Source organism: Rhea pennata, chromosome Z, assembly GCF_028389875.1.
Source record: "Rhea pennata isolate bPtePen1 chromosome Z, bPtePen1.pri, whole genome shotgun sequence".
Classification (NCBI taxonomy): Eukaryota; Metazoa; Chordata; class Aves; order Rheiformes; family Rheidae; genus Rhea; species Rhea pennata.
Genome location: NC_084702.1, coordinates 5592513 through 5664601, shown reverse-complemented (window position 1 = coordinate 5664601; position 72089 = coordinate 5592513).

Here is a 72089-nt window from a genome sequence, read left to right as displayed (position 1 = left end):
TAATTGGCTTGTTTGAAAGCTGATTAGGTTAATGTTATTATGGTGATAATAGAGCAGTACTAAGCATTTCCCATTTAAAAGAAAAGTGCTACAAAGCACGGGAATGTTGGCATAAAGGAAGTGGGTAAAGTTTGACTTAGGACGTAGTAAAGAATGTAGGAAATGTATTTGAATCTGAGAACTACTGTGCTTTCTATGCTCTGGCACTTCATTATCGTTAATATGATGAATAGGCAAAGGAAGTCTCCTGTGACTTTTCCAGTATTTTAATGTCGAATGGGGACATGCTATGATGTCTTTGTGCTAGGAGGAAAGAGATTTCAAGGAAGTTTTGGGAGAAGAGTTCGTCTGAGTTTGATTTCAGAGTAAAAGCCCCATGAAATGAAAATTTGAAGGCACAGAGGTTTGCGTGACTTGGAAGCTGTGGCAAGCAGAAAGGAGGAAAGGAAGCTGTATTAATTCAGGGGTTAATGATATCCAAAACAGCTGTGATTTTATGTAAACTCAAAATTGAAACATTATGTAGCACTCACATGTGCAAAAATTACAAGGCAAATCACCAATACTTTTTCCTATCCTGGCTGAAATTGACCAAAAATGATATTTAAAAATAGTACTTGGGATTTCTTATTATTTATAATATCAGTTTTTGGAATCTAGAGTGTGAGTTATATATCTGAGGTCTCCCCAAAATCATGATGGCAGAAATTTTCAAATTATTATTTATTTTCCAATAACTACTGAGAAATAAACACCTGATCTGGGTTTTGAAGTGTTATGAAAAGCTCCTAATATATCAGGAATTGTGAAAAAATGGCAGTAGTGGTGGTATAAGTTATATGGTTGAGTCTGTCTCATTTACATCCAATTTTGTGAGGAAAGCGACATCACCTGTTGTGAAGCAGCTCTGAATGCCAGAAGTAATGATGCCTCAGTGCCTCTGGTTTTATGTGGTTAGCTGCCTTTAATATCTAGAAAAAATGTGAGTTCCTGCTTTCTGTGAGAAAAGGTCCTACTTCATCTCTAGCCTTTCTTCCAATAAGAGGAACTTAGAGTTTCTTACTCCTCAATGTGGCAGCTATTTTTGAAAAACTTGTAGAGATTTAATTGGCTTCAGAGTCCATATTAAATATGATTCAAATTATCCTCAGGGATAGAAAAGCTAATAGAGATACAAAGATGACTTTGCAAGTCTTGTTTCCACAGGAAAACAAACTAAAAAAAAGGGGCTGTGACCTGTTTAAAAATGCCCTACTTTACTATGCTGTTTGGACTTTTCCAGGAACTGTAGGACCAAAGTTTTTGTGAGCAGAACTAGTCCAAAGAGCTAGAGGTACATTTTATATATGATATATTTCATGCATATTTTCCCCTCTTTTCCATTTTAGAAGACTCAGTGCAATCTGTGCTTACGTCAAATAAAATTAACTACTAAAGTAAATCTACTTATGTCTGCAGCAGTAAAATCTCACAGGCTTTTTAAGTTAGATAAGATGAGCCATCTTTTGTGCTGGCTTTGTTTGCCCACTGAAAATAACACCAATGAAATGGATTCCAGCTGGGTTAGCTAAAGCTTCTCTGGAAGTGATAGCCATGTTTAAATGTCACAGCAGCACAGCTGGGCTCAGGAAGTGCATCTATTAGTTGTATTGCCAAATAATTTGTCTTCAGCCATGGTTTATTTTGAGGGATTCTTCTTTTCTCCCTGTTGCTGTGCTGTTCCAGTTGAGGAGGGAGGTGAGCCTGACTTCGGGAGTGGAGCACTGAAGCTCCCAAGAAGTCAATCCTCTCTGGGCATCCCACTGTGCTACCTTGAGTCGCTGCACAGGGACCCCCTCTGTGCTGGCCAAGGCTGAGGGGACTGCTAACTGCACAGAGAGTGCCTGAGGCTTTACTTAGGTATAATATGTATTAATAGGAGATATAGGTTTAGCTCTGTTGGTTAGAGTATGGTGCTAATGGTCGTGAGTTCAATCCCCATATGGGCCACTCGTTTGAGGGCTGGACTAGATGATCTCCAGAAGTCTCTTCCAACCTTACCACTTCTGTGATTCTATGTAATTGGCTGACAGGTTGTGCAGACGAAGATGATGCTCTTATCTAATTCTTTCACGTGACATTGATACGAGCTACCTTTTTTTTTCCAATAATCACTCTACTTGGGAAGACCTGCAAACAGGATGGCAATTTTTTTCATGGAATCCTATCCCAGTTATCCTATAAATAAAGGACACTTGGATCAAATTCCAAATTTTAGCCTCACTTTAATATGTCAGCAGAAAGACTGCAGGCTCATAGGGAGAAATGGTGTTAACTATTCCAGTTACTTAGCTGTGGCTCTTATGAAGTGTGCAAAAAATTAACAAGACACTACTTATTTCATTCACTCATTGCTGTTTCTTTTGGATGCAACAGGATGGATGTTTGTAGTACTGCCACCAGTTTAAGGAGAGGATTTGCCATGATTGCAAATTTGTACTCTCTAACTGGTGTACATGCTTATCAACTGGTCTTTGCATGTGGCAAACTCAGCTCCTTCAGATCGAGTAGACATCTTGTCACTAGGATTCAAAAAAATCATCATTTTTTGTCTCTGCATGTGCCATTTTCCTGCCAGAATTGACCTTGGCTCACACAACTGTTTTGTTTGCATTTTTCACATTCAAAAAAATAGTATTGCTGGCTACTGTTTTAGTCAATTGTGACTCCAGCCAGGAAGGTCTCTTTATGGAAACTAACAAGAGCAAAATAAATAAAAAGAAGTAGAAGATAAGTAAATAAGAATCCAGAATGTGCTCCTGCACTGAGCCATGTCTTTCTACTCTCACTTGTTACATAAGTACTATGCAACAGGCTGCTGAAAGATGCTAACAATAATCCTTTGCTCTTTAGAAATAAGCAGCAACACTCCATATCCTGTCAGCTTCTATCAGCACTTGTTACCTGTAATGAATATTTCCCTCTGTCTGTGACTTTTTACATAATTTCGAGTTTTCTATGTTTGTGTAAGGATACTGTCACGTACTCAAGCACACTCTCGCATGCAAAACCAACAAGAGGTCAATATTGTATGGTTGGCAAGAGTTTAGAAAGAATCATGTCCATCTTTTAGCCCATATAGTGTAGCATGAATTAGCTAAATACACTCTGCATGTCTGTAAGTGGGGCAGGAAGGGAGCATTTTTAATCTTCTTCAGAAAGGAGAAAATTTACTTAGACCTCACAATGCACTGTCATGGGACACCAGCACTAAAATAGGTAAGGGAAGTAACAGGCAAGTATTTCCGTACATAAAAAGGAGTTGTATACTGTCTTCATATACTTCTTGTTTAAGAAGACTGTTAAGATAAGGAAGAAACAAAGCCTCAGGAAATAAATTGGTGTATGTGCATGATGAACACATGATGAAGAATAGTGTAATATGACAAGGGACTGAACTGAGAACTGACAGACCAAAACTCTGTAACTATCATCGGCTTCTTGAGACAACATAGTGCAATCACTGGTAGTCTCCGAGCTTCTGTTCTCCATCTGGAGAATATGGGAATAACACCTCTTCATTGTCTATCAGGTTTAATAAGGGAAAGTTGAGTTAAAAAATACAGATGCTTAAGCACTTGAAGTCTAAAATACACTTGTGTTTGCAAAACAAAACCAACTATTCTCCAAAACAAATAAATAAACAAAACTTACTTATTTTGAAATGATCTGTGAATTTTCTCTCTGTTTAGCTAAATCTAAAATGTTTAATAGTATTTCAAGATTTGAAAACCAAGAATATGTATCACTGATCTTCATGAGAAACATATTTTCTAAATCTTGAAATGAAAATGAGCACAGCACAGCGCTTTGCTTACAACCATATCTCTGCCATCCTACGTTTCAATGCACAGATCAGCAAAAAAGCTCGAAATAATAAATAGTCTGTGCCTATGGCAGTTGCAACAGCTCCAAATTTTTCTCTGCAAAAAAAATGTCAATGAACATAAAGCTTACTAATTTGGGAATCTGCAATGCCGGAAACCAGCCACAAACGATGTTTGTCTTTTAATTTACCTTTGCAAGATTGTCAGTTTTCATACAGCCTCTTTGAAGATGCCGTGGTTCAGAAGAAACCCAATTATTCTGAGATAATAATATCCTCAGTCAGAAAATGACTGTTTCAAAGCAGAAAAACAATACAGGTTTTGAGGTTCTGATTCAGACCTCAGCTCACTGCTCTCACAGAATTTGAAGCCACCTTATCTAAAACCAGTTTTTTTCCCTACATTAATTCTATATTAGTTCTATATATGCACTGGTTCTATAGCATGATACCACTTTGCCTTGGCATTTAGAGAAGCATCATTTAAAGTCACCTGCATGCCATCATGAAATACCACAGAATAATCTCTATATTGGTATAGTACTGATGTGAAAGGCAAAGGATGCTAACCAGTGACCTTTTTGCCATAAGAAGTCAGACTGCTTCTGTGCTTGCTCCTAGGTGCTTGGATCCGGAAGTACAATTCTGGAATGGTGAGGCACAGGCAAGGTAATGAAGAGGTGCATGTTATTATCTGTGCACTTACACAAGGTCATGTCTTGGTATGCTGTGTAGAAGTGCCCAGAGCTTTAACTTCACAGCACTGATCTCAGTACCCAAGTTTGAATACTTCTGTCGGGCATCGCAGTATATTGGCTAGACACACCACAAAGATTAGTGCACTAGGCAGTCAAATTCCCAGCAGTTTTCAGGAAAATGAGAAGGAGAGAAACCTGGTGATTTTTGGTTCTAGGTCAAAGTATAACTTTACATACAGCAAAAGAAAAAAAAAAGCAGGAGGAGCGTGAGTACAGTTGGTATGGACGAAAGCAAGGACAGGTGTTTAAGCATCAATATTAACTGAAATAATCTCCACAAAGGTAGTACAGCAAGAACCTGCTTGTAATAGGACTCACCATAGCCAGCTCAGGAGTATCACTCTTTCTCTAAATGACCTAATAAATCTTCTCAGTGATAGAAGAATAAAACTATCAAATGCAGTTACAGCTGTGACAGTGTGATACTTGCAAATAAAGCAAGAGCTGTAGAACTATTTCGGGTTAGGAGGCAGGAAATATCAAGCCACTGTTTTATTTTTCTACGTGCTATAGAAGGTTTCCAGACCGAAAGTAGATAAAATATACACTCTCCCTTACAAACTGGAAAAAAAAAAATCTGAATTTCATTCAGTTAAAAGAATAAAGCCAAATACTTTAAAAATAGGACTATGTCTTGAGAGCTAATTGCTATCAAGGACTGCTATAATGTCTGTTTGCTACTTCTCTCTGATCAGCCTGGATAATTATCTGCTCAAGACTCTGCATAGTCAACTGAGTGAAAAAGGTCATAGACAACATGACATAAAAAACATCATACATCTCTTACATAGTTCTGAAAAACACATATAACACTTTTTCAGAGTCTGGTTACTACACAATCACATTTTAATGTGGGAATCATTCCACTGATCCAAGTAGATATACTAATTTTGCATTAGTGCAATTAACCAGGGATGCAAGAAGGGGGACTTTGTGTTACACATTGTCTTGTATTAGTGACTGCTTCCTCTTCGTAAGTGGGTAATGGCAGGCTTGTTGGGGGGGGAGGAGAGAGAGGTGAGTTTTTTATCCTACTTGTAAGATTTTCAGCTTAGTGATAATTACAGTTTTGTACAATATAGGGTTGCTGTGGAACAACACTGAAACTTAACTGCTATTTATCTCTGGATATTAGCCAAGCCAGAAATGTAAAAGGAAGAAAATATAGTTCTTTTATTTTTGTTATGTCTCTAATTAGACATTAAGAGTACAACAGAATTTTCATGAAAGGATATATTTAAGTTGCTTTTTTGGAATTGTAACAGCAGCAAATTTGTTTTGTATGGTAAACAGAAGCCTTTTAGCAGTCGGATGCTTCAGTTTTGAAAACTTCCAAGAATTATTTGCTTATCTTCAGAATTTCAGCTACTTGCTATGCCTACAAGTCATACGTAAGCAAGAAGGGGGTAAACACAGCTCCATTGTAGAAAGGCAGGAATACAGTAAACATACATTACTATGCTCACAAGCTAAGCAACTTGCAATATCCTGTTATTAAGAGGAAATAAAGTGAGAGGAAGGGATACTGAAAGTCAAGCCTGGATATTCTAATGTAATTTGGAAGGGACTGCTGAGCTGTCAAAATGATAATGGTTTTTGGCAGTTTGATATGTGTTTATAGCTCTTACGAGCTCTGCCTCAATATAATATGGGATTATCTGAGATTTTCTGGGTTTATCACCACAGGCATGCAGGATTAACAGCCTGAAGAATTAAAAAAAAAAAAAAAAAAAATCCACCCAATCCAATCCATAAACTTCTATGGCGCCTTTCATACAAGGCCCCAGAACACCATGTGAAAAATACAGTAACTGCCAAAAAGGACAGGAAAATAAAAATCTTCCATCTTGACTTGACATCCACAAAGGAGCTGTGCTACTGGATATCTCCTTTTGAAAAATCCCAAAAGTTCAGTGTCTAGCAAAGGAGAGGGGACTGCTCATCAGGATATCTGCTGTTAATGCTAAAGACATGTAGGAATTTCTTGGTGCTCAGACAGAGCTTTCAAAGTAGGAGTATTGAGGATGATACAAAGTCCCAGAGGCAGCTAGATGTGAGGCAAAGAGAGCATTGAATAAAAGTAGATAGATTTTGAAACAGATCCATATGATTTCCCTGCAAGACAAAAACATTGGGCTATATTATCTCCAGCTTTTGTCTTGTACTGTCCAATCCCTGTTACATTTTCATGTAGTGCTCATAAAAATTTTATGTTTGAATTATGCTGCAACAGCCATGATGCAGATACAAGAGATTTACCTGATTTTACATGACTTGCAGTTAACTCAACTTTGTTTGCCAACCCTTTAATGCACTTAATCTCTTAGAATAAAGAATGAAAAAACTACTAAATTAATACTTCTGAGTGATAATATGAGTTTGCAAAGTAATCATAAAAATATTAGCATTGTATCCTGGGCTTTGATTTTTTTTCTTTTTTTCTTTTTTTCTTTCTTTTTTTTTTTTTTTTTTTTTTTTTTTTTTTTTGGTGGGAGCAAAGAGAAGAAAAGCTAAAGTGGCATTGAGCTGGGCTGTCTAACTGTTGTAACTCCTTTGGGGGAGATTTGCTGTTTGAAGCAGAGTGCTGGAAGCTACCCTGGCCTTCTGGGACAGGCATTACCTTTTGGAGGGAGGACCTGATTCCTGCCTTACAGAGCCAATGGGCAAGCTAGAGTGGTGATGTTCTGTAGTGTAGAAGGGAGCAATCCTTCCTCCTACTGCCCCAATATCATCCTCATCTTTCCAAAGGGAGAGGTGATTCTTGCTCAGGGAAGATGTGGCAACCTCTTCATCATTCCTACCCAAGATGCTTTCTAGCTCGTTCAGCCATATAACTCACACCCCTTTGCCAATGGTGTATCCACCACAACCATTTCTGCCATCTCGACCTTGAGAGTTAGAAGCTTGTCATACATGAGAGGGCAGTTGTGGAGATCTGCTCACATCTCCCAGCATAGGGAAGGGAATCCCTTTCTCCCCCATGCCAGATAGCCTCTTCAAAATCTGATTTTCCACAAATAATTTCCTTTACTGTAGTGACTATGAAGGTTTACTAGATCATGCTGTCACCAGCTAGCAGATGGCAAAGTTTCTCTTGTCAGGTAGTGTATCTGGAATGGCTGACCATGACTTGTAAGGTTTAGAGGAAGTGTAAAGGATGGTTTATGTTGCAGCTAAAGGGGAAGCTGATTTTGAAAACTTGTAGCTTCTTTCTCCTGCTGAAATTTGTACTTGAGCTCATTGATTTAAAACTAATTGGGGTCCACCCACATAAACTGTAGCTACAGAGTAGATAAATCTTCAGGATGCTTTAGGTGAGATGAAAGGGAAGAGGCTTCAAGAAACAGCATGGTGTAGGAATGCATCATAGGTGATTCAAAGGAGGTGAGCTGGGTAAGAGCATCCAACAGGATACTGAGCAGGAGTTGCCAGCAGGTATGTAAATCCTGTAGGGTTCATCCAGAGATTGACAGGCCAGGGAGCCCATACTGCCAAAGTGATCTCAGCTCTGTAATTAGAATGTGAGTTTCAAAAGATAAGAAAAAAGAAAGAGATATATGAGGCCTACCTCAGAACTAAAAATAAGCATGTGTATGGTATAAAATTTAGGATATTAATGCTCAATAGTGTTACTTCTGCCACAGTAATCCAATTTAAAATTTAAAATTTTTTATTTAAAGAGAATTTGATATGTTTTTAAAGTTAAAATACAGAAAGCAGAAAAACAGACAAAATTTGCATACAATGTACTTGTTATGGGATGAAATAAAGATCTCACATTAAATTTAGTGCACAAGAAAGTGCATAAGTATTGTTGTTATTGCTGATATAAGAAAGGAAGTTCTCTACTATTCAGTAATTATTGTGATTAATTTGGAGGCTAAAGCTGGCTGGCCAATTAGTCTTGTAAAACAAATACATTTTCTTAACTTTTAAGTTTTGGCAAATGTTTTAAAATAGGGATAGATTAAATGTTTTCCTTGAGATTTATTTCTATCTTCAGTAAAGGTTTTCCTTTTAGTTCTATTTTAATGATGACAGAAATGTCAAAAGAGCACAGTAAATACTTTTATTTGCAAGAAGACATTCAAGAATGGGATTTCCACAAGCTTGCCATATAATAGTGTTTTGAGGATGCATTTTGGCTGTGCAAACTAAAACAGGTGTGGAAGGGCTTCTTCCATTGAGTCATGCCTGGATTACTACTTTGGGTTATTCTCTTTCTACCTAAACTAGATGTAGAGAGGAGTTTGCATCTCCTTCTGCTGATCAGCAAAGGAACAATGGTCCACAATCCATATCAGGTTGTGCTTGGTAGATCCTAGAGTAGGCCAGGTTGGAGTTGCTGTCCCTAGACATACACCTATGAAGCAGAATTCAGTCTTATTTATAGCACAAACTCTGTAACTATAATCCACTTGAAAAGGGCAGAAATAGTTATGAAGATATAGGCTAAGAAATTTCCTTTAAAATAAAATAGTATTAAAAAACCACTTCAGATCGATCAAAATATTTAAGTAATATTGAAACGTACTTCTCCAATACTTTCCAATATCTTTATTTCATAAGCAAGTTCATTCGAAACAAAAAAAAAAAAAAAAAAAAAAAATCAGAGTACTTAATTGAATCACATTTAGTCTTTTCTATTTTTCTTATAAAACAAAAGGTTACAGCAACTGAAGGTTTTGCTTTTGACATATTGCCATTTTTGATGGAAAAAGTATTGCTTGGATATTGACCAAGTCATCTATTACAGCCATAAGAACAAACTAGTAATTTGTATTTCAGCTCAGTACTACTTTTGTCAAGGTTTTAGCACTTAAAAGACTTACAGGAGATTTTTCTCTAGTAACAATTCTCATTTTGACTCTTTGCCACATTCTTATTGCATCTATCCCTTTTCCTTTTGTCCCTGTAAGTATATACCATTTTTACAAAACCAGTTCGATTGCAAAGTCACAATGAAGTTTCTTCATATCTTTTAGCCACTTGCTATTTTAACAAAACTATACATAGAAGCTAAGGTAAATTTCCATAAAATACAGCTAATAAAATATAAGGTATGTTAATAATTTACAGGCCTGAAGTGTGTTGGATCCTTGTGAAATGACATTTGCAAAGAACATAATCCCACAAAAGCAGGATCATATTTCCTTCACACCTTATTTAACATGGGCATTGCTTATATTTATGAATTTTCTGTATTAGCAGATGAAATTTGTGAATATTCTGGAGCCTACTAAGCCAAGAAAATGAATATATTTTTTAATACAAAGAAATAAATCTCTATTTTACTCAAGGAAACCAAAGGATGAAGGTGAATAATCATGTTTAGAGGTATGAGATTGTTTTAGAAACAAAGTGTTTGGAAAAGTATGATATCCTCTTGTTTCAAATATTTTATTCTTCTCTTTCAAGAAATATATTTTCCTTAATTTTATTGAAATTACCTATAAAATTACTTAAAAGTCTGTATAAATAATTCTTATACTACCATTTAAAGAACTTTTTATATAGTTCTTTATTTTAATGTATATAATAAACTGTTAATAGTTTTTCACCATTTTCCTCCCACGGCAACAAGATACAAAGACAGGGCTAAACTGAAAATAAATGTAATGAGCCAAATCTCACATGTGGTAACCAGGTCTTCTCTCATAAGAGTGAAAAGAATTACATTTGTATGTACCAACAGAGAGTCTTGATTTGTAATCGAGGAAAATGAAGTTAGGACAAAATGCTGGTGTAATTAAATGCTCTGTCTCCTCTCTTTCCTTTTGCTATAAGCTCATATAAAGATTTATTTTACCTATCATCTTCTTTGCACTATGGCAGACATGATAATAACATGATAATAAATGTACGCATTGGAGGCAACTGTTACCACAAGGCAGGAAAGGGAGTCAGATACCAGTGGAGATGCATATCATCTTAGGCGTATGATGGATTAAACAACATAGATTTAACAAAAGACTTACAGTCCACGCTGCATAGGGAGCCCTGGGAACTGGATGGAGCTGTTGCTGATATGAAGCTGCTGGATGCATGGGTCAGAGGCCCAAGTGGGACTCACTGTCTGAGTCCCAAGGGCCCGTTGAGTCTAGCACTACTTCCCTATACCTCAGCCATGCCAACCTTGGGTAGCTAGCAGCTGGGAAGCAACTAGACATTGTTGACAAGCAGAAATTGCATTTCTGGCCTCAATTTCTGACCTGGGTTTCAGTCAGTGTGTATAGACTCTGGGGTTGCTATCATGTGCTCTGTCAGGCATCAGATCTCCCACAGGTGAGGTCTCCTACTAATAAGAAAAATATGAAACTGAAAATGCTTCTTCTTCTTCTTTTTTTTTTTTTCCCCACCCATGAATTATTTTAAATGGTTGATTCCCATATTTGGACAGAAAAGATACTGTAATTTCAAAAACATGTCTAAATCAATGCTTCACTGAGAACTCAGAGCTGCTGCTGGTGCCTGAGCTCTTTCAGCGGAGAAATCTCAGTACCTCTCAGTACATCTGACCAAACCAATTTATTCTGAGAAGCATGGACTTGAAGGCCAGAATATACTTTTTTCAGGAGGTTCTATTTCTTTCATTGTTCTATTATCATTTTTGTTCCTTTTCATATGCTTTCAAGCTTTGGAACACAAGATAGCCTTTCTAAAAGAAAGTACCAACTTGCTTATTCTCCCTGAGTTAGTCCAGTCTAGAACACTATAAAGTACTTTCCAGAACTAGCAATATAACTGAGAAAATGCACACATTTTGCCTATTCTATTATTTTATAAAATTCTTCTGAAGCTCCCAACCATAAATAGCTTTGTGTTCATATGCTGAAATGGCCAAATTATACATATGAAATATACATATGTGTATGTGTGTGTTTGTGTGTACATGCACACACCCACACCCACCCACCCACACATGCATACACACATAAAACAAACAATAGAGATGTGGGATACGAAAAAATGCAAGTAGTCTGATTTCAAAAAGCCAGAGTGACACACAACTACTGCAAACAAAAGTCATACCATCAATATTTTCATGCAGATGGTTCTCTTGCAGTGGCTTGCTTACCTCTAAGCACTCAACTAAAGAGAGATTCTCTAGCCAGCAGAAACTCATTAGTAATAAACTCAAAGAAAACTGTCACTGAAAGTTACTGGCGTAGGATAAATAGAAGAAAAACTGTGTTTTCATAGCTGCCAATCTCTTCAATTTACCCGTGCAAAAAATTCCTCAGAAGAACAGCTTAATGAGCTGGATGTCACCCTACGCATACACATCATCAGCAGAATTGTCAGCTGAGTTCAAGTTGTCAAGTGTTTGTAGCAGAGGATAACTTAAGAGGTAGAAAGATCTCAGCTTGATTTTTGGATGCCTGGTTGAGCCTTCTGTCTGGCAACAGGAAAATGCATCTTCTAGCTTTTAAACTGAGCAAATTAGATATGAAAGAACACTGAAGTAGAACAAATATGGAAACTGTCATACACATTCATTTTTAGGGAGTTATTTTGGTGACAATTGCTGAACAGAAAACTAGGCCAAAAACGCCATAAAATGATCAATCTTTTTTATATTTTGAAGTAGTATGTCACTAGAAAAGATAAGGAAGCAACTCTGAGACCCACAGAAATCTATTAAAGTGTGTCAAAAGGTGTCAAGAGTATTGCAGTGCATGCAGATGATGGTGTAATAGATTATACTGGGCTGACTGAGCCTCAGCCACATAGAAACAGCAGGAGGAATCAGTGAGCATCCATTGGTGGAGACTGTCTGATGTGGGGGATAGAGTCTCCATCTACTGACCTGACTTGCCATCTACAGAGGTTTGCTACCTACCAGGGGCTCACATTTGGGATGTTGGGGGAAGGCTGCTGAGACTAGTCTGGCCCTTGGACTATTACTCCCTGCTGTTCTTCCACATGGGCACCCACAGGATTGCTAGAGGAAATCTGGGAAGTATCAAACTTGACTGCATGGCTCTGGGGCTTACGGTCAAGAGCACAGGGGCCTTGGTCTCCTCAAACCTGCTGGTGAGAAGAGGGAGGAGTCTAAAGGAACAAGTTCTTCATAGGAAGGGGGAGGAGAGCTTTCTTTGTTTTTGTCCCTTTTCAAAGGTGCAGTTTTTTTCAGTACAACATGGAGCTTGACTATCTGGCTCAGAAAATATTGATCCTTTCTTTGCAAGTCCATGACATCCTTCCACAATCCATTTTCCTCTTTTGTAAGGTGTAAGGGGTTTTGTGATGCTTCTGGCTTTGCAAGGGGACACAACCTGTAGTCTACCCTGTTGCATGCGTGTGTTTGTTGTGGCTACCAAGACCTCAATTCTGGCTACCCAAGGGAGGTATGTGTCAATGAGCTGTGGTAAGCATGAAGAGGACTAGTATAAATGCAGGAAGCTATCAGCAGGGCATCAGCAGGTGTTGACCCCGCAGCATGGATGAACCCACAGCAGTACAGCCTGGATCACTGCAGGCTTCAACAGCCTTTGCAGTGTGAGTGAGTGGGGAAAAGCAAGGCTGGACAAGGGCCAGGGCACAAACACTGGTACCCGAAGATTTCTGATCCTGGAGCGAAGGCCAAGCTGTGCAGAGAACTGCATTGGCCTAGGCCTGTTGCTACTTTAGGGGCTGAGAGCAGAGGTGCTTGAGATTCACAACAACAGTGGGTGTCCAGAGATGCTTTGGGGATGTGCTATGCACCTGCAGCTCCTTGGAACTGCAAGTTCTTAGGACTGCATCTCCCAAGGAAGTTGAGGGCTCAGGAGACTTCAGCCTGCTTGCACTTGCCCTTTCAGCACATCTGCCCTGGAGACAAAGCCCAGACAGGGTGATTTGTCTGGATGGGCTCCACAATGCCTCTGTCCAAAGCCCGTGACTCCTTCAAATCTATGGGCACAAGTGCCCAAGCACTTTCTTTGGGGTGGCCTATGACTCCTGTCCAGGCACTGCTTATGAAGCTGTCCTTGCTGCCTCCAAGTTTTCTTGTTACATCTGCTGTGCTGCCCACAGCTCCCTGTGGCTTCTGCCCTCAGCCTATGAGTTCTCTCCCACCCAGCTGAGATCCCTTCTCTATTTTCTTCAGGCTAAGGCTATGGTATTCTTTCCCTGACCATACTGAGCATCATCCAGCAAGTGCTCAAGGTCAGAGATCAGATAGATCTGGTCTTGTAGGACTGGGTACAGTGGTATGAAGAGTAGCTGAGGTGGGAGATAGCTCAGCTGCAGCAGGAGTTTGAGGGGATGGTACAGGAGCAGAGCAGGCTTTTCAAGAAAGATGTATTCTTCATTACATGGGACAGATGGTGGTTCTGGGCTTATGCTGGAGCCATTGTCATATTCTTTGAGCTCTACTACCTGTCCAGGAAGCAGGATCATCCTCCAATATCAGCAGTGAGCTGACCATATCCAGAAACAAGGAGGAAGAAGAAGACTCCATAGACAAATGAAGTCTGAGAAAGTCTGTGGAGCACATCTAGTGCCTAGAAGCGGACTTGATCAATACATGCAAGGTAGTAGAGAAACTGATGGGTGATCTCCTCTAAACCTGCTGACTATTCGCCTTGAAGACTTTCCTATATGGAGGCAAGCAATGGGGCGGGTAGCATCTTCAAAGGCTGGAGCCTTCATGGGGATGACATCAGCTGCAGCCTGCTCATGCCTCTGAGGACTGGGCACTCCTTCCACCTATAGCCAGTCACAGTAATGGAGTAGCTGGCAGCTGCATCTACATGGAGCTGGAATGCATGCACATGACAGAGCTGGTGCTGGGAGATGGGCTGTGCTTCTTCCACCATGCTGATGTCAAGCTGGGGAAAAATCAGGGCCCTTGCCTCCCACCCAAAGTCCTGACTGGGTGTAGAGAAAAACACCCTCTGGTTCCAGCAAGTAATGAGAAAAGTCTCCATCCCATCCCTGCCAGCTGACAGTGCTGCTCCCTTCCTGTTCCTGAAAGCTTCAGCTGGCAAACAGCTCCAGGAGGACCATGCTCACCAAGTTCATGTCTGGAGTGCAACAAAGTGACTTGGGAGACCAACAGGTGGAGGCCAGCCTTGACAAAAATATAATGTGTTGGGAAAGTGTTCTGTGCCACAAATGCTGTTCCTGAGGCTAGTGTCAGGCATGCTCTGCAGGGTGGCTACCATCTCTACTTTCTGCAGCTCCTCATCCATCTCCTCAAGGGCGCAGTGCTTCCTCTCTTCCATTTGAAAGCTGTCAGGATGCACCTCCTGAAGCTCATGCCCCTATGGGGGTGCCTAGACTATCTCCTGTAGCAGCTCTGTGATGTCCTGTCATGCCTGCACTGCTCCCTGATGTACAGATGCTTTGATCATTTTTCCTTAGGCAATCAGAGGGTGTCTTTGGCGGTCCTCACACCCTCAGCCTGCTGAATGGCCAGCCTGCTGAACTTCTTCTGGTACCTGGTGCAGAAGTCATCCTCCTGTGCCTATGCTCTGCAAGAGTTTGGGGAATTGGAGGGTTAGCTCGGCAGCCTGTTACACTAAGGACATTAAAAAAGGTTTTCATGCATAGAACTGTATTTGCAGAATTCATGCCACTTTTCATGTAACATCCAGCCAGCTGCTTTCAGAAACTCCATTCCCCTTAGGAACCTTACCTCTACAAATATCCCAACAAATACAGATAATTTATGAACAGATATGTTTATCATCACTCCTGTCACTGGGCTTACCCTTTGGAGCCTTTTCTTCCTAACTGTTATCTCTTTTAGGGAGTCCTCTGATGTGTTCAGGAAATAATCTTCTTGAATATTTCAGCAAATGAATCACAGAATATTTGGGGTTGAGTGGGATCTCTGGTTATCATTGAATCCAAGTTCTTACTCAGAGTGAACCAACACTGACCACGATCACATTCAGGCAGATTTTAAATATCTCCAAGGGATGCTATAACCTCACTGAGCAACCTGCTCAAGCACTCACAAAGAAAAGAAGTGTTTTCTTGTGTTCAGGTGGAACTTCCATATTTCCACTTGTGCCCACTGTATCTCATTCTGCCACTGGGCAGCACCGAGAAGAGTCTCTTCCCATAGCCTTCACACTCTCCTATCAGGGATGTATACACATTGATAAGATCCTTCCACAGCTTTCTTCTCTCCACACTGACCAACTGCAGCTCCCTCAACCTCTCCATGTATGAGAGATGGGAAACTTTCTCTCAGCTACAGTGATGGTGTCTTCCTGGACTTTACAACCATTCTGAAACAGTGATTGTGTGAAACTTCTGGATGAGTTTTTGCATCACGAGGAAAGATTACCTCTGAATTTTAATAAATGTTTGCCTCTCAAAACATTTTGGGGCTGTACATTTTGCTGCAGGCACTGATTCTTCTCTTTAGCAAGTTGCATACTAAAAAGGGAAATCAGTGTTTAGATGAAAAAAAGTCTGTTGTATCTAAAAAGGAAATGGAAAACCAGTCCCTCAAAGAGCCGGAATATAGATTTCTCAAGTCAATATGCTACCTGACACATTCTTATTGATGACTAAGAATAGAAGTTTCCTCTCTTAATGAATGTTTTTCTAGATATTGATTGATGTTGCTAATAAAAGCTAAATGGGCGAGAAAATATTTTTCACTACTAAAATGAAGACTGAAAGAGTTTTATTTGCTTTTAACAAGACCTGTAGTGAAGTTACTGTGGTTTTACTAGAACAGCACTTGACCATATACCCTCACTCTCAGCATTGCAAATGTCAGCAAATAGCAAATACTAAAAAGAGCCTGGAAATATGATGAAGATCAAGAGAATCTTAGTCAGATAGCTGATTTCACCCACAAACACTTGCTTTTTGTCATCCTTTCATTGAGTTAGTTAGAGACCTGAGCAGGATTTCAAGAGGTCATTTAATTTGTTTCTTTGCTGTAAGGCTAGGTCTACCAAACCCACATCTTTTCTGATGCACGTATTTCTAACATACTCATGAAGAACTGAGTGACAAAGGCTCTGCAAGAGTAGAGTCCAGGCAGTCTACTGCAGTGCTTTGTTCTCACTTTTAGAAAATAATTACAATATTCTTACATCTAATCTGATATCTCATCTGAAGGTACTGCATTTGAAGCCAAATCACTTATTACCCTGTGCACTAGAGATATGAAAAAGACGCTTTTCCTTCTTTTCCCAGCAGCCTATGCTCAGGAATATGCAGAGGAAAATTCACACACACACACACACACAACCCCCCCCCCAACACCTCCCCCCAAAAAAACCAAAAACCAGAAAACTGTAGAGAAGGCCAACACACACAGAATAGCACGTAAAAATTCTAACAAATATGTAACAATATACACATGATTTCATTTATGTTTGTACAATTATTTCTTAATATATAGTATATGAAATATCAAATATTTTATGTGAGTGATGTTATCAATATCTGGTGTTTATTATCCAGTTAAGAGAACTTATATGAAAGATATAAATGTTCTAATGCACTACAATTGTCCAATATCAGCATTATGAGGAACTTTCTGTAGGCACTCAGTGAGACTCATGTAGAATAGTTCTTTCTTCCCCTGCATTTTCTGGCAATTACAAAACATCACATACAGCTACAGAGTAGTTATTTAGGAAAAGCTCCTAATAACTGGATGAAGATTCTTCTTCATAAACAATATATTTATATATATAATTGTATATATTATATATTTTATATTATGTATATATTATATGTATTATACATACAATTATATATATTATAATTTTTGTTCATTCGATAGATTAAAAATATATATATTTCCAAAAATATATATTTTTAGCTGCATCTTGGAGGAGTTCCAAAAATTAAACTCAGCTCTTTTCACTTTCCTTCTCTTCATTTCTATTTTGCTCCTTGTTCCCTCAATTATTTTCTGTATTGTCCTAGAAAGAAAAATATATTGGGGTGGAGAATGGAGGAACAGCTGAAATATGAGGAATATTTTATTTTATACATTTTATACAGTGAAATTTTACACATTTTATACAGTGAAATTTATACATTTTATACAGTGAAATTTTCAAAATACAAAAAACAAAATACAAAAAAATACAAAACTTCTGTGTAACTGTTCTTGAAGAAAAAAATGTTTTAACCTTTAATTTAATTGAGAGTATTTTATCCAAAGCTATTATTTGTAATCACTGTAACAAGCTGCTTATAATTATGAAAGATCATCCAAAATGAGTACTACTTTGAAAGAAACCAGCAAGCAGACAGAAGAAAGAGAATAACAGGTTGCCTATAAGTTATCTTAATTCAATGTACACTAGCCAGCAAAAGTGGACTTTTGAGAATCACAAGGCATCTGCACAAGAAAAGGAAATTCAGGTGAGCACAGGAAGGTTACAGCATACATGGGAGACCATGAAGAAAAAAGGTGATTATATGAAATTTTTTTTGTAAAATTGTTGTATTTGCACAGACTGATGGCACTGAATATTTAAAATATCTTTTTAAACAGATCTCTTCATAGAGATCTTTAGAGTCACTTTGCTCCCCTGTGTCAAACAGGCACATTCAGTTATAACTGAGAACAGCAAATAAACCTGCATGTATCTGAATTTGCTTGTTATAAAATGCATGAACAGTATATTAAGAAAAACAAAAAAAAAAAAATTAATTGTACCTCATAGCATGAAAATGAAACTCTGTAAGCAGAATAACTTTCTGTGTATTTCTTTCTTTTGTTGGATTTAAGACCTCTTCGAAAAGCTGGAGGCCGGAGAAGGCAGTGGCTTTCAACAGAAATTATGTGGGTTATTTGTGGTATACCATTTAAGCCCATATACCTTCTTATTTAAATTCTCATCAATTTGGGGACTAGAAAGAGAGTCTGCAGGAAAATATGTTCATTCCAGAGATAAATACCTTTTAATATATGTCATTTTGCAAGTCTGAACATTTTCCCACTTTAAAGTTTTGATTAGATGTTTAAGAAAAGAAATACAAGCATATATTAACTGACCCAACAGAACAATAGAATATTGCTACAAAAAGGTTTTTATGCCACTACACATTTATTACTATGCTGTTTTTTCTTTGCATCCTTTCACCTGGATACATAAGCTCAAGGACTGTAAAAGAATATTAATTAAATAGCTGCCTAGTTTACCTATGTTTAGCTGACAGACCTTTTTATGCAATGTGCTTGAGACATGCATTAACATATCATCAAAAGTTTAAGAATATGATTTTGGAATCCCAACCTTAGAATTACTGGTATCATTTTATCAAAGATTGTAAAAATTGATTATAATATGAATTTTTATGATTCAAGCCATTTGCGGACTCCCTTAAAAGGGATAAACCATGAATCTACACAGCTCACCAGTAACAAAAAATCCTTTTGACTTAATGGGGAATACTGCTGATAAAAATCCAGAAGTGATATGGAACTACAATTATAAAGTAATTTACTGAGGAGTATTGGGATTTAAATATCTTACAGTGCTACCCAATGGTTAGCACGAGCCATCAAATGACTGCTGAATCAGCATTCTGCCTTCTGAAAGAGCTCAGGGTACTGCATTCAGTGAATAAAATGACCTAATCATGCACAACTGAAAAATAGATTTTACTGTTGGATAAACAAAATGACAAAATCCTACAGAGCATGTTAAATTTTCCAGTTCTTCTGGTAGGATTGTGAAATGTTGAGCAACTGAAAAGCAACTTTGATGTATTGCACATAATAAGAAAGAGCATCTTTGTATAAGCTAAAAGAAAGTGAACAGAAATCCCAGCCCCTAGTGTTCTGGGCTAGATTTTAGGAGCTTTTTTACAAGCCTTCAAACTTATCTATGATGACAACATCACTTTAACTCTGCCAATTATTAATATAATACTGATGTGTTCATTTCACCTACAAGATAGATGTTAGCTAAACCACTGCAAATCTTGCAATACGCTCTCTTTGGATTTGCTTTGAATGCTGTGTGAAGGTGCCACTCAGTCCCTTTTACCTTTGCACTGCATCAGCTTTTCTTCACAATCAGCATACTTGTTTCAGCTGGAGAATGTTTTTTTAGTCTCCTCCCTAGAGCACTCTAAGCATGTGTCTGGTGGCTACACATTTTGGACAGAGATGCTGGTAAGGCATTCTCTATACACAGGCATTCAAAATGTGTTCAGTATCTAACTTTGTGGAGTCTCTTGGAAAATCTCAGGCTGAATTATCAGTGATTTTTTATGATGGACACATGGTTGGCCGTATCTCCAGGAAGTAGTTTGGCCACTCGTATTGTTCATGTGTTTAATAGCTCAAAGGTACCAGAACTGCTATGTGGCTCACCATTAAGTCTGTTCATCCATGTTTAAGGCTCTCAGAAGATGTTTTCTTTCATTGTTTTATTTGTTTGCTTCATTTCTGTTTAAATTAGGAAGTTAGCTCTGACAGAATGTACCACCTTTCTGTTAAGTTTAAAGCCAAATAGACAAGACTCTATAGACTGCAGATCAGCAGTGCCCTGACTTTTAATTGAAACATACTAAAAATAATAGAAGAGGAAAGTTTGTCAAGAAAGATACAGTTTACCTGTAAGCTGCAGGAAGGAACTAATACCTCCAAATATAAGAAAAATTCCAACTTTCTGGTCTATTCACAGTATTCTCTGATATTTGCTGGGGGAGAGTGAGGTGGAAAGGAGGACAAACTAAGCTTTCAGTTTAGTTTGATTTGTTTTTTTTTTCCTTCAGGAATTTTGTTTTTTCAAATTGTTGACTACTTGTGTACATCAGAGTTGGGATTGAAAATTGAAGCATCAATGAATTTTTCAGCCAAATAGATTTGTTTTGGTATGTTTGGTGAATTCAGATGTGATGCTTGGTTGGAGTATAATGGTGTTTTGTGTCCTTTTTACTTCCAGTTCTCACATAATTTTACTGGGCACCTGCTTTCTGAATTGGAAAGGTCAAAGTAATCTAATGTGTGGACAGTGAAAGGGCTTGTAACAGTTTCAAGCTGAACATTTTCATGAGACAAATGGCTGCTGATATATATTTCTGACACAGATCTCAATGTCTAGTTCTAATTTATTCCTTGGAATAAACCAATTCAGGCTGCATATTTTATGGCAGTCATGAGTCTATTCCTTACTTTGACATTGCCAAACTGTTTTGCCAGGTCACTGAGATTACTGAAATACCCACATTTTTACATATATTGAAAGTAACGCAACCATAGATGGGAGAGGATTGGAAAGAAAAAAAAAATTGAAACCAAATTGAGTAGGAGGTGGGAGTAACTTTTTTTTTATCATGTCCATAAACAAATCTCAGCAGCTGAGCTGTTGTGATGTGTTAGGAGAAATTCCTAACTTTCCTTAGCTAACATCTGAAAAAATGAGATAGAAATAATGACAGCAATCTATACCAGCTTCTGCTACTGTGGTTTTGAAGGCTAGCACTGCTCTTTACTTCAAGCTTCTTGTCAACACAGCTACAAGAAGAGTAAAGAAATTCATAGATATATAATTAGATCCATTTTCTACCCTGTATCTGTACAAATGCCTATTTCCTATTTTACATGTATATGTATGCTCAAATATATAAATATGTCTGTCTGTGTGTGCATGTGCATGTATATGTAAACATAGCTCCTGGAAGAGTAATTTTCACGAACAAGAGACCATTACAAAATGTATTCTAATGACTTATTTGAAGCCATTTTTTATCTAGTAAAAGGAATCATGGCCCTTAATCAGTCTGTATTTCAGTACTTATTCCTGTTCACATAAATCTTTGTCTCATTTTGAGGATAGTTTGAACTATTACAATGAGTCTCAAGTACATTCTAAGTGTCATCTACAGTCTCAAATATTTTACTGAATAGTGATGAACTTCATCTGAACAAAAATATATTATTAACTGAATGAAAAAAAAATTGATAAAAGAAGATCTTATCTATTTATTCTGTGGAATTTATTGTTGTAGAGCACCTAATATAAAGAGGAAAAGTCTACAAGCCATTTTTTTCAGTTATAGTTGGATGCTTTGCAAGAAGCTTAACAATATCAAAGTAATTAAATATCATACCCAGTTGGGTACAGAAATACCTTCAAAGCTACCGCTACTGTCATCATCAAGCTGGACTTAATAGTTCAGAATACTTTGGTTACGTGTTTAAAGCCTGAAACAGAGGGAGGCAAAAGTAGTTATTTTTGAGAAAGATAACCTATAACAGTAAGATCCTTGGGGAGTCATCCATTGCTAAAATTAGCTAGTAGAATAATTCATGATAATATATGCATTACTTACCTGATAAAGTATTTGCAGAATACACAAGGTATTATATGTGTTGAATGCCTGCTAAAGCTACAAATCACTGCTCCCAAGGAGCTGGAGCAAACCCTGACAGCCTGTGGCAAGTAGCTGTTGTCTTGAGTCTGTTAGGTATGTGTGGTTCATTTTCTGTTGCTGCCTACTTTGTTATCGGCTCCAGATTTGCAATGTGAGACAATTAGTACTTTTGTTTCTGCCTTCTTAGTGCAAGTAGCAGATCTTGAATAAAACATCTGTACCATTGGTCAATTGAGGTGGTTAAAATTAAAAAATCTAGTTCTTCTTTAGCTTTTCAAGTCTCAGAACAGTTTTCAAACTGTTGCTTTTTTTTTTTTTTTTCATTTTAAAACTCTATCTTTTCTTCACATCTTGCCTCTCCATTCTCCAAATGTGTATTAATTGAGATTCCCAAACTCCAGGATCTAGACCTGGTGAAAACTAGTGAATAGTGAGTACAGTTAAAGTTTAAGACACACTGCCTTGAAAAGCAGCAAGAATCTTAGTATGTTTGGGTAACGTATACATTATCTCTGAGAAGAACTGTTATTGCTATTAGTATGTGTGTGTGGCATCTGTTGGAATTCTTGTAAGTCAGAACCTAAACTGCATAGCACTGATTTTAACAGTGTCCTGTTAGGAGGTATAAGCATTTGCCGTGATTTCATCTTTGTTACCCCTGATTACAATCATCTGCAACAGGCAATCTTAGTTTCAGACTGCAAGGATGATGGAGTGATGGTAATATATTAAAGAAAATAATTCTTTTAAAATGAATTTTAGAGAAACATAGCAGAATTTTACTCATATTTGTAGCACGACTTTAGTAAGGCTATGGGCACTGTCTCCCATAAAATCCTCATAGACAAGCTGATGAAACAGGGGTTAGATGGTCAGTGAAGTTGACTGGGAACTGTTTGAACAGCTGGAGTCAGAGGGTTGTGATCAGTTGGAGGCCAGTCACTATTGGAGTTCCCTAGAGGCTGATACTAAGGCCAGTACATAATCTCTGTTTACAGTCTGGATCACGAAATGGAATGCATGGTCAATAAGTTTACAAATAGTACAAAACTTGGTAGAGTGGCTGTTACACTGGATAGTTGCTTAGTCATTTACAGGGACCTTGATAGGCTGAAGAAACCTTATGGCAGAGAAAAACCTCTTGAGGTTCAACAAAGCGCCAAGTCCTGCACCTGGGGAGGAATAACACCCCATACCAATATATAGTAGGGCCAACCAGAAGGTGAGCAGCTTTACAGAAAGGATCTGTCAGGTCTGGTGGATAACAAGCTAAAAGTGAGCCATCAACATGCCCTCCAGGCAGAGAAGGAGAATAGTATCCTGGGCCGTATTAGGCAGAACATTGCCAGCAGGTTGAGGGAGATGATCATTTCCATCTACTCAGCATTGATCACATCTGGAGAGCTGTCTCCAGTGCTGGACTCCCCATACAAGAGACACATGGACCTACTGGAGCAAGTCCAGTAAAGGGCACTAAAAGCCATAAAGACAATTAAGAGACTGGAGCATCTGTTGTATGAGGAGAGGCTGTGAGAGCAGGGACTGTTTAGCCCAGAGAAGGGAAGGCTTTGGGGGAATCTTATCAATGTGTATAAATATATGAAGGGAAAGAGTAAAGAGGACAGAACAAAACTCTTAGTGTTGCCCAGTAATAGGACAAGAGGCAACAGGCACGAACTGAAATGCAGCAAATTCCACCCGAACACCAGAGAACATTTCTTGTACTGTAAGGAAGACTTATCACTGGAACAAGTTTCCCAGAAAGGTTGTGGCATTTCCAACTTGGAAATATTCAAAACCTGCCCCTGAGTGAGCAAGAGTGCTGGGATCAGCTGTTCTCTGATCCTATAGTCCTGTGATAAACAAAATACATAATAGTGTGTATGTTTTATTGGCACTCTTTTTGAAGAAAGATTGAAATTTAGTCATTCAGTTGAAGCACCAGATATTGTTAGACAGTTACAAAGCAAAGTTCTTACACAGCCAGCAAGAACTGTGTGTTAGTTTTTGATATCAGGCTCTGGGATAGATAAAAAATAAGCAAAATCAAAAAACACCTCTAGCAATGAAAATACATTAGTTTTCAGTTCAGGGTCAGACCATTCTCAATTTTATGAACATAAGAAAAATCTCTTTTTCTCTGTTTCAGAAATGCCATCTTTAAGTCTGTAATCAGAAAATATAATATATTTTGTTCAACATACACTCTTGTATGTATGAGTGCTACTTTTAGAAATGACCCTGAGCATGTTAGCAGTAATTACTATAGATACCATGACATACAAATATAACAGGAGAAAAGAACAAAAAAGGACCTTCAGCTGCATTTCACAATCAGTTAACTTTAGTAAAACCTCTACATACTAACCCCTGGGGACAACTGATTCTTTTGTCTCCAAACTCTGATAAGCATTGACTGTCAGAATTTTTTCTGTTTTTATGTTAGCTATGTTACCCAGACTGCCAGCTCCTACTTTGTTATGTGGAATAGTTGATCTTGAAAGATGCCATATTTTTTCTTGTTTCTTTTTTGGCTTGTTTTGTTACATCTATATTGATTTATTTTATATTTTTAATACTAAGAGAATTTAGAAAACTGATTGTGTCCCAGAAACTTTATATTAAGGAGTTAGTTATTCTGCACTGCAAAACATCACTGCAAACAGCTTTGTTCTCCTGAGTAGCTTAAAAAACAATTGAAGGTGAATTACCCTAGAAAATGTATGATGACTAAAAACTTGCTTTCAAACACTGATGGTGCATACATGTTAATTTCTGTTTAGTCAAGTTTCAGATATTGAATCAGATATTGTCTAGATTTTAAAAAGTCAAAATGATTCAATTGTCCTAACTGAAAATGGTATGAAATCATTTGTTTATCAGAAAATGCTGTTTCTGAAATTTTAACAGGAATATATGGATTTCGGAAAGATGTTGCTGAACTACTGAAATGTTTTGTTTCCTAAAAACCTCAATCCAATTATAATATTTAAACATTATAAGATTTAATGTTATTTAAGTTTGTTTTGATTAAGCCATTTTAACTGTTTTTAAAGGAAATGTTTCATAAAGCCTTTCACAGAAGACGTCAGCGTTCAGCAGTGTTATACTTTTTTGAGAGGAAAGGAAATTTTTGAATGTTGAAATTGCTGCATAAGTGAAATGTCACATTTCAACCAGCCCTACATTTTATCACCCAACCTAGCATGCCATGAGGAGGCCTTGATTACAGATGCTGGTTGCTCAAAAATAGTGCCCTTAAAAAACATGAAGATCCCTGTCTTCCCCTGCATAGGTATGTTCTGTCAGGAAAGGCATTGGTGCTTGAAACCAACATAAGAGATTTTCTATTTTAAATTTTAATTCCCAGAAGCTGCCTGTGCCCACCCACATCACCTCAGGACAACTCAGGCCGTAATGCCATTATACTGCTTTCTTCTGGAATGGCTTTACCTTTGCTAGACACTAAAGAGCAAAGCAGTGGCAAGTTTTCTACACTTCTGTCATCTTCTATTAGATTTGGACTCTTGACAAACAGAATGCTGGTCTACAGTGGGACCTGCATTCACTTATTCCTAGCCACATTCCTTCTGTGCTTTCCTTTTTTGCCAAGTTACAGATACTTAGAGCTTTTATTTCCAATGAGACAACATTCAGACTTTTCTTTTGTTTTATTTTTAGATAACTACGTCTTGTGACAAAGCCCAAAGTTTAGTATTTCCTGTAAAGGACTTTGCAGAACAGTGCTCCTTGATTCAGATATGTAGATGTAGCATTAGGTTATTAGTGAGATTCACTGGAAACAGGCTTTGCTAAATATTCTACATGACATACTGTGTGAGCTGTATTAGCTTTCCAGCTTCATGTAAGAACTGAATTATACCTCTCATGCAGCCTTGGGCTATTTTTACACTATATACCTTGTGCTAGGTGGAGGTTTGTATGTAGCCATGTCATACCACAGCACCTACTATGTGCACGTAGCCACATAGCCATCTCAGATTTTAACATGAAATAATATGCAAATCTGTACAAAAATATTATATAAGTTCTTTCTTCAGCCTATGAAATAGTTACTGATAAAATGAACTGAGTGATTAAAAGCAAAAATGAATGGAAATCCTCCATTTCCCAAATTCTCAGTCCTCATCCTGCTCCCTAACCTCCAAATGCCTAAGACTGGTTTTGGTTAGCTGCAAGCAAATCAGCTGCCAAACAGCAAAATTATTTCTTCCAGATCAGTTTCAATTAAACTGATAATGAAAATCAAATAAAGTTGCCTTTTACTATTGAAAGAATGTACAACAAACTGTCCACACATAAGGTAAGGAACGAAGAAAATGAACACGAAAACAACAGGAATGCTGGAATCTTCTCTTACCTGACTCAGGAACTCAGGGTTTCCATGAACAACAGATAGAAATTTCTGTTGTTTCCAGGAAGCTTCAGTGAACCAGCATAAGAGTATCTCTTGTGTCATATAGCACTGAAAAGCTACAAAGTCTTGGAAGAAAATGCTAATTCCATACGTGCACACAGAGAAGCTCGATATGTCATTTAATGGCTCCAAATGGTCCAGAGGGGTGAACAGAAGGAAAACATAAATTTCAACACGAGCTTAGATTCTGGAAGCTACATCTGTTTGCAAATGGGATTGGGTATATTCAGACTAAATAAAGGGACAGGGACATTTCACAGGACATTTCCTGCCCCTAATCTGCTCTCCGCTTGTGCTTCTTGAGCACTTCACTATTGTCTATTGTAATAGGGTGAGAAACAGTGAATCTCTCAACTAAGCAAATGTTCAGCCTCTTATGAATTGTAAAATACAACAATTACTACTCTCCTTGTTGCGTAGACCCCACTGGATCAGGAATAAATAAATTTTTCATCATTAAGTTGAGGCTGTTTGTTGTACATTCTTTCAATAATAAAAGCAACTTTATTTGATTTTCATTACTAGTTTTAATGAAACTGGTCTGGAAGAAATGATTTTGTTGCTTGGTAGCTGATTTGCTCACAGCTAACCAATAAAAGAACAAGCCAAAGTAATAAAATCTTCTTTTGTTGCCAAGTTTGTTAATTCATATAGTATTTGTCTATTAATTATTTTTACTAGCAGTACAAATTTGAAAATTACAAGAATTCCAATTTTATAAAATTAGAACACTGAATGTCACTTCATGTAAAGAAACTGCTTAGGCAGAGAGCCAAACAAAACTTGAAAATGGACATTTTCTTGCTGAAAATCTATTTTTTTTCTTTAACTTCTATTTTGGGAGTCTTTAGCAGGAAAACAATATTTATAGCCTACAGTGACGTAACTTTACAGATTTTCCCAAAACAGGGAAAGATTAAACTTTATACCAAAACATTAACTCAATTTCTGGAACATTCTGGCTTTTCTTTGGTCAAAATTTTTGTATGTTGAATGTAAATGGCTAAACACTCCTCTAAAACCTCCACTTGCTCATAAATCTGCAAGCCTCAAGCAACAGTCAGTGTGTATTCATGTGCAAAGCCTTGGCCTTTTCCATCAATTCACTTGATAGAAATGTTGTCACATTTCATCTGTTCTTTCTTTATCCAATGAACTTATTTCAAGAGGCTAGTAGAAATACCTCACTATGGTGTGGTATATCAGCCTCAAGGCACCACATCTTCTCTTGCTTTTACACAGTGTTAGAGATGTGTCAGTGACAAGGTCCAGTGATACAGATAAAGTAGGAGGATGAGAAGTCTGAAAACTGCTTGTTGCCAAAATATCTGAAATGCCTTCAAGCGCCCTGGCACTCCTTGGGCTCTCAGTGGCAGGAATCAAGAGATATCTGTCAACCTAAGTCCTCCTTGGCTCATCAGGAGGGTAGTGTCACTCTTTTTGTGTCCCGAACACCTTGAATCTGTGTCTGAAATACCCAAGCAAGGGAAATAATATGAATGGCATACACAATAAACGTGAACTAGATCCTGCTGATGGTCAGCTGTACCTACGAATGTGATTTACAAGCTAACAGAATATTTTTCCCTCATATCCTCCTGCTTTTTACTTACTCCATGAAAATGATAATTGTAATAGCTATAAAAAAAAAAGAATGACAAGAGGGCTTGCTCATGACAACAGTCTTTTGATCACTCAAGTAAAACACTGGAATCGAAGATCTTAATACTTCATGTCTTTTGATGCAACTCCTTGAAGTTGCAGCAGAACCTAAGAGATTATTATAGCTCTTTAAATTGCCAGGCTTGTGGATCTAACCCAGAGCAGCTGTTGGTTTGGTTGTCTTTTGGTTCCTGCTGTCTCTCAGGACAGGGCTTGGACAACTACATCAAAATCTGGCTGTTCTTCCAAGAAGAAAGATGAGTTTGATCAGAATCCAGATAAAGGTAGACAGCTTCAGAGTCTGTAGCAACTGACAGAGCCCGGAATGATAGACAAGGCAATACTGCAGTGAGATCAGACAGAAGGCTGGGTCCAGACAAATGGGAATTAAGAATCAAGAATTAACAGCAATGGTTGAACGTCCAAGGCATTTTGGAATTGGCTGCACTGAGTAAACCCCTAGCTGTGACAGGAGAGCTGGTCCTCATATCATGATGAGACATGGTTATATTGGGTGGGTTTTTGCTAATGTTTGGAAACAGAAATTTCAGAAGATTGGCCATATTGTAAATTCTTACAATATGATAGCATTTTTTAAAAAGAAGGAAAGATGTAGAATAGGTTGATTAGTGATAAACTTCAGAAATATTCAAGGATGGGATCTTTATCTCTGTTAACAGAGAAACTGTGGTAAGAACATGAAAATACTTAAATTACTTTTTAACTGTGCAAAATTTTGTATGTTACTCAACATAGATGATTGTTGAAACAGAAATGTGGATTGCCAGTAAGAAAAAGTAGACACTCTGGAAAAAAAAAAAAAAAGAAAAAAAAAAAGGAAAGAAAAGAAAAAGAAAAAGAAAAAGAAAAGAAAAAAAAAGAAAAAGAAAAAGAAAAAGAAAAAAAGAAAAAGAAAAAGAAAAAGAAAAAGAAAAAAAAGAAAACTTCTATCTGTCAGTACAGCTCTGAAAAGTTCAAGTATATGTGTTTGAGTGCTCTTATAAACAGAAACAACAGTGTAATATTCTTGACTACTGGCTAAACTTATAGCTAACTTGAGAGTCTTCATGCCTGATCTGCTTGGTTTGGTGGTTTTTCTTTTTTTAAACTATTATTATTATCATTTTTTACCTCTACAGGTTCTTCCTAGTACTAGATCTGTTCTGTTATAGGTTGGGAGCAGAATATGTAAATTTATTTGCTCTTTTTGTCAAGTTAATTGTCAAGTTAATGAAAAACGGAGCTGTTCGGAATTTTATTCACAGAATCTTATTTTATGTCCTATATATATCAGTTGGAGAGTCCTTAAGATTAGGTACCATGTTTTCACTGTGACATTGGTTTCATTATTTCATTGTATTTGCTGTTGCATTGTGTTCAACATTATGTGGCTACAAATATTACTGTAATTAACATTCTTTCCTTTTTGTGATTTCCATGACAGGTTTCATTTTAATTTGCATATAGTGCCCTGTCTTATTTATTCAGTAGCAAGAATTTTAATATTTATTTTTATTTATTTTTATTTATTTTAGTCTCTGTTGTTTGGGGAAGTGGCAATGGTGTAATCCAGGGTCTGCTGAATTCTGTAAGACCTGATCATCAGTCTTAAAATTTTGATGGATCCAGCACACATAAGACTACTGAAACATAGTAAGAAACATCATATGAACAAATGAGTTCATAAATTCATTCCTTGAAGACATCTGCTCCCAATCCAAAATCAGTTCGAGAATGAACTGACAGCTAATGGGCTTTTTAGACAATGATTCCTACACACTCTCTTAACAGTAACCCTATATACACTTTACACATCTCCCTGATGCCTGCCACAGTAAGTTAGCTTTGACAGAAATGTGATCAGAAGGCCAATTTTGTATTCGGTTACCAAAATATATCCTGTGAGAAACAGGATCTACTTCTTTCTTTTTCTAGGTTCTGCTTTGTTCCTTTAGGAAGATGAAGTCCCTAGGAAGAACAAGAATGGATCTTCCTAACAGTGAACCATGTTCTTCCAAACATGGTTCGTCTCTTAAGAAGTTACTGAATTCGTTAAGAGGAGAGAAAGTGGAGGACAGCAGGCAGAACTGTCAGAGCCTGCAATTGATACAGAAGAGCAAGATGACACTGGAGTTCAACGAGCAGCCAGCTAGTCTGAGAGGTGATGGAAAGAGCTCCCTAGCTCCTGATGCAAACTAGAAGATCATATAGTTAGCTGGAAGAGCAGGAGAGCAGGCACTTGCCCTGCAATGATTTACTGAGCATGTGAAGAGGTTTCTCAAACTTTTACCTTTGAACTGTGTTTATTTTTAACCACGTTATTTTACACAGATAGATATATTATTTCTCATTCACGTAATTTTTGTTCACGGAGATTGGTGCTCTTTTGAAGCCCTTGAACCAACAGTACCTCATACAGTAAATAGGTTTCATGTATTTCATGCGCATATCATTGAATCCTAGAACAGGTAAGGTTGGAAAGACCTCTGGAGATCATCTAGTCCAACTCCAAATGAGAGGCCCATACGGGGATCAAACCCATCACCTTGGCATTATTAGCACCACGCTCTAACAAACTGAGCTAAACCTAACCCCCTTACCACTGTATGTACATTTCCTATCAGGATAATTTGGAGTGGATTATATGTTTTCCTTAGAAGAAATGAAGAGTAAAAAATTAGAAGATTGCACTCCTTATATTATTTTTAATGTACTAAAAATATCTTCTAATGCTTCAGCTAATATGTTGTATCTTTAAAAAATTCCTACAGTCTTCACTGTTCTTTTATCACCATGTCTATCTACTTACCTTTCTCTAACGTGATAATCCCTTGATTAACGGATAATTTGAAAATTGAAAAATTTTTGATGTTTAGGTTATTCAGAAATCTTCTTTTGTCTATGTTAATAGCTGCACTTCCGTGGTAATACTTTTTGCTTTCCTTTGTGTATTGATGCTGGTATTCTCTTTATAATTCTCAGAAAAAATATAAAATAATTCACTAAATTTTGCATGGTAGTATGGTCTATAGAACAGAGTAACCCGTAGCCTTACAGTTTAGTAAATCTAGTTCCTATCATTACAGTAACTTTATCATCTAATGATTTCCAATAGATAGACACTTATAACAACATCCTTTGATACTGAAGTAATATTATTATCATTTTCTAATAGAAGGACAAAAAAGGATACGTCAGATTGAAAGTATTTCTTTGGAAGAAAGCCCAAATTTGATTGTGGTGAGCATCACACTAATAATATGGGCTTAATCTTCCTTTGTGGGTTTGGTGATACAAGGTTTTGTTCTGTGCTATTGATTATTATGGACACCTTTCTCGTGCTTGTTTGCTTGTCTTATTTATTAGAAAAAATGACATTTTTATAAAGAGCACTAAGTCTGTATTACAGGAATTGTATTGAGTTATCAGGTAGAAGGACAAGACTCATGCTTAAGGAAGTAGATCCAAATTTGAATGCTCTGCAGACTTTCTACATCACATGGTAGTTGGTAGCTGAAATTTCCAGACATAAATGACTAGTTAAACATCACATTATTTCTTCTCAGAAGTCAAGGTGATTTTCTTGATTGTAGTGTAATTTAATTTAAGAGTAAGAGTATATCTTCTATAGCATTTCTCGAATGCACATTATACTGTTTGGGCAGCAATCATGTAATACACGGTCTGGGGATGGCAGGGGCTGTAAGAATAACATGGACAGTAGCAGGCATATTCTCAGTTCTTCCCTGCAAGGCTTTTGTTGGCAGTGGCTGTTCTTGTTAGATTTGTCATCCTTGTGAAATGTAAATTATTTCCTTTGCTCTTACTTTGTATTTTGCATCTAGCTGCTGTTCCCAGACATCTACTCTGACCTTTGAAGAATACTTAAGCCTCGACTCTTTCAAATAAGGAGGAATACAATCACCTAGTGGAGAGGGAAGAAGAGCAAATGTTCTGAAAACAAGCTCCAGCACAAGAGACCTCTTCATTAAGGGCTGAATGATGTAACTTGGGTAACTTTAAACAATGTTAATCAGAACAGTTCAGGGAAAGGTAAGCAATCTAAATGTTGTCACTATTCTTAATATCAATTTGCTGCTGCACTCTGCAAGGTAGGCTAGTGAGTTAGGTTTCCTGGGACCCACAGTTGAATTTACCAATGACAGGGGAGAAACATGGGGACATGCTGTAATTTCTCCAAGAAGACAAAGGAAAATTACATAAGAATAATATGATCATTTACTTTATGCAAAAAGGACACATAGGAAAAGCAAAGTGTGAAAATAAAATTGCACTTAATTTCCTTAAGCAAAAATAGGCTTACTAGCATTACTAAAATAATTACTGTGCTTTGAGGATGTTAAGGATATATCTAAACAGGAATTAATAACTTTCTTCCTTGGTCATAGGTATTTTTGTATGAATAAAACAATAAAATCACCACATTCATGCTTACAAGTAGTTGAATAATCACCGGCAAGTAAAATAAAATTTGTAGCTTTAACGTATTTTATTAACTCCAAAAATATTTGATTCTCAAACCTGGAAAGTAGCATGTGGCATAGCCAGCAAAATAATTACCAATGCTGCGGGTAATTTTAATCCAGACAGTTTGGTACGCAGGCAAGTGACAGCACACAGGATGTAGAAGGTAAATTTTTCAGCAAATATATAGAAAAATCAGAGAGGCCTAAATTCAGTTTGAAAGAGATTTCGGTAGCATGTTATAAGTAGGACTCTGAGACTGTTATGTAATCCAGTTTTGCTTTATTTATTTTGGTGCAATATCTTAGAAGATGTTGTAACTTTGTTCCTGGTTTAAGTGGCTGCAAACCATACTGGCCACAGCTCTGTGGATGAGGACCAATGAACTGATGCTAACAGGCCTTCAAGGGAGGGGACCTTCATGGCAATTTCACCTGAAACATTTGCGAGCTGTGTTATACCAGCTGTAAGTGTAGGGAGGTGGAGCTATGTGAAAGGACAAAACATACTTAGCACACTTGGATCTGTGATTTCATTTTTTATCTAAGACCAAAACAAATCAAACAAAATAAACAAAAAGGTCTGAGAAAGTACCTCAGACATTATAGGCAGTGTTTAATGCCATGTTGTTGTTGTTTCAAAGCCATCTCATCTGAATAAACAAATAACTCTTAGCAAATAGCTTTTACTGAATAGCAAATTAACTCTTTCATCTGTCTTAACTGTAATGCACTTTGCATCTTTAGATTAGCAACCAGAATCACAAGAAGGGAAAGTATAGTAAGTCAATCTGGGAATATAATACCATGTGCTCTGAGTTCTGTGCTATCTTGCTGTTTATTTCTGTTTGCAAGTAAAGCTAGTGCTGATAAATTATAATGTCCTAATTGGTCTGTGCTATCTTCTTCTCCTCCTCTGCTAGACTATGCTAGGGCACAAAAAGGAGGGTTCTTGGTACCATTGCTAGGGTTGAATTCTCAAGGGGAGGGGGAAAGAAGGAAAACAGAAACAAAGCTGTGGTTTTGGATATATGAAAAAGAGCCTTAAAAATAGTGATTTTTTTAAAGTTTATTTCTTGTCTTTTGCATGAAAAATAGTTTTGACAGGGGAGAGAAAAAAAGGCATTTAAATTTGGCAATAAATATGGTGCATAAAGTAGCATGCTAGCTTAGAATCCTTTAAAGAAAAACATTTACATGGTGACTTAAAAATCTGTCTTCTTCACATGCAGATATGTTGTAAGAACGTTTGAAACTTTGGGGGGGGGGGGTTATTTGTTTGGAGTGTTATTCCCCAAACAAAATGCATCTTTAATGTTAGGAATGGATAAGTTTTAATAGACCAGTGAATCTGACAGGACTTGGTACTTTCCTTTGTTGAACTTCATGAGATTCCACTCTGCCATGAGGTTTCTCCAGCCTGTCAAGGTCCCTCTAAATAGCAGCACAATCATCTGGTGAATCAGCCACTCTTCCCAGCTTTATATCATCTGCAAAATTCCTTGGGATGCACTCTGTCCGCTCATATGGGACATTAATGAAGATACTAAATAGTATTGGCCCCAGTATTAATCCCTTGGCTGCTCTACAAGTACCTAGCTTCCAGTTTGTCTTCATGCCACAACTCTCTGAGCTCTGCCATTCAGGCAGTTTTCAGTCCACCTCACTGTCCATATGTCTATCTTGTAATTCATCACCTTGACTATGAGGATAGTGAGGAGACAGTGTTAAAAGCCTTAAAAAAGACCAGGCAAATGACATCTACTGCTCCTCCTTCATCCACTAAGCCAATTGTCCCATCATAAAAGCTATCAGGTATCATAAAAGCATGATTTTCCCTGTGTAAATCCATGCTGACTATTCCCAGTCACCTTCCTGTCCTTCACATGGCCACAAATATTATTTAGATTATTTACTGCATAGCCTTTCCAGGGACTGAGATGAGCCTGAGCAGCTTGTAGTTCCCCATATCCTCCTTCCTGTCCTCCTTAAAGTGTGAGGTGATATTTGTTTTAGTGGTTATCACATCTGCTTTACATGCTGAAGGTCCTAGGTTCAAGCACCAGTAGAACCAGCACCAGGAAGTCTTTGGGAAGTTGGACTAGATGACCTCCAGAGGTCCCTTCCAACCTTACTGATTCTGTGATTCCTGTCCTCAGGAACCTTTACCAGTCTCCATAACTTCGCTTCTGATCTCAGGGCCTGGGATTCCTGAGGAAACCAGTAAAGATCGATATGAAGAAGGCCTTTAGTACCTCAACCTCTTCAATGCCCTTTGTCATCAGGGTCCCTGCCCCATTTAACAGTGGGTTCACATTTTTCCTAGCCTTGTTTTTACTGCTTATACACTTGTAGAAGCCTTTTCTGTTGCCTTTCATGTCCCTTGCCGATTCAGCACCAGAGTGTCTTCAGCTCTCCCAAAGCCATCCCTGCACACTTAGCTCGCGTGTCTATGTTCTTCCATAGTCACTTGCCTCTGTTTCCACATCTTGTACAACTTTTTTTTTTTTTTTTTTTTTTTTTTTTTCCCACATCTAGGTTTAGTCAAGAGCTCCTCACTCATTCATACAGGGCTCCTGCTGCCTGTTATTGATTTCCTGCTTGTTGGGATGGACCATTCTTGAACTTAGAGGAGGTGATCCTTGAATATCAACCAGCTCTCCTGGATCCCTCTTCTCTCCAGAACTATATCACTTGGGAAGCTATTAGGGGTTACTAGACTAAATTACAGGACATGCTTATAGTGTGTACCCACTGGCTCTTTCATTAGCAGAAGTCTGCAAGTTTGTCACTCCAATCAGATATTTTATTAATTTAGGATTTTCAAGGAACACATTCTCCTGAATTTGTCTCTTCTTGAGCAGGATGAACTAAGATGACATTTTGAATTCAGGCACTAACTTACAATCACGTCTTTATAAATCAATTCTAACATGAATACTAGTGGAAAAGTTAAAAATATTATTAGAATCTTGTTATTGCTACTTTCCACACATCTGAAGATAAAAATTTAAAACTATTTAACTTTTAGTTGTTTTAGTTGTTGAAGCTGTAATGATTCTGTAATTACATACTTCAATATATCATGTGGACTACTTTGCAGTTAAATTTTCCAAATTCCGTATTCAAATGGTTGTTTTGCCAAAATATATTCCTTTTTTTTTTTTTTTTTTTTTTTTTTTTTACTGTACATCTAAAATTTCATATATACTGGCACATCAGGGCAGCTTTCATTTAATAGAATCACAGTCTAGAATAACAAGGCTTCTGTCATTCAGAAAAAAACAACATTCAAACAAAAAGTATGATCCTTATATTTTCAATAAGGTCAAATCTGTCAGGATAAATTGTTATTTTGTGCCATTCTCTAACTATGTCAAAATAATCTCAGATATGAAACTAGAATAGCCCTACATGAATATATCATAAATATAACTCAAATCTAATAAATATAAATTGGTCTTTAACTTTAAGGGATGACACAGAGCTTGAAAAATGACTAATAAAAGATGAACTAAAAATCAAAGCTCTTTTTTCTTTCTTTTTAATTTTATCTGACATGCCATATTTGCCAGTTTCAAGTAATGGGATTTAAGAAGTGGAATTTAGAATAGAGACGAGAATTTTCAGAGATTTTTTTTTTCCTTTTTAATCAGTCTCAGGGCACCATGTTATTAAAAGCTATGGTAAATACAGATGAAATTTTTTTCTGTTTCTAGTGTGCCAGTAAAGGTGGAATATAGCCTTGAAAGTGTCTTGAAGTATAAACATTAATCTGAATGCAATGCATTTATTTGGTTTTAGTTTCAAGAACTTAAAGTTCAGTGAAAAACATCAGCTCAAGAGAGAATCTATAGAGCAAAGTGAGGGATTTGGATGTTTCCTTTTCCACAACATTAATAAAAGTCAGACATGCAAATCCCTCCCTTGCCAGCTGCCATTTTTCAACTCAGATGCTCGTACAGTGCTATTAGATCTAGCAATGCAGTAAAATAAACAAAAGCACATCTTTTTTTGACTTTAATAAATGACATGGATCAGTACTTGGACTGAATGTCACTGAGGCTGATTTATCACCTATCCTAGTGACTGCTGAATGTTTTAATAACACTGGTGTTATTGTTCCACAAAAGCAGTAAGGCTGATGATGCTGAGATTATATAAATTTAGTAGACAGAACTTATAAAAAACGCTGTATTAATAATGTTTTAAATCCAGACCAGTATTGCACTACTGTACTTCACATATTGAAAACATTTGATGATATAATTGTCTCATTGTTATTTTTTCTGGGATGACCTGTAAATTCAGCTATATTATTACAGTTTATGAATCATACATATTTCTGCAAATCATGTCGGTAAAATCATTAACCTCTCTATTCCACTAGGCCCTGGGGAATGCTATCATTTTACTTACACAAGCAATTAACTTATCACCATCAGGGGGCACAAGTTATTCTGAAGAGTGAAAGTAAGTCATATTACTAAGGTTTCGTTTCCTTTATCTGAAACTCTAAATACACATGCTAATGAAAATAGCTGATAAGAAGTGCAGAAGAAAATGCTGAAATGCAAGTCGAGTGTTGTGCTTTTCTCACCAGTACCCTTTCAGGACAACAGAGCTTTACCTCCACAGCTTGTGAGTGTTGGCTCTGAGGTCTCTCAGACAGCACAAGCCCCAGGGCAGCATTGCACCTCTCCACCTGCAGCAGGAGGGAAGCAACACTTCCCAGAGTGAAAAACTCCTCTCCCCAGCACGAGCTATGCAACTTGTTAGTTGTACCCACTCTCAAAACTGTCTCCCTGTGTGCATATCGGTGTATTAAAAGAATCACAGAAGATGAGAGCCCAAATATACATATTCATTAACAATTATTGTCTAGCCCCACTGGGACTCTGATTTATTTACTTGCCTTTTCCTGAAGGCATAAAGATATCCCTATTTTTGTATTGCCAAGCATGCTGCGTACCCCAGCTTTCTCAGTATCCCCATATCTCAAATTTCTGTTGTTCCTTCTGGTTTCCTCTTCTTTTCCAGCTACAGAGAATGTTTCTCCAGCACAAAGTGACATTTCCTGGTTTGCCAAAGGCAGCCAACCATCACTGCCTGTATATTTGCACATTGTTCCACTGTTTATATTGCATGAATATGTGGAAATACTTGATCTTACAAAACCAGAATATTGAAGAGTTATGTTTTAGGAAGCTTGAAATCAGTTCAGTATTTTTTGGCATCTTGTGGATGGTTTCCGTACAGCACGTTAGGGATAACAGGGATACCTCTGCTATAGAACCTACAGCTTTTGAGTAGCTGGTAACATCTCCCTCATGTCCTTCTTGAAAATTCTCAGTGAGCAAGCAGTTCACTACTTATGTTTGAAAATGCCACAGTGTGTGAACTTGGTTTTCTTTTCTCCTTTTGTTCCCCCTGCAGTTCTCTTTGGGATAGCTATTAAAATCTCATTTACTCCAGTGGGGATTAGATTATATCCTTAGAGCTATCTTCTTCCCAGGGCACAATTACAGTGAGTAAAAGGCTGTGCGCTGAGAAGAACTACATGAGTTGGAAGAGAACAGGAAATTCCTTGTCTGTTCTAGGACTTCTTTCTCAGACATAGATCAATATTTTGAGAGGTGGCTTTTATAGCAAAGTCTCTAGTTCTGATTCTCCAGCATTTTTAAGACTATCCCAATCCAAAGCTCTAAATTTGCCATTCACCACAGCTAACATTTACTACATGAGTCATTTGCTTACTAATTAATGTGTTTTAGGTATAAGAGCAATGATACCTCCTGGGTTCTGCTCACTTGGAGTCCTACATTCCAAAAAAGAAATGCATTTATCTTGGTTGATGTGTTTCTTTCCAATACCTCAGAAGCATATAACTGTCATTCCCTGCCTGTCCTCTCTTTCTCATTTCGAGTTTGGAGCACATTTACAATAGCCTGTATAGCTACATGGTTTGTAAGTATGTAGGTTCTTTTTTGAAAAAAGCCATTCCAATATCTGATAGTTCAGGCTTCTTTCTGGCAGTCAGGTTGTGAGCGTGTGTTAGTAATATCAGCAGAATAAAGTGTCTTAATGCATTTTCAGGTGTGATGGAAACCAGTTTTACAGTGTTAAGCTCTTTATATGGAGAGAAAGGAACTGTAGTGTAAACAAATATATCTCATGGTGGAATTCATCAAGATGTCTATTAAGTATCTATCAAAAGCTACTGCAAGCCACAGAATACTGGAATTGCAGCTTTAATGACGTGACTTGCTTTTTCACTTTTTTAGTTTCTGTGTCTATTTGGAAGCAGAATAATTTCCCTTCTCCCTCATCTTTTTTTTTTTTTTCCAACCTGGAGGGCAGACTGTTTAACAAGTATGCATCCTCTGGCATCTGGCCATCTGGCCATCTTAATGGGAAATTTTCCTTCTGAATGACTACCAACAGAAGGAAAACTTAAATCCCTTTATTTAATGTAATTTTCACCATATAACTTGGTGAAAAAGGAAAAAAAATCAAATCCATCAGGCATTACAAGGGAGTCAATATCAAGTAAGTTCTACTTAGACTACCATACGGCCATTAATAGGGTGTGAAGGTAGCCATTGACAGGGTTTTCCAAACCCTCACAGAGTCTGAAAGGTTCCCATTCATAGCTCAAGCTCTGACAACACCATGGAGGCCATGGTTACAGCTTGTTACAAATCCAATGAAATATCAGTGTAGCAAAGGGTACCACCTGCTGTAAAACACCTTCACATCTTTTATTTGGACCCCGCCTCAGTCACTAGCTGAATCTCATGGACATTTATTTACACACCCGCATGTTCATACCCACATATGCTCACAGTTCTCTCACAAGATATTTCTCTTGGCTGGATGTCAAAACTACAGTAGCTCCTAGGTCTTGCCCCTGGACAACTGAGCACTCTAGTAACTTACTCTCAAATGCATATTCTCCCCCAAAACAATTATCCAGACCTGATGTCCTAAGGTCCAGCTTGAAGCTCACTAGCAGATCACACGTGTATACACAGACCATAAGGAACATACACACAAAATACTTTTAAACATAATTTAATGAGATAGGAAAAGCTCTGGAGATCAAAGGTAGGGGATGGCCAATAGGCTGATTATGATTGAACCCTTTTGTCTACCTTTTCTCCACATTTCTGTTGCTGCTGCTTCCTACTCCACTCTTATACCATCCTTTCTCCAGCTTTAATCCTTCCTCTATATCCTACAATATTTTGCACATTCCCACAATCCCATTAAAACATAGAATAGTAAGTTTTACAAAGTCCCATAACCTTCCAAAATATTCCATGAGTAGTCTGTTTTTTCTCATGATACTCATATTAATAATTATAATAATCTTGTTTCTTTCTTCTTATCAGTTGCAAAACGGTGATTGAACCCCTTTTTTCCCCTAGACTCTTTCTATATTATTCTCTATGTCTCCTTTTATTCTCCCTTTTCCCTATTATTTTCACAGCTCCTTTGTATTTTTTTAAGATATAATCTCAAAAACCATAATTCCTTAAAATTAATTATAAAAACATGAAAAACTATATTTTATAGTCCTTTAGAGAGTAGTATTGTAGTCGTTATGCATCTGAAACACCAGCTAAGGTCAAGATGCTATGTAGGCACTGCATGCATTGAAACATTTCCCTTTGGATGTATGGATATGCCTTAATACCAACATTAAATGTTTCTGTGGCCATAGATCAAGATGTATCCAGCAACTTCTCTTACAATAGAATTCTCTAATTAAACAGTAATATTAGATCTTGCCTCTTACATGAAAAAAAAGTCTTTCTTATCCCTGTCTGTGACCAATAAATAAACCTATGTAATGGAAGAAGTCTGAGTGGAGAGGCACAAGAGCACTGTGCCCATGAAGCTCTGGGGAGAATATAGGATATAACTACAGCCCTAGTAAAGAAAGCTGAAGCCCTTGCAAAGAAAGCTGTTTTTTTTTCCTCAACATAAAGGGAAATGGAGGGTGGACTTTCTCTCAGATAAGTGACTATATCTTGCTGAGTGGATCAGTGGTTTATATCAGGTGAGTGAATCAATTGGTTAAATCAGCTGAGTGAATCAACCAGCTGTTGTTTTGCCTGTAATTGTTTTGCCCTGAGTTAATCAAAAGAATGCAAATACCTCTCTGAGTTAGCCAAAACAAGATGCGGGGAGACAGGATAGGAAATAATATGTGGCTCATGCCAACCCAGAGTGTAAAAAGTGAACAATTTATGAAATAAATTTGAGGAGAGCAACAGGCTTGAACTAATTTCAGTATGTGTATTCCTTTCTGGCCACTGGAGATGCACAGTATCATGACAGTGAATGTGTTATAGAGACTAGTAATAGCAGTTGTGTTTGTGCTGTGATTCAGATGTATGTTGCAATTACCACATTCTCTTATTGTATCCTAATTCAAGTATATTGCTGTTTCTTTCTGCTAAATCAGAATGTTATGTAGTGTCAAAAATTTCAAATAAGTAAATCTGGTAATTTTCAAACTTACCAATTGGAAAATTGGTAGTTTTACTTATTAAAAGCAAAATTAAATGTTAAACACTCCATGCATAGAATATCTCGAAGAACTTAGAAAGCTCAGTCAATCCATATCTTTATGCCTAAATGCCTAAATAGTTTGTAGTTTTCCTGATTTTTTATGTCTCTATACAATCTGATCTGATTAATAGTGTATAATTGTGTCCACTGTAATATATTTCACGTGTATATATACAAAGCAAGCAAGTCTGGTGAATGTCTTTGCAGTAAAAAACTGGCTCTGGTCATTTTTGCTAATATCTCTGAAGCTCGACTTCCGTGATGTATCCAAGATATATTTAGATTAGATATTGAGGCTTATTTTGTGTTTAGTTTGCCCTAGCACAGAACACAACAAAAAAACTCACTCAAGATTAGTCATTATTTTATGTCAGCACAGCTATGCTAAATGTTATGTTCTTCTTATAAGTGTACAGAATCAATACCCAGGAAAAACATATGCCCTATGATCCAGAATCTGAAAAAAAGTCATGCTGAAACTTAATTTTGAGAACACAGCTTAAAGCTGAAGGAAGCTTATTTTCCAAGTCAATGAAATGGAGGAACTGATCCCTATAAAAGATCTAGCTGTACAAGTTAAGTTTCTTACAACATGTTGCTCTGGAGAAAAGTCCATATCATTTATTTTGCTCTCCTCACTAATTTCTGTATAAGATGTTGCTACTCACTATATGTTGAATGGTATTAGATTCATGCACATTTCTTGTAAACAGATGACTAGTTAGAGGAGAAAGAGCATGCCCTCAGAGTGAAAGGCTAGGAAATTGTTTCTTATTAGATATCAGAGAGTCCATATAGGAAACTGACATCAGATATTAAGCTTCAAAGGTCCTACTGTTTAGGGAACTCTGTTCTAAATAATTTGTCTTTTTTAACATAAAATTAAATCATTCTGGATTTTCCTGATACTCTTTACTCATCTGAGGATTTTTTTTTCCTCATCTGCCTATTTCTGTACAAGAAAGAATGGTTTCTTAATTTTACTGCCCCTTTCTGCTCCCTAAAAGTTGTTACAGATCTTAATGAGTAGTCACCAAGTAGTCACAGATGCAGATTTGCTTGCTCAGGGACAAGGCCAGGATACTTTCACATTCCCTCACACTCTTGTTTTTACAGAAGGCCAGTCATACATTCAAGGCTGTTATGCTGCATGATTCCTCCTTTATTTTCAAGATTCTAAGTAGCATTTGCTTCTGATAGCAATAAAATGTATAAGAAGTCCTGTGTAGGATGCAGTTATTCCTTACAGGTGTAGTAAATGAGCAGCGTGTACAAAAACTTCTACTACGACCATGCTTATTCCATTTCCAAGATGCCCATAGGAATTTCACTGCCAGCTCTTTCCATTTCCACTGCTCCCTCGTGTTGGAGTTCTGCCGAGGAAAAAATGAACAGATCAACCTTTAACAGTACAATTTTTCTTCGCCACTTCCTCCCCCTGAACACAACCACCACCACTCAATTCTTTTTTTCCTGGTCTACAATGAACTCTGGAAATCTGATGCATTTAAGAATCTGTTCAAAACAAGAGGATTTGTATTCAGATTCCCCAGTTCTACCTCATTTACCAGTATCTGTTTCTTAATTTTATTTAAGTTAGTTGAGGCACTGAACTATCTTCCTATTAGCTAGCGAAGATGCTATACGTACTTTCCTTACTGTTCTCTTTACCTGAAGATTCTCTTCCATTAAATCTTTTGAAGAAGGTTTATGGCCATTTTGGCTTCTAGTTCTTTTCTTGGTGACAACAGAGATTTTTCTTAGTCTTTCATTTAATCATTTTATATTTAAAATGTTTTCTAGTAAATAGATCTCATCTTTGACATTTTAACCTCAATTTAAAATCTAAAGCATCTTGTTTTATGTTGAAGCTCTCTTTTTCTCTTTTTGCAGCCCACCTTGTTGGCTGGTTTAGGAGGCATGCGTATACTAGCATTTAGGTAGCTTTTTTGCCTTGCTGCCAAATAAAAATTGACTTTACAGGAGCTATTAGTCCCCTTTTGATTGTAAGACATAAAATTTGATTCCTTATTGATAATGAATGAATGAATTTACTCTCCTGATTCTTAAATTTCACTAATTCCACCTTCAGACTATCTGGTAGAGCTGGAAGAAATTTGCATTTATTGAGGAATCTGTTCAAGGAAAAGTAATGATGTAAAGGCCATTGTGCACATGTACAGCTACAGCTGCAAAACCGTAGAATTGTAACGACTTTTCCAGGAGCTGAATTTGTTTTAGTTAGAAAATCATATCCAAAAGATTATATGACCGTATGTCGATTCCACTTGTAGTCAAGCCCCAAAACAGAAACACAAATCTAAACTGAAATGCAAAATATATATTTTTTTAGAGGTTCTAACTGCTTCTATCATTCAGATGCATCAGTCTGGAACTGGTTCCATCAATGTTGTTTTTGTGGCATACTTGCATCACGAATACTGCATATTTACATTTATCATTTTGCAAAATAATCCATGCAGTGTAATTTTCAAGCTATGAGAGTTTTTCTGTAAGGATCAGAAAAAAACAATAAGAGAAAACTTGGCCAAATCCTTGATATGTCCTTCTGTTATCCTTCAGCTGCTTGGGAAACTGTGTCTAGTGATGTCCCCTGAGATCTGTTTATTAGGCATCAGTTCTCCCTATTGTTCCTTTCAGTGTTGTTTTCAGATGTTTAACAAATCAAAACCTTGACAGCAGGTGGATAGGAGAGAAAATTGGGCATGCAGTCATTCTCTGGAAACTGTCTTGTCAAAGTTGTTTCCTGCCCGTTACATACGATTTTTCTAAGGGACTGTCCTTTAAAATCTGTGTACTGTTCTTTAGACCTGGCCATGCATCTATCAACTGGAACGTTGACACTGATTTTACTGGAGTTAGACTTTCACTCATGTTGTTTTGTTGCAAAAGCCAACATACACATTACTTCACTAGTTTCTTGGGCATTTGGTAAGGAATTATTGTAATATTAAAAACTAGGCAAGTCAAGACAGGTATCACTGAGGCAGCCATGTACAGAGTACAACAGAGCACCAAGTCAGGGAATTCTTTATAAGCCTATGTCTGTTCTGAAAGGAAAAGAATTCAAGTGAAATCCCTTCAGTTCTTTGAAAGATACATTTCCCTTACTCCTACGTTCACCCACTTATACCTCAGCTCGCCTTTAGTGTCTCCATCTTTGAGGTTTGCTTTAGGATCCCTTCAAATATAATGAAGATAAACTCTAGCTGGGTTACTCACTTCTGAATGCGAGCATATGTTTCTGTAATACAGGGAGAACCAGATGTGGTCATGGCTAATGCTGCAGCATTTTTCTGCTATTCACATCCATCCAAAGATCTGAAGTAAATGGCATCAGATGGAGACCTTGTTGTGGTAACAGAGAAGGAAATATGATCTTGGTATGTATAGAAAGTGTGCACTCTCAACAACAAAACACAATGAAAATCATAGAAAATACAGGAAACTTCAGTGGAATACTTAGTCAAACTCATACATCAGAGGCTGCATGAATAAAAGAAAGCAGGCAATTAATTGGAAGCAGAAATCAGATGAAGGATATGTAGGACAGAAGTTTAGCTGAAGAGGCAGTTGTGTTTTACAGCTACAAAAATCTTTGAGCTTTGCATCAACTTAACCCAGCTTTTTCAGTGGCTATATGAAATGATTAGTTTTCATGTCCGTCTCTTGTTTTTAATTTTTACTGCTGCACCTCTCCACACGCACAGGCAGATTTTCAGTCTATAAGAATGAAGAAGAGAATGAAATTTGAAGAGAATGAGAAGAGAGTTAATTAAAAGAGTGATCTGTAAAGTAAAGCAGAACATAGAAAATCTGTGCTGCCTATTAGAAGTGGCAATAATCCTGTGACATAGGCTATATGATTACCATTTAGAGCTACTGGTAGGCAAATGAGAAGGAACAAGGCAACTAAGGAGGTAGAACCTGAGAAGACAGGGGTTTTCCCTACGAAAAATGTTGACATGCTGTGTTTAATGTTCTGCACTGTGGAAGTCTCAGTGTCAACCAGATTTTTATACTGTTTCTGTTTGCTATTTTAGTATTTGCATGTGCTTGTGTTATGCATCTGCTCCAGCTGCTTTTTGTCCGTATGTTTTTCTTGTTTACTTAGGATACTTATTCACAATCAGGATGGTAGTTTTTCCTGCAGTGATTTCAACAGCTTAGCCTTACTGTCCCCTTAATATGGGAATGGCTTAGTTTTTTTGCAAACTAGCAGCTGAAGCACTGCAGCTGACAGTTTATATTGAAGTAAGCAAGGACTGATTTTTTTTTCCTTTAGTGCACCAAACCCTAATCAGTTGTGGTTCAGTTACTGCCACACAAACCAACAAATCATCTCTGCTGCAGGAATGTGTCAGGAATTGTCCTACCCAGTGCAAGAGGAGTGTTCGGAGTGAAACAGACCCTTCCTATGGAGGCACTCAGTCATGCTCCTAGAGTCTCATTCATCACAGGCCAGCAGCTGCTTCTTTTGCATTCTTTCTCATGCTCTTGCTTGGATGTCTTTTAAGCTTGCTATGAGAATGGGAGATAGGCTACCTAAACATGAGTTGCATGTGTGTGAGGTGAGTAAGGAGAACCTAAAAAGTATGTTCCGTGGCATGCACATTTTCTTTCTCTCTCTTTCATCTTGTACAGCCTCTCTCACATCTATATTTTACCCACATACAGGAAAGCAAAAGCAGCAGCTGATAAGAGGCTCTAGTGAAAGGAAAGGGAGGGTGGAAAGAGTGAAGGTAGAAACAGTAAGGATAGTGGAAGAAGGGCATATGATGCAGAAGAGTAACAGCAAGTGGAGTGGGGAAGCTCTGGAGAGCAAGGCAGTAGGATAGAAGAGACTAAATGCAAGGGAGAGTGTTGTGCAGTTCTGTGAGTAAAAGAAAAGCAAGAGGAATTAAAAATTAACAGCAAGAAGCCTCAGAATAAGCTTTTGGATATCTTGAGAAGACAAGAGGCTGGTTAAATTATTGTAAGGACCAAGAGAGTAAGATGGATGTTAAGAGAAAGTGGTAAGAAAACCTAGTAAAGTATACAGTAAAGAGCTATAACTAAACTGTCCAGAAGGAAAATGCTAGAAAGGAAGAGAAAAAGATGAGGAAATGAATTAGGAAGACAACAGAAAGAATAAAAATCTGCACAAAAATGAAAGTACAATTAAGGAAAAGGGATAGAAGGAAAAACAAAATATTTTTTTGAAGTGCAAGGTGTTACTTGTTTTAAGATCGTTTCTTGTCTCTCACCTCTGCTCTTCCATTTTAGCAGCTCCCTTTGTCAAGTAGTTCAATACTTTATATTTCCTCCTTCCTGCCCCTGTGCCCACTGGCCTCCTTTGTAAATATAAAACCTAACAGTTTTGCAAACCAAGGAGGTTCTGACAAGCATTTTGTTATTGTTAATATAAGTTCAGGCCAGCCCTGCAGAAGACATAAAATAGCATAATATTAGCAACCTCCAGTAAAGAATATTTCAGGAGCAGAGAAAACCTGTTGTCAATGAATGCTGGCATCTTCAGTTCAGTAAATGTTATGAACGGGAGCTTACTGGAACAACCTATTTTTATATCCATGTTTTCTAGATTGAGGAGAGAAAATGAATGGAGACCTTCCTCCTGTTGACCTGTCACAAGAAATTTAGCCCAAAGGAAAATAATATGTACATTTCTTGGTTAATGAATTCAGTTGGCAGCCCTCTTTTTAGAAAATCCAACTCAGTCATCTTCTTTCTGGAGAAAATAAGAGTTTCAGTGGGATGACCATTGACCTTAGAGCCAAGAGACCACATTTCCCATCTTTACCGTATTATCTTTGAGAATACCGAGGTTAAAGATAGAAGATTCTGTCCATGTAAAGAAAACAATATCTTAACTCTAATGTCATCATCTAGGTAGGCACCACCTATTAATTGAGGAAGAACTCTGCTTGTTTCAAGGTACACTTTAGTGAATCATTTTTCTTATAAAATGCTTTAGTGGCATGTAGAATCTGGAAGCATGTGTTACCATACGGTGACATAATTTTAGTTGAATTGAACTTAAAAATTGGAAAATAGGTATGCTTTTAGCAGCATTAAACACTTGAATGGCTGTAGGGAACATGCCCTCATGAACACTTAATGAGCATTACACCAAGGTCTCTGCATCTCTGAGAGCTCCAATCATTAAATTTCCATGATCTAACTAAAAACACGTAGAAATATGCATTAATTACCAAAGATAAGTGTTCAGAGAGTTAATCAGTTACTGGCAAAGTTAGACATTTGTGAAAATTGTAATGTGAGTTCTGTATAGTATCATTTTAAAATAATTTAGTAAATAAGAGTCATTCTTTCCTTTCAAATACAAAAGTCTTGGTAATACATATGTTAAAATTATGAGGAATAAAAACTGTATTTCTATATTTATAGATCTCTGACACTTTGTAAATACTAATTTATGATCACATTTTTTTAGTCTTATGTCAATATTTTTCACTAGTCCAATTAGTTATTCGTTAGCTTTCAAATGCCAAATGTTTGAAAAACATTTGGAAAACAAACAGTATTGATTATAGTTTTTTTCTGCAAAGACAGAACAGGCTTGTTATAATGTCGTCTTTATTTTTTCAACAATCAACAGATAAAAGAAGCAAAAAATGTCCTGATTTTCACAGTTGTCAGCTTTACTGCTCCGATAGTTTAATTTTCGCTCTTGTTCATGTCACAGGAGGTAAAACAGTGACAACTGAAGTTCATTCTTCCCTTCATGTCTACTAATACATACTAATGTATTCCGGTAGACACACTACACTATAAGGAAGCATGATCCCTGTGGGAGATAGAGGCCTTCTAAGGAGGTGAGAAAATAATTTGCTATCATGACCTTGACAGGTTTCACTGTTAAAGTGGTCAACATGGTCGTAACTAGAAGATTGCTATATATACAGCTGCATGGGACTAAAAAGTGAGACCTGGGAAGCCATAAGATTGTAAAAAACTCCAGTTAAGTCACAACAGCCATGAATTTGCTCCTGTTTTCTTTCTCTTTTTTTTAATATATATAAATATATTTTATTCATCTATTCAGGTAAATATACACAGTAAGTATCCAACGTCAGCCTGAAGTGTGTGGGATCCTGTTCAGTTCCTGTCAATAGCAAAAAGATAGGGGCAAAAAGGCCAGAAGAGCCTCCAGAATTTGAGGGTAGGGAAATCATAGAAATTTTCTTACAAAATCAATAGAAAAATCTCCCTGATGATTTGGAAGCACTGTTTGCCTCTAAGATTTTAGGTTAGTAAATTCTCTCCATTATGTTTGTGTCATCCCAAGACAGGAAATGCTATACCTTTGTTCAAGAAAACAAAAAAGGGTTTGTCACACATAAGCATAAACAAATAAAACCAATTCATTGAACTTAGCTCTTAGTACACATTAACTTTATTGTATTACTATTTGATTCACTCTTTTAGCAGAAAAAAGAAAGTTAAGTTTGTTAGCCTGCTCTAGAAGAACCAAGAAAGCAAACTGTCATAGAACTTAAAAGCAACAGAGTACAACATTTGATTAAAAGAATTAACTCAGATAAAATTGCATTTTATCTCTCTTTACCTGTCTGCCTGAAGGATCAGATGTAAAATTATCATGCTTAAAATTCTCCCTCTTGCTTTCATTAATTAAAACAAACTAATTCCAAAAGGAATTAGGGAAATAAGAGAATGAAACTTACTTTACTGTCTTTCAGTATCTTTTTTAACTCTCCATTTATATTATAATGATCTTAATGATTCACCAGCATAGTGAATACATCAGTGGTCAGCAACAGTGACTGAAAAGATCAGCAAGCCTTATGCAGTAGTGTTTATTTCCTATGTAAGAAATAAGATTTATTTCAGCATACAGTCAAACCCCCTTTTAACACAACCTCCAGTAAGTCTTTGACAGTTAGGAGATCACACACACACACACACACACACACACACACACAAACATACCAAGAGTGCATGTAATAGTTGGCAGAGACTCTTTGTAGCAAGAAAGCACTGATTATTGAAGATAAATTGTTGATCAACAGTGTTCTGCAGCTGCAGACAAAAGCCATCCCAATCAAAGCTGCATGGCAAAGAGAAAAAAACCTGCAGTCAAAACTTCCCGGAGTAAAGTCCAACAGGTATCATAAATGTAAACTAAGAAATATGATTACACATTTAGAGGTGAAGTTACACATTATGACTTACTTTTCAAAAGATTACATGGAAGAAGGAAGTGCTTAAAGGGTAATAACCTCTTTGTCCTTGGATGTGCTGCTCAGTTGGATTTTTTAGAGAACTCTGCACTTTTAGGTCCTAAAATAATAAACCTCTCTAGACCTTTATAGAGTATCAGTTGTCAAAGTACTCCACAAAGCATGTAAGACCTAGTGATGACTGCTCATGGGAATATTTTTTTTTCATTTAATTCCTAAAATATAAAGAAGGGGCACTTTATTCTTGGCTTTAGTGGGCTATGGATTTGGTCCATTGAATGAACTATCATTTCTTTTATTATCTCACTGGGTTCTCTGTGAAATGTTTTAGAATCTATTTTGAAGACTGTAAACAAGATTTTTTTTTTGTTTGTATTTCATTTGAGAACAAGGTTCAGATTTTCAGTCTAGGTAAGGAGAAGCCCCTTAGATTTCTATTTTACGCTAATATCTAGTGATCTAACTCCATCAGCTTCACAACCCTTCCCCCCTCCCCCCCAAAAAAGGCACAATTATTCCAGTAATTCTTTGAAAACAAGTTTAGGAAAATCCTTTCCATTTTCTTCGCTAGTGACCAGAGATGCACTAATTGCTCTATTGGTGTCTCTGAGTGCTCTGTAATACATTTCAGTGCCTTCTGTTAGGTCTTAGTGTTAGATTCAAGGCTAGGTTTTTTAAAAAGATTCAAATATGGAGGAGAGTTTTATGGTAAACTAGATGTCACTGTAATGGAGTCAGGAATGTGAGCTGTGGTAGTGACAGCATAAAACAGGCGAACACTGCCTTTCTGTTGTGGCCACTTTAAAAACAGTATTCAGAAGGGCAACGTACGGGGTAGAGAAGAGGCGTCCGCTGTGAAAGGGAGTCACTGGGGTTGTTAGCAAGATGTTCAAACAAAGGATTAAAAGCAAATCGTGGGAGAGTAGCTACTGCTTTGCAAATTACGCATTATAGAGCTTTTTTTTTCCTCTACAGCTCTGTTTTGTATGAGGTAAAACTTCAATTCTGGATCAATTCTATTACTGATTGCCCTTTGCAATTATTACTCAAGGACTTTACAGTTACTTAATAAAGCTTGAGAAAACTCATAGGCAGAGGGAATGGAGGTAGATATGCAGATGAGGCTTATCCATATTTTTACAAGAGAGAAAACTCAATTCAAAGAAATTGGTATGGCTTGAGTCAATGACTCACTGAGAAAATTTCCCTGAGCCACACTTTTTTTAAGATTGAACATGCTTTTTTTTGTTATTATCATAGACAATACTAATTTCCAAAGTTGCTTCAAAAGGAAACAGCAATCTGCATAGTCATTGGGAAGTCAACAATTTATTTTTTCCAAAACACAAAACAATGAGAGAAGGGATTTTTAAAAGGTCAATATCAGGGTGCCATAAGGGCTGAGGGTTCCCAGGGTCTAGCAGTGATGAAGGTTCCCTGTGGCTGTGTGGTAGGACCTCACAGCCAGAGTCCATCCCACAAGGAGCAGGGCAGCCCCAACCCCAAGCATCAAGCACGGCAGCGGGGATGAGGATGGGACTGGTGGCTCTGGGCTGGGCTGAAGTGGTGTCCTGGGTCCGGGGTGGGAGGCTGCCCAGGTAGGGTGGTCAGAAACAGTAAGACCTGTGAGTGTCCTTAGGGTTCTGGCAGTCAACAAGGCATCTGGGCAGTCTGACCTTCTTTAAAAGAAGCTATTAAAAAAAAAGAAAAAATCAAATGTTCCATTTTGACTTTATTTGAAAATGAAATGTGATGTTTCCTATCTGATCAAGTTAAAATTTTCTTTTGGCCTGAAATGGAACAAAGTATTTTGTTTTGAGTCAACAAGATATTTTGTGTTGACTCGAATTAATCTTTATTTTTAACTTTTTGTTTCACATAAAATACCAAAAAAATCCATTGTTCATAGTGCTCTAGTCATTTCCTTTGCCTTACCATTTATTTATGGCTATGTTTTATTACCGATCTTGCCTGTATTGGAACTAAGAACTGAAAATACCAAGTTTACGGCCGTGATTTATTGCGGCTCTACATCAAGAGTTTTGTGCTAAGTTGCTGAATTGATTGAATAATGTTACAGAATTCAAAAAGAACTTAACTTTCCTTTATTTCTACTACTTTTATATGCATCATTATAATGTTTGGTAGTCCAGTTAATGGAAACAAGGCCCCATAATACCAGTTACAGGTAGTAAAGACCCTACAGCTACTATTTCTAAATTAAACTAATTCTCCAGAATTTTTCAGATAGTTAACAAAAGTAAAGGACTTAACTGTGAAGTTATCTGTAAAGTGCCCAGTCTTACTACCGAAATTATGTGGAATGTTTTTTAAGAATTTTGAAATTTGTTACATAGATTATTGGAGTGAAGATACTTAAGCTTGAGGTCATGCATTCTTTATTAAGTGTATATTGTGTTTAAAATATGTATATATGAGCATCGATAATTTTCAAAGCTTTATGACCTATCATATCCCAGAGTTTAAATATGATTAGGTAAAATAAGGGTTATAGTAAGTGAAAAATATTAATCTTTTTCTGCTGGCCTCTGAGTAGCTTATCTGGAATCTTTTATATTGCCATTTTAAATCAGTTTAAGTGTTTTTGCTGGGTTAAACCGAAGCAGGATCAAATACTTCAGAAGCTGTATTTTGAATTCAGATTTAGTTTTGCCAGGTTTGCATTTGAGACTAAATCTGGGAACATTTTTTTCAACTCTGATCAGAAGAATCTGTAATCTTGAGACTTTGACCTCAACTGCCAGGAACAAACAAGATGAGTGATTGTTGGAAGGATTCAGCCATGTCAAAAAAGGAATACACGTACTTATCCCATCTTTTGGGGATGTAGACTTGTGGTCCAAAATGCAGACTTCAAGGGGCTTTAAAGACTGTGCTTTGGTTATCTTGATTTTGACTTGGAGATTCAAATGAAACATTCCTTCTGCGATATGAAAGGGATAAGAAAAAGAATTGTGTTTTTAATGCATATTTAAATGATTATGAACGGTTTTAAAAGCAGATGAGGAAGCGTTCTCAATGGGTATTCTCATGGTCTGCACGAAAATTTTAATAGTATGCTTATATTCATATTCCAGCTGTTCAGAATCTCACCTCTCTATCATAATCACAAGGTGACTGGTTATGATTAGAAAGATGCATGTAATGTTTGTTTTTCTTTTTTTTTTAAAAAAAAGGAACAAAGCTTCTGAAAGTGATAATGCAGTACTGCAGAATCATTTTCTATTTGACTGTAGTATGCCCTAGCCCTAACAATGAAGAAATACCCCTATGTGGAAGTGATTCTATAGTTAGCATGCTGAAGAAGAGAAAATGTTGTCACCAGTACAGGAGCTCAGTGTCAGAGATTTGTAAACCAATTTAAATCCTGCTTTATAACTGGCTTAATAGTCAAGAGAAAAACATTGCTGTTTCATATTTAAACAAAATGTTTAATGTTTGAACAGCGAAGTTCTTTTTCTGCATTCTAAAATACGAAGAAGAATTGTTTAGAGCAGTTTAGGGAGAAATAACAAGAAGTAATGGGATATAAAAAATCAGTGTAAGAAGACCAAAAGATGAAAACCAGACAAAATGTTTTAAAAGCGTGGTCAGTTAGAACATGACATAATTTCTAAAGAACAGGGCAGAAACTACAGCACAGAGATTGTGTATTGTGCATTTCCATTTGTCATAACAGTTTTCTTTTGTAAAAATATGTGAAAATCATTCCAGGTCTTTGGTCCATAACATTTACCTCTTAGAAAAAATTTTTTTTTGTTTGTTTGTTTGAACCCTCTGAATTCAGCAGATCCTTCAGCTGGAGGCCTTTCTTTTTGGCTTAAGACTGCTTCTATCTAACCTTGGGTCTGTGCAGAAGACAGATCTTTTTGCATCACTATGCTGTAGCTTTTCAAGTTTGTGATGAACTCTTGATAGGATGAGTGTTTGGAGTTTTTTCAAAAATGTACAGCGTTATGAAAAACAGGCTCTGGAGTTAATTCTTACTATTTAAAAATTCAAAATGCACCGTGTTCCACACAGGGCATTAGAACTAAAGAAGGTACATATGCTATACATGCTCCTTGCCAGGAGAACAAGAAGATCTCATGCTCTGCTGGAGTTTTTATACTAGGCATATATATCTTTAGCTTTTCAGGGCAGAGTCCTACATAGTCCTACACAGTCCTCTATATTCAAGATTCAGCAAATCACTTAAGCAGGTCCTTCACTTTACATGGAGGAGAGTTCTTTGTAACTAAACTTTTAAACATTTCCTTTGTTGATGATTATTAAACCAACACCTATATTAATATCACATAATAAATACTAACATATTTTATTAGGTTTTGTCTATTGCTGCAGTTCCTGTTTAGAATGCCACTTTATTGCAGGTGAAAAAGAAGATGTGAAAATTTCCAGCCTTTCAGAAGTGATTGGTAGCTTTTTTATTGAGAAATGTCCCACTTCTCTCATAAAGATGTTACTCTCAAATTAGGTGTTAGGTAATTACCATCCATTGTAAGGGTGAATCTGGAGTTTTTGCCATGACTAGGGCTCTAAGAGACAGCTTCTCATTTGTATTTTAACTGAGTGGGATAAGAAGATCTCTTCAGTCTTGTGAAATATTCAGTGCTTTTGTTGCTGGTTTTGATATACATGCTTTCACTCTCAACTACAAAATGTAGCTATTGTGAAGGTTATACAGGAATGGGGAAGGAGGAACTTTCTAAATCTTAAAAATTGAATTTTGTTTGATGAGAGCGAAGAAAACATCTCTTGTTCTAGTTAAAACTGAATTGTCCTCTCCTCCAGTTAGAAACATTTAAAATTATTTTACTTAGATTTGGATATAACATGTGAATATTGGCTATTTTCTCCTATGTATAAAATTATTCTCGAGGGTAATGAGATAATACCTAATGAAGGGCAGAATCCATTTTGACAGATCCCTGGACATGGAGCTACATTGTGACACACACGAGTCACAGATATAGTCAAGTGGAGGTTTTCAGAGGTACGAATGGATGCTTTGGGTTGGAAATCACATAGTGAAGAGAGCTGCATTTAAATGTTTTAGCTTCCCATTGGTAAGAAATGTGCTTGAATAGTGCTTATGGAGCCTCTACTGCTTTTTCTGGCAAGAAAATTTATCAGCACAGAGACTTTAATAGGACAATGAAGATAGTAATGAGATATCTGAGAGTTTTTTTTAATCCTTCATGTATTTTTGTACCATAACTTTTCTTCATTTTTACTAGGACAGTCATTCCCGTGGTGATGCAGTCCAGTGGACCTGATTCTTCTCTGTTAATTTGTTGTTGGAATTGACCTTGAGCCAGCAATGTGCCCTTGTAGCCAAGAAGGCCAATGGTATCCTTGGGTGCATTAGGAAGAGTGCTGCCCACAGGCCAAGGGAGGTGATCCTGCCCCTCTACTCAGCCCTGGGGAGGCCTCATCTCGAGTACTGCATCTGGTTCTGGGCTCCCCAGTACAAGAGAGACATGGAGCTACTGGAGAGAGTCCAGCGTAGGGCTACAAAGATGATCAGAGGGCTGGAGCATCTGCCCTATGAGGAACGGCTGTGAGAGCTGGGCCTGTTTCAGCTGGGGAAGAGAAGACTGAGGGGAGATCTTATCAATGTGTATAAGTATCTGAAGGGAGGGTGTCAAGGGGATGGGGCCAAACTCTTTTCAGTTGTCCCATATGACAGGACAAGAGGCAATGGACAGAAATTGAAGCACAGGAAGTTATGCCAGAATGTGAGGGGGAATTTCTTCTCTGTGAGAGTGACAGAGCCCTGAAACAGGTTGCCCAGAGAGGCTGTGGAGTCTCCTTCTCTGGAGATATTCAAGACTTGCCTGGATGCAACCCTGTCTAACATGCTCTAGGCGACCCTACTGAGCAGGGAGATTGGATTGTAACAACCTCAGCAGAGCGAAATGAGAGGAGAGTGGTGCATCTAGGTATATTCTGCAGTACATAATGAGTTGTCCTAGAATAGGCCAGCTTCCATAGACATACTGAGGGTTCAGAGTCCTGCATAGCATCTCCTCCTAGAGAGATGGAAATGCTAATGTCCACTTTTTCCACTCTTTAGGGATAATGATATTGCTGGGAACAGACCTCTAAAAGACAAGTGGAAAGAGAAGAGGGATAACATTTGAGTTTTCGTCTTCTGGTTGGACTTTTGTTGAATCTGGGCTTCACCATGTGGCTGTGCAGGCACATACATGAAATGGGTTGGCTGATAAAGAGAAATCACCAGCTCTCTGTATCTACTGCCTATTCCTCATGAGGAATTCCTGCCATCAAACCAAGCCTTACACCTAGAGGATGAGAAGGGTGGTCTGGGATCAAATGAAAGTGCACATTGCCCACTCAATAGAAGCGAAACATGCTCACTATGTCAGCACCTTATGCAAGAAAAGAGCACTGATCTTGTCTCATGTCACAACAGCTAGGAGAGAATAGAAAGGAAAATGGAAAAAAAAATATTCAATTCCCTTCTAAGGCTTCATCCACAGAGCAAGCCTTTCCTCTTGTTGTTCTGTCCAGACTACTATGTCAGCAAAATGCACCCTTGTGCCAAGAGGATGAACAATTTCCTACTAAAGGTAAGGAACATCAAATATGATTCATTGTCATTTAAGAGTACATAGTGCAACAAATCAATATAGCAGAAAGAATCCTTCTGAAAAGCTAAGTTTTTCTGACACTGTTCTTAATACCATCAATTAAGACCTTTTTCCACAGATAAAGTTGCACAAAGTCATTATTTGTGGAACTGATAAACACTGCTCTCCAGCTGCATACACTAAAAGGAAATGTACTTTCTTCAAAGCTTTGCTTCTTCCCCTTCCCTCGTTTCCTGCTGTTCAGCTCTCTAAGCAATGCTGCTAGCTTGTTTTAGTTGCTAGTGAAAAATAGAAACTTCTACAGACAAAAACTGACTGTACGGATTTTTGTGAAGGCATTTACATCTTACTATATGTCTGAAAACAACCTTAGATGCAGTAGTATGATTTGGTATTGCACAGAGGCAATGCAGAAAAGAGTGAAGAGCAGTAAAACGTGGTAGGACCACCAGTAGAGAAGTGAAGGGAAAAAGCTCTGCGAGGGTTGTGAATTGGTCCAGAGAGATGGTCTCAACTGACTGCTTTTCCTTTACCATCCTGTTTCTCTGAATGCTGCTATATCTCATTTAAATATTTGGTGTAGCTGTAGGTATCATACATGACACAACACACTCTCTGATATAACTATATGTATTGCGTGCCTTAGATTCATGCACCTGAAACTTACTGAGTCAGAGAATGGCCTTCCAGCTTCTAGATGTTCAACCTGAGCACAGGAGCAAATGTGAAAAGAAAATCCACTGCCTTGTTCTGGTGCCGGGAAGGTGATTGCCCTGCTGGAGGAAAACTTATATTCATCTTAAACATTACACCCTATTATTTCCAATAAAATTAGAGTACTGTAATGCCATATTGACTATTTCAGTTTCAGACTTCCAGCAGGTCCTGTCGTCCTGCTTTAGGGCAATGGTAATAAGGAAGTGAGAACATAGCATAAACACATGATAGTAATGAACACCGGAGAGGGAAAGAACTAGAGGCAGCAATTACAGCAACAACAAAATGTCAAAGAGAACAATTTTTAAAACAACATAATACGTCCTACTTTACTTTTGTGAGAGTCTGCAACAATGTAAGTGACATCTGAAAGAAGTTTTATTCGTGTTGCTCATGGCACTGTATTATTTGGCAGCAAAGTATTTTTCTGGCCAGATTTTCATTCCACTCTGTTTTCTGAACCTTCAGAACATATTTCTCTAGGAACATTTTCAGAAATAGTAGCTGTGGGGTTAAAGTCTCAAACAGCCACAGTGTGACTCACCTCCAAAAGGATGGCGCTGCGTGTGTGCGAACCCCTGCAGTGCATGATGCTGATAAGAATATACACTTGTTTCACAGTGCCAGGTTTCCTAAACCACTCAGCGAAATCTGTGTAAATCAAATTTTTTGTCTGTATTTTTGAGCACTCTTGCTATCTACAGTGATGGCTTATAGACTGCCTTACAGTGGCTGTTCTTTGGATATATAAATATGTTTGTAAAGAGCAAAATCTCATTTATTGAAAACAATTACTAAAGTTCTGACAGTGTTTCCATTACATTGAAAACCTTTGATTTCATCTGGAGGAAAAAAATGGGGCTCTGGTTTGGATAACTGTTTATCACTAACTAATGTGTTACTTCCTTTTTTATTTGCAGTTATGCTATCGTTACTACGCTAAACAAAATGCTAGAACTAATGAAAATTGTGATAAAAGTCCATAGATTAAACAGGTTCGTGTTTTCCCTCATTTGTGATCTAATATGCTCATTCTCTCCAGGATAATAAATTCCTCTTTCCTTTCCATGTATCATTTATTTTGCCTTTTTCCAAGCCTTTGTGTAGTCTTTGGATGGAATTCACTAGTTCACAATTGAGCTAGAATCACTGAAAAAATTAAATTTGATGTCTCTTCCTTTATAATCTCCCACCTCAATATTTGTGCTGCTTCATTAACAAACTCTGCTAGAACGTCTTCTCCTCTTTCAGTTTTCTTCCTTTGGAAAAGTCTGTGTGGAGAACAATGCTACCTAACATAGCTTCTATTAGTTAAAAAATGCTTCATCTTTGTTGTCCTCTAACTGATAGTAAATAAACAGCTCACTAACTTGCATTAAAACCTGATTAGAGAGATACTTATTCATCTCTCTAATGCAATTGCAAGCTTACTTCCATGAAGATAGGTAAAACAAACCAAAGAATGGACAGCATTGACTGGGAGAGAAAAAGTGAGTGATGAAGCATACTCACTTTTTTTTGTCTATTTGACCCACTCTATATCTTTATCTGCTCTGAATATTTTCTAGTCTCTAATGGCAATCAGTGCTTATCCTACCAGGAGACAATGCTACCATCAGAAAAGGCAAATCAACTTGCCAGTAGAAATGCTTTTTTATCTTCCTTATAGATAAAGAAATTCTCAGCAGTACAACAGATGTCGTTTTGAATGAATGAATACTGCCTGTCCACAGTAGTGCTGATGCAGTTAAAAAATAAATGTTATGAGAAGTACTTTTCTATGTCATAACAGCTACTGTAAACATATATTTATGTATATACATGTATTTAGAGAATGTCCTTTTCTCTTTGTCTCATAGACACAATTGTTTCTATCCTACCAAGAAATGGAAACCAAAATGCTTTATAATATTTTAATATTCCATTCAAGTTGGAAACCCATCATATGATCATAGCTCATATTGAGCCTAATTATTGAATCTAATAGGTCTTCTGTCTTTCTATATCACATGACATTCCTTCTGCTGCTCAGAGTCATGCTAGGATTCTTTACTTAAAATTTCTGGGACTAGATGAAAAAATTTATGACCTAATTTAATATCTTGAATATCTGAAGTTGTGCCTGCATCTGGTGAAATGGTGAAATGCATTGATATATGACAGTTATACAACACTGCCTGGTCTGAGAAATACTGATATCCTAAACTCAAATCTCATCTGAAATGTATGGGCCATCATGACACAAGAATTTTGACTTGGTGAATTATCATGTATTTTTAGCCTCAAAATTTTTCATAAATTTTGTTAGATGCTTTCAGACAGAGGTCTTCATTAAGGGTATTTGTTTTAAAGGCCTCTGGACTGCTTATCTTCCTAAGCAGCCATTTTCATTTTACTTTTTTTCTACAGAATTCAAGTGTTTTAGTTTTTCTTCCTTCCCTGCCTCTTTCAGGAATATTCTTGAAGCAAAGCACTGCTGTGAAGAAAGTAGAGCTGGTATGAAATGAAATGAATAATAGTTTGCTGCTGTGTCACGTTTGTGTATGTGCATGACACATGCTTTCCCTACAATTGCTCTCATATCTGCTCAATTCAGTCAAAATAATGGTTTTATTACTTTATGCTTTACAGATTAATCTGAATTTAAGGAAATCAAGTTGACTTTGTTTGCATTATTCAACAAGAGCAATACCAAGATATCACAAAACACATTCAGTTTCAGAAATGATTGTGGTTGTTGAAGATATAAGAGGCTGATACAAGGCATCTAGACTTTGACTAAGCTAAATTGCTCATGTATTATCTGAAAAATTATATTGATTCTGAAAGAAAATATGACAATGAAGTCAGGAAGGCTATGTGCAAAGTACTTACACAAGGCACCATTTCATGAACTTTTCTTCTCAACAGATGAACGTGAACAACAAATTATTTATGGGAAAATAATTTGAGATTCTAATTCTTTGTATGCTATGGGGAATTCAGAACCCATTCATTTATGTAGAAAATGTCACTAGGGCATAAGTGAATTCCCTTTAAAAAGTAGTTTCATTGTAGGTGAGAACTAGCTCTTTTTCAAACACAGACTTTCCTTCTGCTAACGTGCACACGCAAAAATTAGCATTCTTCCCAGCAACTCGTGGAAAAGAGAATATGAAAATCCAGCTAGGAGATAAATTGAAACGGAGAAGTGTGTTCATGCACATGTTCCTGGATGGAACATCCTTCTGACAAGAACTTCTTTACATCTTGCACCAGCTTTAATTGTTTAATAATTACAGTTATTTTTTTTTTTACATAAACCACTGACTTCCCGTGATAAATTACAAATTGGAATATTTTGTCTTGTCTATCTAGATTAAACAACACAGACATTCTTTTTAAAATATTTTTTCAGTGTCACTGTGATACAACAAAGAATCACTTGTGAGACAGCAGGGGGTTTTGAGGGCTTGAATATATGTCTTTCATCTTTGTGTTGCAAGACATGATATGGTAACTACATTGCTATCTTCCAAACCCAATAACAAAGCCATCTCACTAACAGACAGCTGTTTTCAATGCCATTTTGCTAAATTATATTAAGAGGCTTTGATAGTAAATGAAGATGACATCAACTATTAGTGTCTTGAGGCTGCTTTTATGAAGAATAAAAAAAGCATCTGTGAATGACCCAATATGAAATATCAAAGGGGAATGTTCCCACCAGTAGAGGTTTGTAGGAAAAAGATGAAACAGGGAAATAGAAGCTTCTATTTCCTGCACTATGAGAGAGTTATATTCAACTGATACCTAGATGTATTTAAGGCATCCCAATCTTTTACTGAAATTCATCAGACTGAAACATGCCTTAATATGTTCGGAGACTTTGTGAGTTTTTTGCTTGTTTACCTGCTAACTGGTACTTTCATCCTTTCTACCTGCTTGGGGGATCTGACAGCTGGAATCTTAAAGAAATAGAAAGCCTGAAACATGATTAAATCAGTAGTCTTCTGAGAACAAAGTCTCAATATCTTAGCCTGCTGCTACTCGACAGTTTAGAAAAATATGGTCTTAAGATTATGTTGGAAAACTCAGGAAGTATCAAATACCATTTTCCTTGCTTGTGGATTAGAGAAATGGATGAATTTGTTTCTTTTCTGCAGTATTTTCCAGCTGAAAAAACCTCTCTTCCTAGCTGTCAGCAGTGTCACTTCCCCTTTTCCTTATAAAAGGTTTCTACTCCTTCTTATTTGGAAGCAGAGGTGCTAATTAATCTTCCCACATTCAAACATTGCAAACATATTTCATTTTCAAATGAGATAAGACCCATGCTTGAAACTCCCATATTTACACTTTTAGATAGCTCCATACCACATATTGTAACTGGCCTGAATTTTCTTCTTGACATTGACATTATCAACAATGAGCTTGTAAAGCTTTACATCTAATAGGCAGCCTCTGCACAATAGCTCACCAAATCATATGGGAGACAGAGACATGAAAATGTACAAGGAAGAGAAAATTAAGAACATTAGTTACTGTTAAGCTCAATACTAGACCTTAGGTTTTCTGTGTCCACATACAGTAGGCTATTCAGACGCCTGTCACTTTCTTCATTTTCCGAAATCTGCACCACCCTCATGCCACACTCAATTATTTACTTACTTATTTATTTAATTTTTGTTTGAGAACAAGAGGCAATTGGCACAAATTGAAATACAGGAAATTCTATTTAAACATATGAAAAATCTTTTTACTTTAAGAGTGATCAAACATGCAAGTTGCCCTGAGGGGTTATGGAGTCTCCATCTTTGGAGATGTTCAGAACTTCACTGAACAAGGTTCTAGGCAATCTGCTCTAGCTCATCCAGCAGTAGGTAGGGAGTTGGACAAGATAGTCTCCAAAGGTCCCTGCCTGCCTCAGCAATTCTATGAGTCTGTGAATTATGTTTTCTGTTGGATAAGCTGAGGGTTAACTTCAAAGTCTTGTTGGTATTTTTTAAACTCCTTAAAACTATAAAGCTCTTTCCTTTAAAGGAAAACTCTTTAGCATTCTTTGTGTCATGTGTCATTCCTTGCCACTTGCTTGGTATGCATGTGATGATACTTGGTACAGGGTCTTACCCTGAACAGCCAAGGCCCCGAGTTCTGTTGTACTTGCGTTTTGGTACCTGCTTTATTTACTTTCACCTCTGCTCAAAACATATGAATCATTTCTGTCTTCTCCTTTAACCTATTTCTCTGATAATTTATTTCTTTGTGTTAATGTGGCATGAGATAAAATAGGTGAGCTCAAGTCTCCATTGTGCTGGATACTGTAAATTAGAATAGTAAGAGTGCCTGAATTTGGCATCAACACAGAGATTGCATCCTTTCAGTCATTGCTATCCTTTATACCAAAAAGGGCTTTTCAACTTCTTGTCTTACATGAATCACTACTGAACAGGACTGAGTCTCAAAATCTGTCACCAAATGCAACCAGAAGAAGAGAAATGAACAGCTAGTTTTACAACACAGATGGAGAAATGAGGCAGAGAGAAAAACATATTTCTAAAGAAAGTTTGAGACAAACCCCGTCTCCTAAATCTGAGGCCAGTGCCTTCAGGCTTTCCTCTCTGCATCTTTCCTTCAACAGGATTCCAGATCATTGTTTGCGCTGCATTGTTTACACCAGTCAGAATTTTTTTTGCTCAGCAGTTGTGTACCAGGTGCTTTGTTGTATTGTTGACTAAATCATCTTCTCAGCTGCACTGTTGTAAATATACATGAAGGCATGAAATCAGTTAATTATTGAAGTTAATGGAATTGCATCAGATTCACATCACTGTCAACAAGAGCAGAATTTAACATCCTGTGTTTTTTAGTTTTAGCATAGTTTTATTAGACTTCAGTATCTGTTTTACTGCTGTGAAAAGCACTTTATTAAAGGAATAATAACAAACATTCATTATACAAAGTATTTTCAAATTTAGCTTTAACTTTCTGTTGTTCTGAGAAGGGATCTTTCCTACTCATGTTTTGATTACTTTAATGAGTATGATAGAAGTACCTGTCACTATGCAAATACAAATTTGTCATGCTATGATCATCTAATTTAGCAACATGCTATCCCCCAACCTGTAAAAAAATCAATAAAAAATAATAGTGCACTTCATGTGTGTATCATCCTGCACATCAGGATGATACTACAGTCATTGAAGTTAATTGGTGTTTGTTATTAGAAAAATTACGGAGTCTAATCCGAATGACTTCAGACACATTTTAAAAAACATATTTTATAGTCAGGCAAACTGAGGCATGGTCAGGTGATAAGTTAGAATGCAGAAAAATTAACTAAAAATAGAATGCAGACATATTAACTAAATAAGTATTACATCTGTATGTGTAGGCAAGTATTTGGGACAGGAGCACTGTTAAGAGCAAGGGCACTATTGCCTTCATCCGAGTTTGTCTTTACAAATTATGAAAGGATAGGCTTGCTGCCTTGTTAAATAGCTTGTTATAGCTCTATTTGCTTAAATGACTTTTTGAGTCTTTTAGCCAGGTGAGCACATGTCCCAAGAGCTCTTTCTCCAAGTCAGTAGGATTCCCAGCAGGATAATCTTAGAAAAGGCTGAAAGAAAATAGAGACAAACTGGAAGTGCTCTGTGTTTTGAGGCTTTTTTTTTTTTTTTTTTTTTTTTTTTGTTGTTGTTTTTGTATATACTTCTTTGGTATGGGATTTCCTAAGTATCAGTTGTGATTCTTTATTTCTAGTATTTATTTATCCTTACATAAGAAAACAATGAGTCCTTCACATGCCATCTGCTTACATTTTCCTCAAAGGGTTTTACATATTTTCAGTGAGAAATGACTCTAAATACCCTGCCATTTTCACTAAAATGGTTCATGATTTCACATTTTCCCGACGAATGAAGTACAGTATGCACTCCTGTAATATGTCAAAATTATTTAAAAGTGCTGACAGCATCCTCTAATGTTGCAAAAACACAGCAACAGCTTCTGAAATGGAAACATCCTTTCTGCCTCTGGTCAAGAGGCCTAAAGACTGCAAAAGGTTTTCTTACTGGATTGATATAGAAAATAAAACATTAGAAAACCACAAGAGAACAATGTTTCAGACTCAGAAATGGAGGAAAAATTATGATATTCCAGTACAATGTCTGAGTGACTGCCAACTTCTAAGAATCCTTCCCTAGTCCTTCCAACCTCTTCAGTCTTTAGGAGGCCTTAGGAACATTCTTCTTGCATTAGTGTTATAGTTTGCTATGCAGCCCTTTTATATCATCTTTATACAACTCCCCTTCACAGCTGCATGTCCAAACTCTTCCTGATGCTGAGAGAGCTCTCAGCACAAAGCTTGACTATGCATCTCAGGACCTAATAAAAAGGCCACATTAGTAAGTGGCATAGGGTGAGCAGTGCCAGATGTAACTTGCAGCTGGATAAGCTAGAAGAGAGCAGAAAGGATCCCAGTTCAACTGAAAAGTTTGAAATGCACTTAATTTTAAGTATATATTGCTTGACATTTTGGGGCTATTCAGATGATCGAATAGATGTTTTATAGGATTGGGGCTATGTCTTCAGAAGGCCTGGTTTACACTAGTCTGTCCTGCAGAACTGTTTGATGTACTTGTCCATGTACATCACAGCAGAAACTATAGGCATAGTAATGACAGCAGGAACAGTTGAGCTTATTTTTTGTTTATTCTTGTTTCTGAAAAGCAAAACAAATGGTTTTGTTTTGCCAAAACAAGGTGTGCTTGAGGCAACTCAGATTTTCAAAGCACAGTATATTTGTTTGTAGGAATGTCAACAGCAGTCCTGAGCCTGTAAAACCAAGGCCTAGGCACAAGACCTTGGACAGGTAAAATAAGCAGTGCCCATCCCTAATTACAGAGCAATCCTTGAGGCTGAATCCATCAACATCTTATGCTTTTAGAAATTATAAGTCACATAGAGAGACAGATTTATTTTAATCCTTGATAGGGGGCCATCCTAAACCTCCTGTAGAGTGTTTTCCCAGCATTCTTCTCCTTATCCACTTAGAACTATCAAGCAAGCTTCTGTCTAATTCATCCATGCTATATGCATTTTAAAATGCAAAATAATATTTTAGGATGTATTCCCAGTGCCAGTGTTAGAAGACTGATTTCCTTAAGCTTGTCTTACGGTCCGAAGGGAAAGAGACAGGGAGGCTTGTTTAAGGAGAATCAGAACACCAAAAGTAGACTCCTGTCCTGAATCATTTTCTAGGAACCTTTCTCTTCGACTGCACAGGGAACTGCGGGGCCAAGTCTTTGAACACAAGCAGCTACTTAGGTTCCTAAGTATAGGTAGTATGCATATACTGTCAGTTACCCATTAGTAATTTTTCATCACTTGAAAAACAGACTATGTTTTTCAGATATCATGGGATCCTGGCAGGAAAAAGCAATCCCATTGTACCTTTGGGCTGTAGCTTGGCGTACATAAACATCACCTCTACCGCCACAATGAGAATGAAGTTTTTAATGCCAGTATCTATATCAGAGAGTGGGTTTGTCCCCTGAGAGCAGTGAGTAACTGCTCAGTGAGTAAATTTCTTCAGAAGTCCTGTAGCACAGAGCAGGTTTCCTTTCCATGTGGAGTGCTAGAAGGGCCTTGCCAGTGTTGTCTGTCTTCTTCATGAGTCTCATAGCGTGTTAATCCTATCCTACAGGCTCCTACATGCCTTTCCATACAGGGTGTTGTTCCCAGAAGCTAGAAGAAAGGCCTGCTGTTAAAGATGAATGGTCCTAAGGCATCCGTCCTGTCTCTCCAGCCCCTCACATTGTTCATGATCAGCCTGTGGGATGTAGCCTCAGTTAACCCTGGGATGTCTCATAGGATAACAGCTATATTTGCAGTGAAGAGTGAACTAAAAAACCCTTCAGTTAACTAATGTGTAAGCCTTCCGTAGTATAGTTTAAATCTGGGCATCAAAAGGAAAGTTCATTATTGCTATTATCCTCTGACAACAGTGTCAAGGGAGAAGCTCGAGCTGGCTTTAATACTGTACGCTTTTCAGCTTGTCATTCTGCAAAGGCAATAGGGGAAGGGGAAGTAAAATGGCTGAAAATTGTGATGTCTGCCTTAAATTTTTGCAATCACAGTGAAGTGAGATGTGTTTAAGAGCTCTGTAATGCTTGTATGCTTCACGTATTACATCTTCCATCAAGGTGCTAATTTCCTTGCCTCCAGTGACAAAAAATAAAAGCAACATTTTCCTAAACCTGGCTGCTAGAATATCAAAGGAAGCAAAATGAAGAAATGAAGTGAACACAGTGTATTGAGGGAAAACGCATACAGCAATAATGAAATGAGAAACTACACCAAAATATGGAAATGAGTACATGAACGGAAATGGTGAGATTACAATTTCGAGTCGCTATATAAAATTCCTGTAAATGCGATTTATGTGCATGTCAATCAATGTCAAGACCTGACTGTCTATAGAAACAGAAAATTATAATATGTAGCTATACTACACTCACATCATTATAATGCTTGTGCCCTGTTTCTGAAATATTTATTTCTTGGTAAGATTCTTTAAAAATGATTGCTCAGAAAAATCAACTGTCTTTCTGTCTAACTTTACCCAGCACATACTGTATTTTTAGCCTCAATTTCACTCCCACCAAAACACCCTATAAAAGTCAGAGTTCATTTATCCATTGTATGTGAATCAGTATCTAGTTTTGTAGTTTTGAATAGGTTTTGAAATCTAAAAGAAGGCAACAGAATGAGTAGAATATTTCTCAAAGATTGTTTCTACCAATGAAGATAAATATACTCCAATTCATTCTCCAGAACTACTTAGTCTGTGCCCTCCTGAGTATAGTCAAGGTCCAGCAACTGACTTTCTGTGCTCCTGTAGAAGAAGGTTACAATTTTTAAGAGAATAAAGAATGCAGTGAGAAAGACTGTGTGTGTTTATGAAGGAGTTAGGAGAACTGTGACTTCCTTCTAAGCAGAGGAAGGGCAAATCTGCAGTATATTCTTCAAACATGACGACAGAAAGGGAAGACAGTTTGCTTCCCTCATCAGTTATGGGTCATGGCATGACTCATTTTATGCTCTATATTCTGCAGCAATCGACTGTTATAATAAATACTATGTGAACTCTTCAGTTTCTTATTTGCTGGATGATAAGAACAAAACTATGACCAAATCTGTAATTCTCAAATGATAAAAGATAGATACTCTGTCTTACCAAGGGAAGTGATAGTCATTGACATGATATACCCTCCTAAATTCAATTCCTTCTCTGTTTTCACCAGGGTTTTATGCATCACTCTTTTTTTGGACTTGTTTCATACTGCAGATAATCTCAAAAAGAAAAGACACTGAAACTAGCAATACCATATAGGAAGATCTCCAAGAAATATATGACCATGCTGCCTTTTCACTGGGACATGAAGGACCAGGATCTCTGAAAACTACGGTGTACGGGAGATGTGATCTGTTTACTGACAGGGAGAAGGCAAAAGAGCTCTTAATTTGAATTGTAACTTTTATAAAATTCCTTTTCTTTTATCTTTGTGATGGTGACCTGGAGCCTTTCTCAAAATCTTGGTCCATGCCACCAGCTACTGTATGATATCAAGTAACAAAATCCCATATCTTGATAAGTGTATAATCTAATGTGGTACACAAAACAAGTGAACTCTTTCTCCTGTGCACGCTCTCTTTCTCTCTCCTCATATGCATGGGAAAGAACTCTTTCAAATACTTTCATATAAGGGAACAATGCCTGTTGCAACAGTAACCTCTTTGATTAAGATTTTTCTTCTCTAGTTGGAAAAGAATAAAAAGTATTATTTTGGGCCTTGGAAGACTTCCACTTAAAAAGTGACCAAAATCAGTATACTTATGCAAAAAACTTAGCTGAAATGTTTCAGCCAGTTCCAAAGTGTGTCAAGCAAGAGAAAATGGGAAATTGTGAATAAAATTTGGCAGAGGATCCTGTACCTAGGATTAGATTTCAGACAGGTGATGTTCTTCTTAGCTTTTTTCCTTTCCAAGACTGTATCTTCAGGAAAAAGGAGGCATCAAAATTTGGACCATAAGTAAAAATGCAGAAAGTAACAAGCAAGTTAAAGGTTTCATCCCTCCCCTTTAGAAAGATGCTCTAAGCTGAAATGACAGTAGGCTTGTGGTTTTCCTGCTTATCAAAGATTACTCCTTAATTAAAGTAAGACTTCTCTTTTTTATACTACAGTGGCTTTTGCTCCCATTCCTTGAGCAGTTTTATTTGATGCAGTGGATAGAGTTAAAACTTTTTGAAATTATGAGCTAGAATATCAGTTTATTAAAATAGTGAGCAGATAAGCACATGAGTAATCTGATAACTGTAAGGGGGACTGAATGTACTGGGGATGAGCAAAAGTAAGAAGATTATTTTGCTCATCTTAATGCAAGTAATAATCTCATTGCCATTGTTACTGAGACCAAATCCTACAGTGTGTAGTCTAAAATACCACTGAAAATCATGGGATTATTTTTGTCATGATTAGAGGCTAAGAGAACTACATAATTTGGTCCATTATAATTTTATTATCATTTAAATAGCTCCACAGAGCTCTCCTTGTGTTAAAAAAACAGAATAAACCTTCCACTCAATCAGCCATCCTTTCCTACATCTCACTCTTCCGTGAAATAAGAGAACCTACCATCTAAGACTTATTTCTGTTAGCAGGCGCTGAATGTGCAACTTTAATCCTACAAATAGCTCCACAAATTTTCATGGGATTGCCCTCTCTGCTATGGCAAATCCTGCCTGTTATGTGAAGTGGTAGTAATGTTGCATGGAAGCTTAAATATGAAAGTAAGGAATTAGACAGCTGTGCAGAATGATTTGTGGAATTTTCATAGGCTTGTTTGCTACTTTTAGCTGTCTTTTGAGTTGTTATCTTAAGAAACAAAGAAAAAGTTGTCAAAATCTCAGCTGAAGAAAAGATTCATCTCTTTCTTAAGAGAGCCACTTGTTTCACTTGAAGTGACAAAGAGCACCTGAGGCAGTAGAAATATTTAAACATACAGATTTTAGGCTATGCCATATCAGAGATTTGCTTAATCCTGCCAAGAAGGAAAAGGAAGTTGAATAGGAAGGGATAGTTCATGAAGAAAAGATTCAATATTGTAACAGAGTGTTCTTGAAAGATGAAGTAGAGTGATCAGTATCCATTCTGTTTTTTTTTTAACATTCATTGTTAAACAAATTTATTTTGTTATTATAGACCTTTACATAGATGCATGCAAAAAGACATCCCTGCACATGCTGCTTGTGCTGAAAAGGGAATATGGGTTCAGTAACAGTTTCCATCTAATTCTTTTGCTCAAAGGCTGATCTGTGGATTGGCTATTCACAGGCTACATCTATATTGTTCGATAAAAGTGACCCTGAGTGGGCACCTTCCACCCTGATTTCCTCCCCATCCCCAGTGTCTTGGCAGTGGCACAGCCTCAGGGTAATAGTTCAATACACTGCGGAGAAGATGTAGACATTTCTTGGACTTCCTCTAGCAGCCCTTCAGACAATCAAGATAACCCAGTGCCATGGAGGATTCATCCTGGGAAATGTCAGTGTCTTTAAGCACATATCCTCCCAGAGCAGCACACCTGTCTGCACGATCATGCTGTCCCACAGAACACCCCTTTCCAAAATCCCAAGGCATATGGAAAGTTGTGCTGCCTCAACTGCAGGTGCTAGGAGAGATAGCTCCTTTGGAAAGGCTGCTTGCACAGCTCAGCCCAGAGCTGGGGCATGTGCCCTCTCTCCAGAGTCATAGGTAGTGATCATTTTGATGGACCAGCCTGGCTGTGACATACTCCAAAAAAAGCCTGCTTGCCTTTGTCCCTGAACTGACAAAACTGGCAGAGATTTGGGCTGAGGGTTGCCAGGCAATATGAATTTATCTACCAATTACTTACCTACAGTGTAATATGGCAGCCTAATGTGTCCTGCCACCAGGACATGTATGCATCTGCTACCATTTAACTACCTCTGTAGTTACTGCATGTGTGCACAGTGCATACTCCCCTTACCTGCCTGCAATCTCATTTCTGAGTAAGCGTTACCTCTTTCCTTAGCCCTTTAGCACAAACACAGAGAAAAGGCAAATAGGAATGCCTTTTATTCGTTTCCAGAACATCTCCCAGGTTGCAGAGATCCCACAGCTCATGGCCTACATGTTCCACCTTGCCATCCTCTCACTTGTGTCCTATTGTGAGCTGCAAAGCAAAGAGAGCGTACAGCTCAGTGTGGCTGATACAGAGCAATATCACTCCTGGGGCATGTGCAGATGCCTTAGATACAGTGCTGGTGAACTCAGGTCTCTGAGAACACGTTAGAAACACAATTCAGTATAGCTTACAAAGTTATTTTTTCAGGGCTAATGCAGAGGCATACCCCAAACTGACTCTTTGTGCCTTTAATCCTGTTTCAATCCCATCCAAGTCCCACAATGGCCATCACCACTTGTTTAACTTTCATGTGTGTACTTCTCTAAGTAATCTGCTTTCTTTGGAGATATGGACAGAAAAGCTGGTGAATTCTTCTCTAGACAATTCTTCTCTGCTGGGCAAGAATGCTCAAAACAACAGATGGGAGGGACTTTAACGCTTTTTGCATTGAGAATATTTCTCTCTCAGCTGCCTAATCAACATTGTATAGTAGATCTCATCAAGAGCCATGGCAAATGAATGATGCTTTTAAAACAATAGCTCTTTACCAGCATATTCCCACTGTGGCATTCATAAAATGCTCATGAGAAAATCATCTAAATATTTGGGGAAGGAGAGGGAGCAAAAGGACCCCTGAGACCACAGAAAGAAGTACGTACTGGAGGTGGGGTGTGCACAGGCTGAATCCTTGTAAGGTTTAGCTTGTAGATGTCTGCTGCACTGCTATGGTAAATTTTGCTTCTTTTAGCAATGAAAATGTTTCAGAAATTTGTTCTCAAAATCATTGATAGAATTATTTTATTGACTTGCCTTCTTTTTTTCTGCCTGTCTGTATTGTATTGATTTGCCTTCTTTTTTCTGCCTTTCCACCATGAATGAGTGAGAAATATAAGCTACTGCATAAACTACTGTATCCACCATGGAAATTGTTGCTATTTTTAGTGATCACATCTCCATTCATTGCTGAAAGAGTGGAGCTTTCTTTTCTTTAGAATGTGTCTTGCAGATGTGTCTTCTCATTGGGATAGTACTTCATGACGAAGACAAGTAGCAATAGATACTATCATGGTCTGTGGATATGGTGGTAGCTTCAGAAGTGCTACAACCAATGCAGAGTATGGACCTGTCTGAAGCAGAGGTGTTTTCTTTAATGCCTTGAAGAATAGATGTGTACAGGCCCTTTGCTGCTGTATTCCTCAGAGTGATTATTATTATTCCTAACAGTGTGATTTGTGGCCCCTGAGTAGCACTGTGTCAGAATTGTATCACCTGTTGCATAGAGAGGTGAAAGTCCCCTCACATGTAATTTTTGCCACTGCCAAATTGATTTGACAGGCAAAAGACAAAATCTTATCTAAGCATAGCCTGTCCAGATCCAACTCTGATAAACAGCTTGATCCACTCATCTTATCAGAGATAGCATACAGGTGGAAAAAATATGACCAACTTGGATGAGCAAGTGCAAGTTACATATTTACCAAATTCTTTTCTGATGTCAGAGTATCTATTGGTCTGGAAAAGCAGCTAAATTAAACTAATACATCTTTTATGACAACTTATTTGTGAGAACTGGCAACTGTGCTTCAAAGTGTTAATGCCCTGTTATGTGTTATAGAAAGAAAAAGTTTTTTTAGAAGATAGAAGACAATGACTCTGTTCATGTGCAACCAGAAGAAGAAGGCTCTAACTGATGGCCAAGTAGGCGGTAAGTCAAATAGACAAGTCTTCTTGCTTCCAAGGAAGCACAGACCTGTAGAGCTGAAGAGAGACAAGAGAGTCCTGGGCAGTAGGCATGGATTAAATTTAACTGGGCCATCCAAGACAGCTATCTATCCAGACTTGTCTTAAAAGGCTCTTAAACATTCCTAGGTTGTTTGGCACTTTACTGGCCTTTTAAATGTAGAGTCTTTTTTCTTTTTTTTTTCTTCTGTTAACATGGAGAGCAAATGATAATCTTTATAAATATTTGGCACTTGTTACCACCTCTTCCTTTAATTTCTTTTCTCCATTTTTTTTTTCACAGTTTCCTTATAGATGATATTTTCTAACCCTCTTAATATTTTCCTGTTCTCTTCTGGACCTTCTCTAATCTGTCTAGAATTGCCTTAAAGCTCAGTGCCAAAACTGGATTGTATTCTCTAGCTGATACATTGCCATGCTGACTGAAGCAAAAAAATCAACTTGTGTTACATATGATACTTTCGGTAAGGCG